This window comes from Haliotis rubra, unplaced genomic scaffold (assembly GCF_003918875.1).
Source record: "Haliotis rubra isolate DU_JTF1 unplaced genomic scaffold, ASM391887v1 Scf5, whole genome shotgun sequence".
NCBI lineage: Eukaryota > Metazoa > Mollusca > Gastropoda > Lepetellida > Haliotidae > Haliotis > Haliotis rubra.
Genome location: NW_025767190.1, coordinates 1049034 through 1109981, shown reverse-complemented (window position 1 = coordinate 1109981; position 60948 = coordinate 1049034). Strand labels below are relative to the sequence as shown.

The window sequence follows — 60948 nt, the reverse complement described above, 5'->3', positions numbered from 1 at the left end:
GTCAAGCAGGGAACCCGGGTTCGATTTCCCACATGGGTACAATGTGTTAAACCCATTTCTGGTGACCGCCGACGTGATATTCCTGGAATATTCATTGCTAAAAACAGAGTAAAACTAAGCTCACTCACTCACTTTTTGTTCCTTGTTGGCACGTTGCGATATGCGAGACGTGGCCCAGTTTACTGTAGAACACGCCACAAGCTCTTCACAGCGATGCTTCGCGCCACAACTGGTTCCCGGTTCCCTTTGCGCTAATATTGCGACATGCCATTCGTAACTACTCGCCTCTTTCCGTGACCTGCACGCCATCCGGCTTGCCGGAATGACACGAGTAGTTACGAATGGCGACATGCGAGACGGGGCCCAGCATACACAAGATCGCGCTAAAGCTGCAAATGCTAATGCTGCAATGCGTCAAAATGGCACCAGAATTTTCTTGCAAAACCGCATCAAGTTATTCGGTGTATTTGCGGGAGAAGCGGATTACTGATGCACATGACACAGAGTTGGCTGGACTTCCTTTTTTTCTGATTTCATAAAACACACCTCAGGGGCGGATACATGGGGTGTGGGGTGGGGTGTGCACAGTTTAGAAGGGGGTGGGGTTGATACACTTCACTTTCAGCCGTTTTCACGAGTTTCAATGGTCATGTAATAAACCTTCAGGACAAAGGAACCCCACCCCACCCCCACCACACACACACCACACACACACCCCAGACTATAGATCTACACCTGACAAGAATCTTTTGCACAAAAAAGTATACTTGTACATAACTAATGGATATGATATGAGTCCAAAACGTTTCCATGGAAACTGAGAAAAATAAAAATGCCAAAAATCTGTAAATAGCAAAAGGCACCACCTTAGGTTCTGTTTGATATATCTACAAATTTTTGTTGAAAAATATCGAATGGTCTTGGAGTTATGCTCCGGAAACAAAATGATTACGGACGGACGGACGGACGGACGGACGGACGAGGCGACGACTATATACCCCCGTATTACATGCCGGGGGGATAAAAAGGAGTCTTATATTTGATTGGGGTCATACAAAGATTCAACACTCAATGCCATTTTCGTTTTATGCAATGTTTGACGGGTCCCGTTTTAGCAAGGCATAAGGTGAACTGTAGCGATTGTGTTACGCGCTGAAGCGGAGTTCCTAAGGTGCTTCACGATATGTCCGGAAGATGAGGGTGTGAGTGAAGTTAGTAACTGTCTATGTTTATAACAGTTTCCATACTAACGTGTACTTCATTACACTATCAATATTAGCTTCGGTTAGCACCCACCTATAGTCAGTCAATCAGCGAAGTTCCGCCAGGCGTTGGGTATTCCCTGCTTGTGTCAATATATGTGGGTTTTCCCCATCGAAAGTTCTGTCATGTCCAAATAAAGAGTAGTTCTCCGTAAACGCATATTCTCGTTGTCATCATCCAGACTTTTTACCACTGTTGGTGATTTCTCTTCAGACAAATCCATGAACAATAGGATAGAGAGCTTGATACTGTCTGTTGTGAATGTGATGACACCTTAGACATTTTACAGATCGTCATTCGGTTATCAGGAAGGAAAGCAGAAATGGCTGACGCCAATGAGAAACAGATGCGCTACAGAAGGATGATTCTCAATCTGAGCAATATGATCAGGCCAGAGGAAGTCCAGTCGATGAAATTTTTGTGTAAAGATTTCATCAAAGCAGGACAAAGAGACAAAATAAAAGATTTTCTGGAATTGATTACAATTTTGGAGGAAAGAAAGGAAATATCTTCAGAAAAGATTGAATTTTTGAATTATCTGTTGGAAAATGCCACGAAGGGTCGAAGAGATGTGTTTGATGCAGTTCACGAGTACCAGCCACGGGATGAGACTGTGGATGCCATTCCTGAATATCCTGCACAGAGTAAGCACAGACAGTTCATTTAATAATATTATTTTTAGAGGTGTGATGATACAGAAATTTCACGATACGATACGTATCGCGATATCATGTAACGATACGATTCAATACGATGCATATCACGATATGCTATCTTTAGTTATTTTCTTAAAAAAAACGTATTTTAATAACAAGAACCAGAGTAAATTTTGACAACCGTCAATTTCTGGTGAAAATTCACAATTTTAAGGTCAACGATACATATCATGATACGGAAAAAAGTATCGATATATTTATTGTCAGAAAAAGTATCACGATTATCGATACTACGATATATCGTCACAACTCTAATTATTTTGTTTGAGTGGCATTTTAGAAGTTGAGACGTACAATATATAATCAATTTATGATATCAATCTCTTTATGTTGAGGTGACGTTGGATACAGATTCTTGTACCGTCACTCTTGCTTGACAACGGTACAAGAATCTGTATCGAAACGTCGCACTCACGAAAATAAAGAAGTTGTTATCCATAAATTTGTTATATATTCTAATTATTTTGTCAGGATTTTGTCTTCGTCACTTGTGTATGATGCTGAGATATACATACTGAGCAGAGATATCGAGAGGAAAACTATAAATCCTTGCACCAGTTGTTATGGTAATAGGATAAATACATCCCTTATATTTAACAATATCCCTTATATTTATGGTGCCACATGTGAAATAGAGGAAAAGTTACATGGAACTTACCAACTGGTTGCTTGTCTTAATAGCATGTGACCTGCGGCGAGATCGCCCTCACGAGGAAGTTGTGGTGCGCTGTTTAGAGATACAGCACCACAACACCACCTGTTCCTTGTTGGCGCTGCGGAGCGATGTGCGAGACGTGGCCCAGTTTACTTCGTAGAACTTGCGCCACAAGCTCTTCCACAGCGATGCTTCGCGCCACAACTGGTTCCCGGTTCCCTTTGCGCCTATATTGCGACATGCGAGACAGGGCCCAGCATACCTGAAGATCGCTAAAGCTACCAAATCACTAAAAGCTGCAATGCGTCAAAATGGCTCCAGAATTTTTGTTTTGCAAAACCGCATCAAGTTATTCGGTGTATTTGCGGGAGAAGCACATTACTGATGCACATGACACAGAGTTGGCTGGACTTCCTTTTCTCTGATTTCATAAAACACACACCTCAGGGGCGGATACATGGGGTGTGGGGTGGGGTGTGCACAGTTTAGAAGGGGGTGGGGTTGATACGCTTCACTTTCAGCCGTTTTTCACGAGAGTTTCAATGGTCATGTAATAAACCTTCAGCACAAAGGACCCCACCCCACCCCACCCCCACCTCAGACTATACACCTGACAAAAAATCTTTTGCACAAAAAGTATACTTGTACGCATAACTAATGGATATGAAACAGGGTGCCGACTACTTTCGGGTCCCTAGTTTCTCATGAGTAAAAAAAAAAACAAGAGTCATCAGAAGATGACATATCCCCCCGGCCCCACATCTTTGAAAGAACAAATCATTTGACAGTTACTTAAAGTCCAGCTTGATTTTAGACTAAGTGCAAATCTGTAAAAATAGCAAAAGGCACCACTTTAGGTTCTGTTTGATATATCTACCAAGTTTTGCAGAAAAATACTGAACGGTTTCTGAGTTATCCTCCGGAAACAAAGCCCACCCCTCCCTTTAAAGTCCAAAACGTTTCCATGGAAACCAAGAAAAATATAAATGCCAAAAAATCTGTAAACAGCAAAGGCACCACTTCAAGATCTGCCTCACATATCTGCCAAGTTTTGTTGAAAGATATTAAGAAGTTTTCGCGTTATGCTCCGGAAACGAAACCCACCCCTCCCTTTTGAGACTAAGTTCAAATCGTTTCCATGGAAACCGAGAAAAATAAACATGACAAAATCTGTAAATAGCAAAGGCATCACTTCAAGATCTGTCTCATATATCTCCCAAGTACTGTTGAAAGATATTGAACGGTTTTCAAGTTGTGCTCCGGAAACAGAAACCTACCCTCCCTTTTGAGACTAAGTCTGAATCGTTTCCATGGAAACCAAGAAAAATACAAATGCCAAGAATCTGTAAAGGAGAGCAAAAGGCACCACTTTGGGATCTGCCTCACATATCTGCCAAGTTTTGCTGAAAGATATTAAGAAGTTTTCGAATTGTGCTCCGGAAATGAAACCCACCCCTCCTTTTGAGACTAAGCCCGAATTGTTTCCATGGAAACCAAGAAAATAATAAATCACAAAATCTGTAAGTAGCAAAGGCACCACTTTGGGTTCTGTTTGATATATCTACCAAGTTTTGCAGAAAAATACTGAACGGTTTCTGAGTTATGCTCCGGAAACGAAGCCCACCCTCCCTTTTAAGACTGAGTCCAAAACGTTTCCATGGAAACTTGAGAAAAATAAAATGCCAAAAATCTGTAAATAGCAAAGGCACCACCTTAGGTTCTGTTTGATATATCTACAAATTTTGTTGAAAAATATCGAATGGTCTTGGAGTTATGCTCCGGAAACAAAATGATTACGGACGGACGGACGGACGGACGACGGACGACGACGACTATACCCCCCGCATTACATGCCGGGGATAAAAAGGAGTCTTATATTTGATTGGGGTCATACAAAGATTCAACACTCAATGCCATTTTCGTTTTATGCAATGTTTGACGGGTCCCGTTTTAGCAAGGCATAAGGTGAACTGTAGCGATTGTGTTACGCGCTGAAGCGGAGTTCCTAAGGTGCTTCACGATATGTCCGGAAGATGAGGGTGTGAGTGAAGTTAGTAACTGTCTATGTTTATAACAGTTTCCATACTAACGTGTACTTCATTACACTATCAATATTAGCTTCGGTTAGCACCCACCTATAGTCAGTCAATCAGCGAAGTTCCGCCAGGCGTTGGGTATTCCCTGCTTGTGTCAATATATGTGGGTTTTCCCCATCGAAAGTTCTGTCATGTCCAAATAAAGAGTAGTTCTCCGTAAACGCATATTCTCGTTGTCATCATCCAGACTTTTTACCACTGTTGGTGATTTCTCTTTCAGACAAATCCATGAACAATAGGATAGAGAGCTTGATACTGTCTGTTGTGAATGTGATGACACCTTAGACATTTTACAGATCGTCATTCGGTTATCAGGAAGGAAAGCAGAAATGGCTGACGCCAATGAGAAACAGATGCGCTACAGAAGGATGATTCTCAATCTGAGCAATATGATCAGGCCAGAGGAAGTCCAGTCGATGAAATTTTTGTGTAAAGATTTCATCAAAGCAGGACAAAGAGACAAAATAAAAGATTTTCTGGAATTGATTACAATTTTGGAGGAAAGAAAGGAAATATCTTCAGAAAAGATTGAATTTTGAATGATCTGTTGGAAAATGCCACGAAGGGTCGAAGAGATGTGTTTGATGCAGTTCACGAGTACCAGCCACGGGATGAGACTGTGGATGCCATTCCTGAATATCCTGCACAGAGTAAGCACAGACAATTCATTTAATAATATTATTTTTAGAGGTGTGATGATACAGAAATTTCACGATACGATACGTATCGCGATATCATGTAACGATACGATTCAATACGATGCATATCACGATATGCTATCTTTAGTTATTTTCTTTAAAAAACGTGTATTTTGATAACAAGAACCAGAGTAAATTTTGACAACCGTCAAATTTCTGGTGAAAATTCACAATTTTAAGGTCAACGATACATATCATGATACGGAAAAAAGTATCGATATTTATTGTCAGACGGAAATTATTTTGTTTGAGGCATTTTAGAAGTTGAGATCGTACAATATATAACAAATTTATGATATATTTATTGTCAGAAAAAAGTATCATCGATTATCGATACTCACGATATTGTTATCCATCACAATTCTAATTATTTTGTCAGGATTTTGTCTTCGTCACTTGTGTATGATGCTGAGATATACATACTGAGCAGAGATATCGAGAGGAAAACTATAAATCCTTGCACCAGTTGTTATGGTAATAGGATAAATACATCCCTTATATTTAACAATATCCCTTATATTTATGGTGCCACATGTGAAATAGAGGAAAAGTTACATGGAACTTACCAAATTCACAGCGTAACAAATTAATGTAGGGATGGTGAAAGTGTATAGTTATATATGTTAATATCCTTTTCTTTTGTTTTCAGGAGATTACACAAATCCAGGTGGGAGACATAAGTTATATCTATTTACTTGATTGAACAGTAAATGCACCAGATTATTTCTTTATTTGTTGCAAAGTCAGGTTGAATATTCAGTCTCTTGTTTTTGTTTTGAAACCATCTGTGTCTGAAAGCAAATCAAGATGTCAACCTTAATTGATTTAGAACTTGGTCTGAATGTATGTGAGGAATCATTCATACTGAATTCTAAGATTAGTTCAGCTGTACCATTGTCTACAGGACTGAAAGTATCTTGTATCATGTTACTTAATTATGTCAACAATATCTCCCTAAACAATACGTCATACAAGTTACAACACATATATGATATACAATATGATAAACAGCGGACGTGTATATGATGGATCAGTAACAGGCTTGTCATAATACTTCCCAAACGTTGAGCAACTCGGACCTGTAGTCTGTAGGGGCAGGGAATGCCTTGGTGCTGCACTTGAAGCTGCCATTCCAGATGATGATGATGAGTTTGGAGATTTTACGTGCGCTTTCTAACATGATGCGCATTTCCAAAACAGGTCCACTAGTGCCATTTAGTGATTGATCAAAAAAAGAGTGATGTGATCAAAAAATACCCTGAAAAAAAACAACCTGAAGGGAGCATTAGGGTTGGATAAGTACCGTTTGTGTAAATTTTGAATTTGGAAATTTGACAGAAGTTGTAAGGGGAGAGGAAGTAGTTGCAGTGTGTGCATTTGGCTGTTTTGGTGTTTATATATTAATTATGAAGGTGGGAATTTAGTTCTGTGTAACCTGTTTGTAATCTGGTTATCGCCTTTTCAGTATTATTAGATTTATGGTATATTTTGAGTTTTTAAATTTAAATGATATACAAAACTGATGTTTAGTGGTCCTTTTGTTCGAAATCTCAACATAGATTGGTAAAGCTGTAGAGAATTAAGAAATTTGGAGAAGGTGAAATATTTATCTATTAATGATTGACAGCATTTATGTAAGACATACAGCTACAGCAAAAATATCAAAGGAAATGTTTTGGGTAGAAATGTAAGTTGACTGTGTTGACTAAGGATTTAGGTACAGGTGTCATGATACACATGCAATAATTATGGTAATCTGATGTTTCAGAACTGAGGCAGCCAATCGAACTCCTGAAGCGTAAACTAGGACGAGACTGGCGGTTCTTTGTAAGGAACTTAGGTGTGGATGATTTTGATATTGACAATCTTGCGGATGCGTATCCGCGGGATGTGAAAGAACAGATCCACAGAGCTATAAAAATATATTTGAATGAAAAGAGGGAAAGATCATCGAAACAGGACCTTATTGACGCCTGTAAAAAGGTCAAAAGAATGGACCTTGCAAGGAAACTGGAAGCTGATGATTATAATTGATTCCAAACTGCTAAAACTGGTGAAACTGAGCTCAAGCATCTCATTTCTCAAAAAATGGCATGGAATGGGAATTTTTAAAATTCTTTTGTTATATCTAAGTAGTGTAGTGTTTGCTTCCTTTGAACATGTGAAATGAAGTTGTCAAGTGAATGAGTGGGAGCTCATTCACAGCTTTTATGCATCCAGACAAGTTATTCTGAGTTTTGTATCTCAATAAATGAAGTTATATAATTAGTTCTGAATGTAAATAAGAAGGCCAATATCATGATATTGTGTATATTTGTTTACACCCAGCTATTTCAGAACATTATGACACATACTGCAGAATCAGATGAATTGATCCAGGCTATGAAGATTCAATACAATACCACAGTTGTTCAAACTGGTTATAAATACTATTAACCCAGTATTCTGTGTTATAATTCACACTGTTAAGTTCATGAGATGTCTGATGACCTCATGGGTGTATATTTTCCAAGGGGTGGGGGACAGTATGTACAAAAACAATCAATAAAAATGTTGAAACACCATTTGAGTGTTATGACCTTTCTCCAATCCAATTACACCAATCAGATTTATGGCAACTTAATTTTAGATGTCTTAACAAAATGGTTTAGAACACAACATTTGCTAAAGCAGTCGTCCAGTATTTGTCGGAAGTCGAATTACAGTGTATTAAGACTTGTGATCTCTTCCTAATGGTGACCTTACCCTTTCACTAAAGGATTTCAGACACCTGTAGACATATTTTATGTGTAGATTTAACCATGAGAAACTACTGTGAATTTCACACAGCTCTGAACTGTATCATAGTCAAATCAAGCATGTGGAGAGTCCAAAGTGATGTACTTTCATGAATTCGCCAGCACAGGTATTGTAACACCAAATACGTATTCCGGGATTAAGACCGGGATTAAGACTTCTGGTATGCTTAAGAGACTTAGTTCTGCACAAAAAACATTACTTTTCCTTCCTAAATCTGCTACTAAAGATCATGTCTCAAGTTTCATTGACCTACAGTAAATGCTTCTCAGGTTTCAAGTCTTGGGGAGGGTGATGATCTTGACAACTGATATACTAGTTGCTGACAAGTGCCACAAATTCTTCAGGGCAAAGAGGGTTGCTCATTTCTGAGATGCAAAGCACTGTATGCTTTAAAAAAACATGGTAAAGTAACTGGGTACCATGGAAACCAATTTGTTTCAGTTCAAATCTTGCAAATACATAAGCTATAATTACAAGTGTATTCTGTACAAGGTCCAAATGAAAGTCAAAATTTGATGTCTAGCATTCTTTCAGCCATATAGTGATGAGAACAAGGTCATATATGCATACACAAGTGCACCATAAACTGCAAGTCAGTTTAAGTGAGGGAGTGTGGTTTTGTGATGCATTTTGCAATATTCTAGCAATATCACAAGGACAATAGAAATTGGCTTCACACCTTGTACTCACTTGGGAAATTAAACCTGTGTCTTAGGTGTGATGAGCGGATGCTTTGATCACACCGCTACCTCACCACCAGTTATTTCTTAAAGCATATTTGTTAATTTAGTGGTGAGGTGAGGTGAAATTGGGTTTAACGTCGTGCTTGAGAATATTTCGCTCATATGACGACGTGCATGCGTGTGTATGTGCGGCTGCTTGTACTAGCCCAGACTCAAGCTGGTTTTATAGTGCTAGCCCACTGAGATACGACACCGCAGTGAAGCATGAATACTCTACTCAGACACATTATACTGACTCCGAGCCGACCAGTCCTTGTCATACCCATTAATGCTGAGCGCCAGGCAGGGACCAACAAGTACCATATTTTAACGTTTTTGGTATGACGCGGTCGGGGATCGAACCAGCGACCCTCGCTCTTTTGGCGGACGCTCTAACCACTACACCACGGAGGCGGTTGTTAATTTAGTAGAAGGTAACAATATTATTCACAACTGTGTATAATACTATCTTTAAGCCAGCTGCAAGCAAAGCTGAGAGCCACTTGCATGGTGTCATGGGGACTCATCTCAGCTTCCTGCAGGATACGTCATCGGGATTTATGTGTTCGAGTTTACTACTGGTGGTTGTAAAAACACTGATTAATGAGTCACACTGATTGTGATCAGAATTAAGTGTTATATGGTCAACAATGATTTTACATAGATATCACAAGTGACGGAAGGATGTTACTTGTTTCAAGTAGTTCCATGTAAGTCACCAGAGAAGATCCGAGTTAGAATTGACTATGTCCAACCCATTCTGGGATTAGACTTTGTTAAAGCATGTCATTTTTCTGCATAGATTATGCTTGAGTATGTCAATCACTGGATTGTCTGGTCCAGATACGATTCTTTACTGACTGCCATCATATAGCAGGAACAGTGCTGTGTTTTATGCACACGATTTGAAGTAGGAGTTAACTTTCTTTGCTGATGATTTGTTTTTGTGTGTGTGTGTGCAAGTAGCAGTGCTCATTCAGCGACATCTACCATTGTGATATACTGCATAAAGTGACTTGAGTTGGATTCAATATCGTGCATTTCAGTTACATCATGACATGTTGGCTACATGTGGAACAAAAGCCAGTTACGCAAGTCTTGCCATTGATGGTCCTGATATCCATGTGGGGAATCGCACCCAGGTCTTCACCGTGACGAGCGAACGCTTCAACCAATATGCTATAGCACCGCCCTATTTTTTTTTTTCCCCAATGACTGAGGGAAGCAGGCATGATTAACACCTTGTTGATCAATATGTATTTTATCACTGTTTATCAGCTTAACGTGAGAGGACAGTGATGCAGGTTGCAAATATTTCATTTTGAAGAAACAAATGAGCACGGGTATGGAGCAATTGAGTTTAGTTTTATGCCTCTTTTAGCAATATTCCAGCAATATCAGGGCGGGGAACACCAGAAATGGGCTTCACACATTGTACCCATGTGGGGAATAGAACCCAAGTCTTCAGCATGGCGAGCGAACACTTTAACCACTAGGCTACCTTACCGGCCCTGCACGGGTATCATGGTGCTGACACAATGAACATATTCAGTGCAAACCTGATACTCCAACCCATATGCTCAAATGAACTTGAGTCTCACCAGGGATGGAACTGAGCGACTGGACGAAACCATGGGCAGCTTATCCACACATGCAGTCATATTTTTTCAACAATCACAAAGAGATTCATTTGACAATTTATTCATACATTTCTTTACATTTTTTCTCTATTGTCAAGAAGGAAAGCTAAATTGGGCATTGCAGGAAAAGACACAAGCACAATCAATCATCCATTCATTGCTATCGTGAGGACGAGCACAAGGCTGAGACAGCCAACCAGCGAGAGGCCACAATACAGCCAGATAAAGCAGGTTCCCCTTGCCGAATAATCAACGTTGATGGATATTATCTTGTTTAATCTGAACTGCAGAAGGGTAGTCCTCCAAACAGCCAGGGGGACAATGTTGTAGTCACATGTCGGCCTGCTGACTCCACTGACTCCAGTTATTCTGGAAACATACAAGAAATCTTGTCACTTTCAGATCTCACAGTTCTTTTTGTAACTTGATACCACAGAGATTGATAACATATGCCATTGCCAATCTTTCCTTTATCAGTGGATTTTAAGAGCAAGTGAGTATGGATCAACAACGCATTACTCCATTATCATAAAGGCGTGGAACGCCAGAAATTAACTACACACACTGTTTTCATTAGGGAAACAGAACCCCAGCCTTAGGCCTATGACTTTTAAGAGTAAACAATGGTTTGATCCCTTTCCTTTCATCTGGTATGAATCCTGAGAAGTTGAAATTACAAAGCAGACAACAAAGGGATGTCACAAGCCGACTTGTTCATGGAATTTTCAACTCAACAATAATATAACTTATGCTGGCCACTATTACACCAGTCGTCAACAAATAACATTAGTTTAAAGCACATTTTTCAAATTTAACAGAATTGATATTAAATCCCTCAACTATATCATATACAGTTTCATTTTTCATATGACAAAAAAAATTACGTTTCCGAAAACTATGTAATATTGGCAAAGCACTGTATGTTAAACAGCTACAATGAACACTACAATAAGTAGAACAAACTACAGTAGATCACCAGTTCGTAGACATACAAGATGGGTGACTGATTGCCTCTATGTATGGTGGTGTTCACCCACCCCATTCTCTACAGGCTCGGAGAGCGGGGTCTTCATTCCGCCAGGCCACATGGTGGGCACGCCATCTCCACTCATGCGAGGGTTGTACATTGGGGGGATTGGGAAGTTAGTAGGTACACCATTAGGAAACATTGCCATCATCATCTGGGGGTTCTGAAAACAGGGTAAAAAGAGATGATCTTAAATTTCTTGTTCATCACAGTAACAAATGTTTCTTTATGATAAAAGAAATAATTTCATCCATAAAAGTACAAATAAACTCTAGTTTTTAAACATCGTGGGCCCTTGAAATAACCCCAGTGGTGATGGTTGAAAATTCTGGGAGCATCTACATTTAAACACTACAAGGGGAAACGCCAGGGGTGTCAAGACTAGCCTTAATTCTGAACAGTTAATGCGTATCTATCTCCGTAAAATACTTACTACAGAGCTACAAATGGACAGGATCATGCACCAAGCACTTCAGTCTTATTTATCTAGGTATGCTGATAACATCCAAAAGATGTATCATCAGTTTAAATGTTTCAACCCAAATACACTGTATATTTGGCTGAAGGATTACACAGTAGCAAATAGTTTGTATATTTCTTATTAATTTATATAATGACTAGTTAACTGTTTTCCAGCTTTTGAAAACAACCATACATGTCTTCAATTTACTGATTTCATGTTGCTTTCTGTTTCATCATTGGAGAGAACATTCGTTCAAATTCTCATATGTCCTTTTGATCCATCAGTCAAATGGTCCTTCTACAGAATTCCTTTATAGTCGTAAACAAATTTGTTTTCTAACAAGGGTGTTATTGACAGACTGACTGCTGGCTGAAGTATGACTGTACAAACTACCCACCACAAAATTTTGTTCCACTGCTGCCTCTATAGAGAGGCCTTCAGGAAACGAGCTGGGATCTTGAGTTGGCTCTCCGGTGGAACCATCTCCGTCCCGAGTGTAAGCCATGTTTCCCCGCGTTATCACAGATGATGTCCTCACAGAGGCTTGCATGGATGCACTGGTCATCATGGGTGACGTGCTTGGTGCCCAGTCAGAGTTCAGCTCTGAAAAATATACATCGGTCAAACATGAACACACACTGTTGAAATCATGACTAAATCTGAAAGTTGTATATACATGCTCTGGATGTTTTAAACCAATTCAAGTTTGCTTTTTCATGTAGTGTCACTTCACTCACAGGCAAACCGTAGCACAAATAAAGCTGCACAACAGAGAGAAAAATGCAAGCAAAGCGAGCAAAGGTTGGCAATGTGCTTTCCTCGCTTCAGTTCGAAAAATATTTTAAATATCAAAATAAAATATCGCCACCATCAAAGGTAGACAGACACCCATTTCCTCACAGGGTTGTGCTCTCAGATTTCCAACCTCATATTAATAATTACTCACATACAATATATTTAATTCAACATTTTAAGCACCACCCGTGGCATGGCAAATCTTTCTTCGCCTTCATTACCCCTGCCGGCTTCCGGTTCAACAGAGTGAAGGAAAAAGAATAAGCAGAAATTAAAAAGAAATATCAATCGCCTAATTCTACCATTGAACTATAGGAGATTTTTTTTTTTTAATCTGCCGTCGTTATTGTTACAAGTTTTGTAACATTTATTCTGCAAAAAACACTTCTGGCGTTGTGGGTGAATGAAGCAAGGGAGGCAACTCCTAAAGTATTCCATATGGCGGACATGCTATTGAACAAGTGTATTTAGATTTAACCGGAAGCTGCAAAGAAGCACTATAGTCTTGCATAAAATTTGTGCTAAAGTTGACCAGTTGACTCATAGCCAGCCCCACTACTCACCAGATATTGCAGAGTTGAGGCCCCAGAGCTTGCTGAAGTCCCCGACAGGTCCAATGTTCCCAGGACCTGCACCAGGGGCTTTGCGATGACTCCGTTCTCCCCCAATAGGTCGTGGCACCCTCCGGTCATCCATACTGTTCTTCACAGGGTCAGGTAGCGGTGGGGTGCCTATTGGCATTGGTGAAGTACCTCGAGGGGGACCAATGGGACCAGGGGAACCACTCTCTACTGAAAGTTACAAAATGTACAAATAGTTTTACTTCCATGGTGACTAAGACTAAATATGGTAATACTCAAAGTGGTGCATCCGTACAAAGTATTGAATGAGTGAGTGAATTTGGTTTAATGATACTTTTATTAATATTCCAGCAATATCACTGCGGTAGGACACCATGAAATGTGTGTTACTGTACTGAATGAGGCAGCTATGACAAACTTATCTGGATTTAATTGTTTGCACATCACAGGAACATTTAAACCAAGGTGCACAAACATACTTGACTGCCACCAAAAATCCAACAAATTTAATACAGAGTGAAGAAAGATTTACACAATTTCCATGGAACTTTACCACCTTAAAGGTGAAAATTCTTGAAAACATTGTCTATTAATTACCTTGAGACATGCCAGCCATAGATGGAGCACTGTTTGGGCGAGCATGTGGTGGCATTGGGGAGAGGGTGCGAGATATCATCTGGGGCAGGAAGCCTGGATTCTGTCCATTTGGACCCGGAGGACCAACTGGTTGATTCTGACCCCCTCCTTGAGGCATCTGGTTTCCCATCTGACCCAGCTGGTTGTTGCCCATCTGACCACCAAGATGATCTCTGCCTATCTGATTTGGAATCTGGTTTGGCATTTGGTTATTTATTTGATTGGACATGGGGTTGGGCATCTGGCTGTTCATCTGATTTCCCATAGGGTTGGGTATCTGGTTACCAACTGAGCTAAGCTGCTGGAGCATCTGGAGCTCGTTCGGTATGGGGAAGTTGCCTTGAGGCATGTTGGAGAAGTTAAGCAGCTGCTGGGCATTGAGGAGCTGTTGGTGGAGAGCCTGGAGTGCACTTGGTGGCAGTGGATGGAGCTCCTGGCCGATGCCACCCGGCAGGCCATTTACCATCTGGTTCATGTTGGTGGAGGAGATTTGGAAATCAGGAGCATTAGGGTTCAAAGTGCTCTTAATCTCAGGGAGTGTCATTGGCTGATTTGGCATACTGTATTCTTCCTTTTGACTAGAGAGAGAAGAGATAGAATGTTGACTGGAGTCAAGGGGTGTGCCTGTCTGGCTGCGAGGAGAGAGTCCACTAGGCGTGGAGGTGTTAGACCGAGGGGACATCCCTGAAGGTGGCATGTTTCCCCGGAAACCTGGTGCTCGTGTCATATCCAGTTCGCCCATGCCTCCTTGCATTGCTTGAACTGGAAGGTGAAAATTTTTAAAACCTGGATTCTTGCTTTGTTCCATATCTTGACGAAACTGAGGAGAACCTGTTCTGCCTGGTTTATATCCTGGAGCCTTTGCCTGTAGGCTCGGGTCAACTTTGTGACTCTCGCCGCTTAGAGCGGAGGCAACATTGACATTTGCCAGAGGACTGGAAAGTGTAGATACCACTCCTGCAGCAGCTACACTGGCGAAGTTCATCTTATCAGTACTATCATCCTTCTTGCCCAGGATCTGGGCACCATAATTACTGAATAAATTGTTGAAAGGCAAATATTCTCCAGGGGTGGAGGACCCTGGGGAAGGTGTAGCCTGCTGCCCAACGTTAGATACATTATTTCCAGTCCCATGGCTTGCTACAATCGGCAGAGGCTGGGGGTCTGGTTTTGGTTGAGCCTGACGAGTGAGAAGTTTAACAGGACCAGTAACAGGTTTCGCGGAGCAGATTTGGTGGTGACCTGATCTCTGTTGTCGGGCCTTCCACGTGTGGAATTAGCACTTGACGGAACAACTTTAACTGCTGTGGAGGAGGAGCTATAGGAGACTGTGGAGGAATTGGTGAAAGTGACCACTGGAGATGTTGAACTTCTCCTGTCCGACGGGAACAGCTGACGAGAAGCAGTTTTCTCCACGCTGTGATGGTTTGGTGCAGGAGACCCAGAGTGACTGGAGGAAATCTGTTTTTGAGGGCTGCGTCTTGGGGATGAAGGGACAGGCTGGGTAGTTCCAGAGCCCTGCCACACCATAGATTGTGACATAGATGACTTCCCAGATGAGCTGTTGTTGCCCTGACCAGATGAAGACTGACGAGTGCTGGAGGACTTGGTACTGTTGGCAGGGGACTTGGTCGACAAACTACCTGAACCAGATGAGGTGGAACTAGCAGAGTTTGACAAATTTGCAGCATTAAATGTTCCAATGGCAAAGTCAGCAATAGTGACTGTTGATGGAGCTTTAGGCTTATTTTTTGCCAGAATTTCTGTTAGTTCTTTGTCTGGATCCTGCACCAAGGCCATTATCAGAGCATTAGCTTGTCGAGTTGCCTCTGCAGACCCCCCTGTGCAAGACAAAAAGCACATGTATTAGAGTCTTACTTGAATAAAGCTATGTTTGTTCTAGGTCTAAAAGTATGCATGCTACATAACTTACAGGAAGATAACCTCATTCTACACCTATGATACTTCACCACTGTCATAAACTCAGACTTTAGGGAGACAAGACCACAGACAATCTTACAAGAGGGAAGAAAAGAGTTAAGGAAATCCTGCGATATAAAAAATTGGTATTTTGAAACAACAAACAGGAATAACATCTCATGAACAGAAAAACCTCATGGGCAAATAGTATATAAATTCAACCAGAAGACATGGTCATCAATATCCCCGCCACAGTGTTCTGTTCCTTTTTTGACAACTATTCATTCTTCCTACAAATAGCGATAAACAAGCTGTTCAATGAGAGAATCTGTTCCAATTTGGGATAGCATGCATTAAGTCAAGAAACGCATGACATGGGCCATAACTGTAACAAACTGTAACACGGTTTTCATTTTTGAACTCCATCAAGGCATTCATGTCCTTAAAACACATGTCAACTTTGGTTTCCCTATATATAACTGTTTTGGAGAAAATCTGTCTGTATTATCGCGGATGGATGGATGAATGGAGCCACAACCTATATCTCCCTCCCACTTCATGGGAGAGAATGCACTAATGTACTTCTCTTTGTGAAGAAGAGACATTAGCTAAGGAAATTCAGATGTTTAGGAATAAGAAGAAAAGTCATTAATATCCCCCACAATGGCAAAATATTCTTCATGAATATGTCTCCGAGTTATGATTATGTCAAATGTTTTGGTGTGTATATAGCAAAGTGGAAGGAGAGTACTGAAAGGTTTCAAAGTTCTGCTCCAGAAAGGAGCACTACCACCAAATTCAGTTGAAGCCAAAATTGTTGCCATGGAAACACACACAAAAAAGAAATTTTATTAAGAAATCCAAAACTACCAAAAGGCACCAGTTCACCACTAGACCTACCTGTTTGAAATTTGGTGACGAAACAATGAACGGTTTTTAAGTCCTGCTCCGGAAAAGGGCACTACCACCAATATCAGTCAAAGTGAAACTTGTTGCCAAGGAAACGCCAAAAGTATTTTATTCAGAAATCCAAAACTACCAAAAGGCACCAGTAGACCACCAGATCTATCTATGTGCCCAGTATGGCAAAGAAATATTGCATGGTTTTAAAGTCCTGCTCCGGAAAAGGGCACTACCACCAATATCAGTCAAAGTGAAACTTGTTGCCAAGGAATCGCCAAAAGTATTTCATTCAGAAATCCAAAACTACCAAAAGGCACCAGTAGACCATCAGATCTATCTATGTGCCATGTTTGGTGAAGAAATATTGAACGTTTTAAAGTTATGCACGGACGCACGGACGGAGTGAGTCCATTTTAATACCCCCTGCAAAACGCGTTGCGGGGAATAAATAGCATCAATGACTTACTTGATTGTTATAACTCTTTCCCCAGAGCCTTTAGGCTTCTCCACCTCCACATGGGCTCCGGACACCTCCCGGATGGCATTGATGTTGCAGCCACCTCGGCCTATCACACGGCTGATGGCATTGGAAGGAACCGACACCTTCTTGGATCTGAAATGTGTAATAAAATTGGTGAAACTTCACAATCAAAACAACTTGCACAAACAAGATTGTCATATTTATAGTTAGATAGTCATAGGACATACGCGTTCCTATTGATCTGGTATTTTAATGTAGCACAAGCATTGTCACTAAGGTGACATAATCCCCCACCGTAAATTATCAAATCAAACTTAAAAAGTAATGACAGTGAAGATGGTAATTTAAGATGAAGTTAAATGTCAACAAAAACATGACCAGTCAATCTCTCTTGATATCTTGTTCTGTAGTTGTTCAAATGCACAAATATTTTCAAGACTGACTTTGACTGTGACATGAATGTCTTAGTGTATGAAATATGCAAAAATAGTAATAATTGCCTATTGAAAAACATTCAAGGGAAATCTTGAAAGTCTATGGAGAAAATCCAGTGAACTGTTCTTGAGATATCTAGCTGAAAATCTTTACATGCAGGTTAACATACTGAAACCTTCAGTGTCGTCGTTGACCTTGAAAATTAAGTGAAGGTCACCAAAATCGACTGGGCCATGCGCCCTTGAAATGAAGGTCAAGGTCACCAAACCTGACTGGGACCTTTCTTATACTGTGATGAACCTAGGCACCAAATATGAAAAGAATCTAGTTAACGGTTCTTAAGATAATCCAATTCGTACGTACGGACGGACAGAGCCTAATACTATATCACCCGCTTCGCGCTAAACGCACGGCGGGGGATAATAACATACATCAAAGCTTTGATTCAGAATCTGTGTACTGTATACTGTTTATCCAAAAGCAAAACAACATTTATAGTAACGCTGTCTTTTCTTGTCTTACTAATCAAAAAAAGCTTGTAACACTACGTACAACCATAATGCACTCTGAAAATTTTTATGCAATATTTCAAAGCCAGTATTGAGAATTTTTGAGGCTAGTAAGCTTTGCTGATGACAATGATACCCTAAGATCTAGCAATTAAAAAGTGCTAAACGTAATGTCTAAAACTTACTTTCTCATGACCTCCTTCCAGCCCTCCTCCTTCTTCTGCCCCCGCTTGGGACTTGCAATGACAGGTGTAGATTTCAAGGACAGGGTGTTGGGGGACATGTCTGCTGCTGAGGGCTTCTCATGGTGGTGACCAAGATTTTCCTTGCTCGTCAGAGGAGATGGCTGTTGTCTGTAAACACAGTGCTATATTGTACACACACTCTCATCAAACACACAGATATACTTTCAATCTTAGTCACACCCCACTGTGGTAGTGGGTGTGAATTTTTTCCCCCACAAATGAGCAAATTTGGTTTAAAACCAAAGCTACATCAAAGTGCATCTTGGGCTGATGTGGGAGAAAGGTCCGAAGTCATGCAGCTGGAACCACTGTGCACAAATAAGGTGCCTACAGACCTAGAAACTTAATCTGGACAAACCAAGAATCAAACCCATGATCATAGATTTCTGGCATACCCAAGTTACACGACTCTGCACTGCCACATGCACCCACAGTTGTTGTTTTGTTTTATATCAGGTGATTTGTACACTGCTACTTGTCAAATGTTTCCCATCACATTGCGCAGTGTTCTGAGTGACTGAGTAAATGATGGCCAAGGATTGTTTACATGTTCTGTGATACACTAAGTCAGCAATATAATCTTTATCATGCAAGCAAATAGTTTTTGCACAAGTAAATAAGTGGCTTATTGCACTTATGCAACCTCAATTCCATCCGGCAGGTTAAAAACTGAACATATTGTACAGATCACTAAACAATCATCACCTCTGCCAAACAATTTGATTACATACACCTAATATATGAACACCATGAAAGACTTTAACAAAGAATTACTTACACATTGTTCTTAGTCTTAGTAAGTTTTTCAATCTCCTTTTCAGATATCTTTGGCACAGACCCGAAATCATCCAGATCCCCTATCCCTGGCGAGTGAACTGAAAATGTGGAAATGTGGATATTGAAACCATGCTTTCTTCACAGTTTACACACATGACTTCTCATATCTAAAGAGCATTGTTGTATGAGTTAGAAGAAAACACAAACAAACAAACAAACAATAAATATCTGTGTAAACAGAAGCTAAAATTTATCAATCTGTTATCATAATCAATAATCTTAAGGGAAAGAAAAACTAGAAGCTGAACGTTGACCAGTTTTTCAAACAAAAATCTGAACCATGAACAAATAAGAGAAGGTACTAACATTGCAATGAACCTGCTGACTTAATCACCAGGTCCTGGTTGTTGTTGTTGTTATTCTTCTTCCTCCGTCCCTCTCTATCTCGATCTCTCTCTCGGTGGTGCCCAGCATGTGCCTGCCTTCCCAATGTTATGTTCACTCGGCTTGTAGTGGTCGTAACAGTGGTAGTCATAATGCTGGTAACCAGACATGCAATGGTGGGGGTGACAATAGGAACTCGTGGTTCAGCTGACTCAGGGGGAGTTTCTCTCTCACGCTCTTGACGACTCTTGTTGCGCTTGTTCTTGCGGGACTCCATTGTGCTGGAGCTTGGGACCAGGGTTCCATTTTTGCGACTGTTCTTGGGTTCTGTGTTTGATGTCAGTGTTGTTCCTGTGACAAAACATTCCCATAAAATATTGCAATGACCAATTACTCATTTACACTACAAGCATCATTGTATCAACTATATCACAGCACATCTAGCACCTACACAATTTGAGGTGACAACCATTCCTCAGCAAAGAATACTAGCTTACTGTCATGAATACAATGGGTAATAATAATTATGATGATACTGTTTCTAAAACAAGTATAACAAGAAGAAAAAGTCATCAATATCCCCCGCAATGGTAAATTACTCTTCTTGATTATGTCTACGAGTTATGATTACGTCAAATACTTAGGTTAGTACATAGAAAAGTGGAAGGAGAGTATTGAAAGGTTTTTAAAGTTCTGCTCCAGAAAGGAGCACTATCACCAATTTCAGTCTATGTCAAACTTGTTGCCATGGAAATGGCCAAAATATTTTATTCAGAAATCCAAAACTACCAAAAGGCACCAGCACACCACCAGATCTATGTATGTGTCAAGTTTGGTGAAGAAACATTGAACGGTTTTAGAGTTCAGCTCCGGAAAAGAGCACTACCACCAATTTCAGGCTAAGTCGAACTTGTTGCCATGGAAACGCCAAAAATGTTTTACTCAGAATTCCAAAACTACCAAAAGGCACCAGTACACCGTCAGATCTATCTATGTGCCAAGTTTGGTGAAGAAATATTGAACGGTTTTAGAGTTCAGCTCTGGAAAAGACAAATGTGCACGGACGGAATCCATTTTAATACCCCCTGTAAAACACGCTGTGGGGGATAAAAATCAGGCAAAATTATGCAAATTCCAGTCAAATATAATCTCAAAGATTGCACACAGTGCTATGTTACACAGTCAATTTTCCTACCGATAGTGGAGGTTGTTGTTGCTGATGGTGGTTCTAAGGGTATCTCTTCCTCCTCCTCTTCTTCTTCCTTCTCCAAGGGAATCTCCTCAGTCTCCACACTCTCGGGTTCTGGGGAGGAGTTCTTACTGCTGAAAACAATAGTAATATTTCAATATTCCATATTAGGGATTGCTTATGGGAATCTGCTTTATCTATTCTGACATCTTTATTAATCTAAGCTCTGTTTAAACTCAGATGTTTATGTGCCCATCCATGTAATGGCCAAGCCATTCTGAAACATAGTGCTGATAAAATATAATATAAAGACTACATTCCCTATGTAACATTTACCCTTCGTCAGTCCAACATGGCCTTAATCATCTTCTTAACAAACCTTGAGTCCTTTTCCTTGTCCTTTTCCATTTTCTCTTTCCTTTTCTTCCTTCTGCGTTCTCGTTTCTTGGCTGCCTGAGCTTTTTTGTTCTCTTCCACCTGCCTCTCCTTGTCAATCTCCTCCAGTAAGATGGTTGCGTTTTTGTTGGCCTCTGCTGCCTGACGGTCCTTCGCATTTACAATGATCTCCATACACTGTTGACACTTCTTCTGCAGCTCCTTGGAGTAGAAAACATACATCTCTAACACAATAGTCACAAACACCTTCTAATACATTCCTAGTACATGTGTTCCAAGTCATCGCCTGCTGTATCACAATGGCCTACAATTTACCTGGCTTCATACAAGGTAACATGTACATTTAAGTAGTTCATCTACTGTTGGTATTCAAATATTTTCATCCAAAAATCATCCTACCACATTTCATTCTAGCTGCTCCAAGTAGAAATGTCTATAAGGTACCTGAGTACTATTCTGAACTACTTGAGTGAGTTGGGTTCACATCCCTTTTAGTAATATTCCAGCAAAATCATGGTAAGTGACACCCAGGTCTTCGGCATCATGAGTGAACACTTTAACCACTAGGCTACCCCATTGCCCTGTTTGGATTGAACCAAGGCTTTCACCATAATGCTTAAAAAAAGTAACCACAAGGCTACAAAATGATCTTGTACAGCTATGATTGTAAATGTATACATGTAAATGTGTGAAATATGGGAATAGCATTAACTTTATTGCCACGACAGTTTTGGGCAATGGATTGGAATTCTATGTGTAATAGGTACTATTTTGAATAATTTTAGACAAATACACTCACATCAAGGTGTGAAAATCATACTGTATACTTTAAAGCTTGTGGCATTCCATTCTAAAGTTTCATATCTTTCATCCTTACCTTATCGGTGACTGTATAGCTTTCATCCTTACCTTATCGGTGACTGTAGCAATGTAGCGCTGTAGCTCCTGGTCGGAGGGAAACTGACTGACATGCTTCACCATCCACTTGACTACTTTGATGTGGCCTTTTCGAAATGCAGCCATTAAGCAAGATACCTTGCGATTGTCCTGACTGTCAATATCAGCTGCTGATGTCACCAACAACTGTACCACATCCAAGTGACCTCCTGAAGGAAGAATGAATGAATAATGTAATTGTTGGTTTTAATGCAGCACTCAGTAATATTCCACCTATATACCGCAGTCTGTACATAACCAGTCTGGACCAGACTATCCAGCGACAGACATCGTGTGCATTGGTCTGTGAAATTAGGATATTATGACGTGCATCTACCAAGACACAAGTTGGATCACCCTTGACAATTATTTGCCTCTCTTGACCATGAACTACACAATATTATGTAATTTGGTTATTGATGAAACACCTTGGCCATACATCATTCACTACTCAAGTTTTTGTTTCTAAATTATATGCCTACATAACCTTACATGTAAAGATTAATTACAATATTTTCCACCAGTTATCAGTTCCACTAATTATCACAAGCAGCTTCAAGAACCACCTGTCCTTACCATTGCAAGCCAACCACAGAGGTGAGTTTCCCTTCTTGTTCTTGACATCAACAGCCGCCCCCCTGTGCAGAAGCAGTTCCACAAACCGGTAGTGTCCCTTATCAGCTGCAATGGTAAGGGCGGTGTCTCTAGAGGAGGGTACGGGTGGGGCGTTGACATCAGCTCCTCTCTCCAGCAGCACCCTCCCAACCTCCACATAGCCACCAGATGCAGCTTCCATCAGTGGTGTTAGACCAGTCTGGAAAATCATAGGCAGGAATTAAAACTTGCCAATAGGGAAATGGTGATGTTTCTTTGGACTGTTCCAAATATCAAACATCACGTTTCTAGTAGTATGTTGTCCAACATTCAACTTTTAATTAGGCATTTGGTTAGCTAATGTTGATTTAGAGTTAAAAGAAGCGCTGGCAATCTAAAAACAAGAGTCATCAGAAGATGACATATCCCTCCGGCCCCCACATTTTTAAAAGAACAAATCATCTGACGGTTACTGAAAGTCCAGCTTCACCAGAAGCTTGGCTCTACCTAGTTTTGCAAAAAAATATTGAAAGTTTTTTTAGTTTAGTTTTGGAAACGAAGACCACACCTCCCTTTAAGACGAAGTCCAAAACATTTCCATGGAAACTGAGAAAAATAAAACTGACAAAAATCTGCAAATAGCAAAAGGCACCACTTCAAGATCTGTGTCAGTTACAGAAAGTCCAGCTTGATATTTTTTTTAGACTAAGTCCAAATCGTTTCCATGGAAATCGAAAAAATTAAAATGCCAAATATCTGTAAATAGCAAAAGGTACCTCTTCAAGATCTGTTTCATATATTTGCCAAGTTTTGTTGAAAGATATAGAACCGTTTTCGAGTTGTGCTCCGGAAACGAAGCCCACCCCTCCCTATTGAGACTAAGTCTGAATCGATTCCATGGAAACCAAGAAAATAGTAAATCACAAAAATCTGTAAATAGCAAAAGACACCACTTAAACTTCTGTTTGATATATCTACCAATTTATGCAGAAAAATATTGAACTGTTTTTGACTTATGCTCCGGAAATATTACGAACGGAGGGACAGACAAGGCGTCGACTATATAACAAATCTATTACCTTAGCCCTGTGCTCAATGTTAGCTTTTCTGTCGACAAGCAAGCTGACAACCTCGTGTCTTCCCTGAAAGCATGCCAGTGTCAATGCTGTGTTTCGATTTGTCTCAATCTGCAATGGAAAAACAAGCAATTTTTAATTTTGAAACTCCATTTCAGTTGGTAGCCATAACTCAAGACTGGTTGAAAGATCCCAATACAAAGGGTTTGTGAAGGACACAATTAATCACTTTTAAAGTGTTCCACTATTGCCAGTACCTGAGCGTTGATGTCGCTGCCCATATCCAGTAACAACTTGACTGCAGCTGTGTGCCCATTCATGGCTGCCAACATTAATGGAGAAATGCCCAGTTTGCTCCCAGTTCTGCAAAGAATACATGGATTTTACAAAGTACAAAGGAACAAAATCCAAATCATTGAAGTCTCCATACCTTAACAATACATAATTCACACCTTCATTCATAGTTTCACAATATTCAGTGATGACATCTCAGGCTAATATCTCTTGGAAGTTTATTTATTGTAAGTGCTTGAAGTCATCACATTTCTTTCAATGATTATAACATTACCGCTAGTTCTGAACCCTTTTCTCACTGACACAAAGGTTATCATCTAGAATCCACAAACCTTGAGTTTATTTCTGCCCCGTGAGACAGGAGGAGCTTGATGATGTTAACGTAGCCTCCAGATGCAGCCAGGCTGAGTGGAGTATAGTCAGACACGTTACGGTGCTCCTTGTTGGCTCCTCGGGGCTAAGAGCAACTCCACAACCTGGAGGTACAAGGTTTACAGTATACTTCCAAATACAGCCTTACAACAGTTTCTGTGTGATAAAAACCCACACTAGTCGTTGATTCACGTTGAGCACGAATGCTCTTAATAATTGTCTAATATATAATGTTTCAGATTGCTCCCTTTTCTAGGATGGTCCAATATATACCCTACATTTTCTTTTCTAATTTGGTAATGATTACTAAGATATCCTGTCAAAAGATGAAAGTAAAATGATCCTTGTCATGACCATAAAATTAAATATCTAATACTTATATATGCAAACAACACCAATATACAAATCCATGTACCCCATTAATTTCAAGTACTGCTTAATGTGGTTGTTACCTCGTATCTGCCCCCTGAGCAGGCGAGGGAGAGGGGAGTGTCCTTTGTTCTCTCTGACTGAGCCTCGATGTCAGCACCATGGTCCAGCAGAATCTCCACCACATCCACATGACCAGCAGTGGCAGCCAGGATCAGAGGGGTGAACCCTGCCACAAAGGAACATCAGTCACAACAAGGTAGATAACAAGTAACTATTATTATACAATTAGAGGGCAGTCATGATATTATACCAAGATGGAAAGTGTGATCTTCCTGACGAAAATAAAACCCCTAATGTCCAACAAACAAGAGTCATCACAAGATGACCTCACAAATTTGAAAGAACAATCTGACAGTTACTTCAAGTCCAACTTGATTTTTTCAGTCTAAGTCCAAATTGTTTCCATGGAAACCGAGAAAAGTAAATATGTCGAAAATCGGCAAACAGCAAAAGGCTACACTCTGGGATCTTCCTCATATATCTGACAAGTTTTATTGATAAATATTGAGTGATGTTTTAGTTATGCTACGGAAATGAAATCCACCCCTGTTTTGGGACTGAGTCCAAGTTGTTTCCATGGAAATCCAGAAAAATAAAAATACAAAAAATCTGTAAATAGCAAAAGGCACCACTTTAAATTCTGTTTGATAAATATACCAATTTTTGCTGAAAATATCAAATGTTTTTTAAGTTATGCTCTGGAAACGGAATGATAATGGGTGGACAGACGAGACGTTGACTATAATCTCCTTCATGATGCCATTTTGGGGGGAAAGTAACAAATTTACACAAAACATATACTTCAGTAATGAGGGCAGGGTGAGATTTTGTGCTCACAAATCAATCATGATTCGCCCTTCTTACATGTACCATACAATATTCTTTTCGGGCAAGGATGTTACCCACCTTTCTTGTCCCTATGTTCGATGTCTGATCCCTTGGACAGCAACAAACTGACGAGTTCCGCATGCCCACCAGCACAAGCCAGAGTGAGAGCAGTGTCATGGTTACTTTCTGTGACAGCATCCACATCCACTTCCACTGAGGGGTACAGAGGGGTTAGACTTTGTGGGGAGGCAGGAGAGGGGTTGGGCGTCATCGGTGTGGATGGTGGTGGTGAGCCCAGTATTGGCATGTTCCCCTGAGTTGACTCTTCTCCTGGGTTCGGAGCAACCCGTTGTTGTTTCCGGACATGTTGCTGCTTGCTGTTACTGTTTGCAGGTTGTTGTTTCAGCTGTTGTTGTAGTTGCTGATGAAGAAGTTGTTGTGCCTGCTGTTGTTGCTGGAGGAACTGCTGTTGTTGCTGTTGGGTAAACAGCTGCTGGGTCAACAGTATAGAAAACAATTATACACTTTATGTATCACTTAACACATTCAACGTTCTCTCAACAGAACTCAAACATTAGCTTGAATGAGACATATATTATTTACATTACACATATTTGCCTAATGGTAAATTTGAAAAATATAATTTATTGAACACACACATTTACATAAGTCAGCATTTTTTACAAGCATGGGCAGATGGGATTATTTTTGGGAGAGAACCAAAGTAAGCAACAGTAAGCATAATTCTTCAGCAACATGATATCTTCCTATACTTCCTATGGTGTATGTCATGTAATGCTGCTCTTGGCAACTTGATGTCACCCAACGATAAATCACTCATGGATTGAAATTAGGAGTAATGATACACGTTGTCAGGCTACGATGACAATGCCTCGTCATATGATCCATTTGCCTAGGTTGCTGATGAAGTCTAACCTTGCTGTAGGGATCCATCCATCATTAACAGCATATTTGCTTGAGTACAATAAAACACCATCAACCACACTGACTCATTCAGTATAGGATGCTTGGGACCATTTCTAGCTCAGAGTACACACAGGGTTTCTATCATGTACAATTTTGTACTGCTACAAGGCAGAGTAGCCGGGACAATGTAGCCTACCTGCTGCTGGAGACTGGACTGTGGTAGGAGCTGTTGCAAGGCATGTTGCGGCAGCGGTTGGACATACTGTTGTTGTATATTCTGTTGCTGCAGCATCTGCTGGAGAAGCTGGTCTTGCTGTTGAGGCAGCTGTTGGATCATATGTGGTGGCAGCTGCTGCTGATGCTGTTGCTGCTGCTGGGCAAGAACCTGCAGCTGTTGTCTCTGTACAGCATCCATTGCAATTTGTGCTGGGGCTGACAGCTGGAACTGCTCCTGAGACTGTGACCCTGTACATGGACATAGCAGGTTAGTGATGGAGTTGGGTTTAATGTCAAACTGCACACTATTTACTCACATCACAACTACATAGTGAAGGCCAAACTCAAATATATAGTGAGTGAGTGAGCCAGCGAGCATGGTTTAGCGTCGCTTTTAGCAATATTCCAGCAATATCACGGCAGGGGACACCAGAATTGGGCTTCACACATTGTACCCATGTGGGGAATCGAACCCGGGTCTTCGGCGTGACGAGCGAACATTTTAACCACCAGGCTACAACAATACAACCAGGCTACAGCAATATTCCAGCTAAATGAAAATATAACCAATTGTGCCTTTACCACACAAGCCAGTGATGAATACTGTGAGGAACATTCCACATCAGCAAGATATGATGACAAACAATGAACCAAGTCATCTGGTCTGATGACCTCATACATCTTGTTGCCTATTTCAGCAAGCACTGGTTAATGAGTATTTACTCTAACTCAGAGCAGAGTAAATCTGGAATTCAAAATCAAATGTGGATCCTTGCACAGCTAAGGGAATTAACTCTGCACAAACTTAATTGTCACAACATTCACCATTGGGCCACCTATGCCTTCAGCTTATGTCATGTATCACCACAAAGGTTTCATAAGTTCATTGAGCACAAAAAGTGGTTAAAAGCCTTTTTATACTTTCAGTTTTATAATGGTGGGCTACAAAGTACAATTTGATCCAACAAACGTAGACAAACAAGTCAATTTTACTGTAATTGATCCATTTCAAAGTGATACACACAAACTTGGATTAAGCATTTTTACATAGTTCTACGAAACAAGTATGGTGGAACAGAGTTCAACAGTTCATTATTACCCCGTATAACCCTAGCTGCCTGTGATGTGCTTAAACGTTATAGTCACATGACTTATCCCACCGGGTACCCATTTTCTGCATTACATATATACAGCTTAAAATAAGATAAAGGACACTGATTTTTTCAAATTACTGTCTTAATGTTAAAGCACTGGGTGTTTTTGAACTTCTTTCATATAGTATAAAGTGAAATTACACAAAAGCAGTGGCTAATCAATACTGATCAAAAGGAAAAGTCACTTTGGATCAACAGGGTTTCCAACATTCACAAAGCATAGACAGGAACTGCAATCATTGCAAACATTAAATACAAAAGCAATATTACTGTAAGAACTGACCTGTGGCATCACTACAACTATGGAGACCATGCTCCTCACCTCCATTATGCTCTGTTGATGAACTTAATGCTGACGACTGAGTGCTTGGTGGGATTTTACTGGTCCTTGACCCTTTGGTGTTACCACTTCTTTTGGACTGGGACGATGGTTTACCCACTTGATGTCTCTGCTCGGTTATACTGTTGGATGCTCCATTGTTGGGAGGTTGTGGCCCCGGCTGTAAAAAGGCTTCAGGGTAGTTAGGAAGAAGAGACTGGGTGGCGACAGAGAGATCAGCACTTGTGAGAAGCTTTGGCAGTTGTGCAGCAATGTCATTAGCAAACTGAATGTCGGAGGAGACTCCACTTAAGCCGAGTCCCTCAGGAAGAGCCTGGGACTGACTAGATCCATCATCCTTCCTCTCTCCTTGCTTGGCCTGAGCTGCATTCTTGATTTTTGCTGCAGTCTGAACAAGCACCTGCAAGAAATCATTAATAATACATGAAAGCAAAGTATCCCCAGAGAAATGTTTAATAAAACTGCAGTCATCAGCATATAATATTAACCAGTTAAACCATTAACAAGACAAGAGTCATCAGAAGATGACATATCCCCCTGGCCCCCACATATTTGAAAGAACAAATCATCTGACAGTAACTCAAAGTCCAGCTTGATTTTTTTTTTAGACTAGGTCCAAATCGTTTCCATGGAAACCGAGAATTATAAAAATGAAAACAAGAGTCATCAGAAGATGACATATCCCCCCGGCCTCCACATCTTTGAAAGAACAAAGCATCTGACAGTTACTTAAAGTCCAGCTTGATTTTAGACTAAGTGCAAATCGTTTCCATGGAAATCATCAAAAAAATAAATGACAAAAATCTGTAAATAGCAAAAGGCACCACTTTGGCATCTGCCTCACATATCTGCCAAGTTTTGCTGAAAGACATTGAGAAGTTTTCGAGTTGTGCTCGGAAACGAAGCCTTGTGCTCGAAGCTTTCCATGGAAGCCTACCCTCACTTTTGGGGACTAAGTCGAGTTATGCGAAACGCTTTCCATGGAAACCGGGAAAAATAAAAATGCCAAAAATCTGCAAATAGCAAAAGGCACAACTTTAGGATCTGTTTGATATATCTACCAAGTTTTGTTGAAAAATATAGAACTGTTCTTGAGTTATGCTCCGGAAACGAAGCCCACCCCTCACTTCTGGGACTAAGTCCGAATCGTTTCCATGGAAACCGGGAAAAATAAAAATGCCAAAAATCTGTAAATAGCAAAAGGCACCACTTTAGGATCTGTTTGATATATCTACCAAGTTTTGTTGAAAAATACCGAACGGTTCTTGAGTTATGCTCCGGAAACGAAGCCCACCCTTCTTTAAGACTAAGTCCAAAAGGTTTCCATGGAAACCGAGAAAAATAAAAATGACAATAATCTGTAAATAGCAAAAGGCACCACCTTAGGTTATGTTTGACATATCTACCAATTTTGGTTAAAAAATATTGAACGGTCTTTGAGTTATGATCAGGAAACAAAATGATTACGGACGGACAGACGGACGAGGTGACGACTATATCCCACCGCATTACATGCCGGTGGGATAAAAATCTACAAATAGCAAAAGGCACCACTTCAAGATCAGCCCCACATGTCTGCCAAGATTTGCTTAAAGATATTAAGAAGTTTTAGAGTTGTGTGGGGGTGTGGGTGGGTTTGGTGGGTTTGCATATCTGTGCAGCTGCATTGATACTTGGGAGTTACAAAACAAGCTTATTCTTGGTACTGATCAACAATACTGGTTCACATGACTATGACTTTCAACCTCACCTCAGCGTTGCTCTCAAAATGTGTAACTTCAGTGAGCTTTCTCCTGGCAGCCTGTAACTAGCAAAGCCTGGGACAGGTTAATAATTTTCACCCTATTCTCATTCATGCCATGCATGCTGCCTCAACACCTCCACAGTGAGTATACCTGCATGTCTTACCTGTTGTTGTTGCTGCTCGAACTGCTGCTGAGCACTGAGTAGGAGCTGAGCCTGGGCCTTCTCCTGCAGCTCTCGCTCCACTTTCTGCAGCTCCTCCAGGATCTGCTGCTTCCTCAATATCTGCTCCTCTTTGGTGGCTGGAGTGGTATTGATTAATTCTTTGGCCATGATGTTGTTAATGATAGCCTCCACCTTCTCTGATGCCTTATCCTCGGCAAGATCGGCTAGCATTGCTCCATCATGGTTCAACTGTTGCAGACTCTCTGCTATCACAGCATTGCTTGACTTTCCCACTTTGGCCTCGGCCACTTGGCCGTTCAAACATCTCTTGGCAATAGATTTTTGCATGTTCTGCCGTATCACATCAGGATTTTTTCCTGTGGACAGTTAACGAATGTAAAGAATATGTTGTTTATTTTTATCAGATTATCTGACATCGACTGTTGTCTCAAACTGATTGCAGTAATACATGAACAGCTTTTGAGGGTCTAGCATGTAATAATATGAAACAATTAGATGTGTTTCCTTAGCTATGTCCCTCAGAAATCCATTTCTTTTTAAACAAAAAAACAAAACAAGAAACATAAACAATCACAGAAAGAACAGCAACACACCTTGGATATTTGGTGTAAAGTTTACAGGTGAGGGTTGCGAGTCTGGCTCATTAGGTGGGACAATGTTAGCAAGACCTTGGACAGGGACTCTATGCTGCTGTAACAGAAAAGATATATAAGTTCACTGTTCACATCCTCACAGATTCAAGGTCACTATTTAGCCTAAATACTACATCTGATCACAAGAGAAAATAAATGACTCTCTACTAAATCATCAGTACACATATCTTTTATTTGCAACAACAGAAGCAGCCATATTATCACCATTTCTTCAAAGTTTAACTTTTAACATACCCCCATCTACTTCCAGACCTGTACCTCAATCAAGACAACTTAATAACATTGAAAATATTACACAAGTTTCATGTAAAAATGCAACATTAATTGGCAAAAATGACACATCCTTGTTTCATAATTCGCTTGAAGATGACCTTCATCTTTGATAACCATAGCATCAGCATGACATAACGAAATGCACAATAACCTTTAAATAATCTAGATCATGGTTTATGCAGCTTAATGACACAAGGTCACGAGACACTTCCTATCAGAAAGATGTTTGCTTTGCTTACCTCCTCGTGGTTGGAGTCTGCAGCATTGATCTGCGGCAGGTCAGGTGAGTTGGCCATGAGGACCCTGTTGGGCCACTCCAGTAGCAGCTTCACCACCTGAGTGTGGCCTCCCTTAGCAGCCTCGATGATCATTGTGGATCCATCCTGGTGAACACAAACAGCATTCAATACATACCACGGTCATACAGGAAGCGAGTTGGGTTATTTACTAACATGGTAAAGATGTACACATCTCAATGATTTACCTTCAATATCTTCAAGGAAAAGAGCCCTGAATACCCGAAACAGTCCTATAAACTTCACAAACAACTTTAACATGACCATGATCCTGGATGAAGGTCGACCTAAACAACTTACTATTAGAGTATGACCTTGAAAGTAAACTTGACATTCAATATAAGCAACAAGAATGTTCGATAGGGCTGAGTATCAGGCTAACCAAATGTGAAATTCAGAGTGTATTTATTACTTGCAAGGTGAATCATATATCATATATCCACTAAAGGAAGACTTGATAAACAAACCTTCAGTCTATGTCCTGGGTCAGCTCCATGAGCAAGGAGCAACTCGACAACAGCCAAGTGGCCCCCCAGCACAGGCCAGAGACAACACAGTGTGGTCATTGGTAGTTGTTGCACGGTTAACATCAGCTCCTAAAGTGAAAGAACTGGTCATTAATCCTGAAAGGACACAAGTCTTATTCAGAAGTCATACCAGGAGATTGGTTGGCACCGAACCATTACTATTGTATTTACATGTTCCTGTAGAGGTCGCCAGATACGGAATGAATACTGGATTACAGTTACAAAACACTTTTCAGATATCACAGGGTACCTTTGATAATGATGAAGTTGACAGTACAGAGGTGACCAGCTCTTGCAGCCTTCATGAGAGGAGTTCTTCCCCCTTCAGACTCATGTTCCTATTGAGAGGCACAAATTAAGGTTAGTACACTTCTACAAAACATAAGGATATCAAACAAGGGTCATCACTTCATAATTCTAAGAATACTAACTGTACTACAACACTAGTACAGATTTTGTTATTTTGGCTGTCAAAACAAATTACACAACCATAAGATTTTCATCTTAATTCCTCATCACTGTGAACTATATCCTTTAGCAGTTGTGCCGAAAATAGTATCCTGAATCCCATTGATTCATGTACATTTCCTTGTCTTTGTGCAGTAGATTTAAAATTAGTCATGTAATAAAGGTAGGTTACTTGCAAGAATTAAGAAGGCTGTCTTAGAAAGAAACAAAACCATCAAAATCTAAACAGAATTGATACACATTTAAACATAAGCTTAGGTTTGGTTTGGGGAGACTTTCATAATAAATTTGTTTCAGTAGAAAATGCTGAAGTCACAGTTAATGTAGGTATTGCAAGAAGTCTCACCAACTCTGCTCCTCTTTCAAGAAGCAACTCTGCAACATCAGTGTGACCATTCTCACAGGCATATGTAAGGGCGGTGTCCCCTGTGCCAGTCTGAGCATGGACATTGGCGTCTGGAAAACAAAGGATGTGATATAGGATGTGTTTGTGCATTAAAATACTTCGAACATTTGACTTCAAATTAGTGACTGAACCTTGGATGTTCTATAAAGACAATGAGTAATAAACAAGTAATACAAGTATATATACAGCACATGTTAGATATTTCACAAAGAAATTACAGTTCAGACAAGCATTGTCACAAAGGTGACATAATCCCCCGCCGCAAATTATCAAATCAAACTCATAAATGTTCATGATGTTCTTTAGTTGTAGACTTTGACTTTGACCTTGACATGAATGTCATAGTGTATGAAATATGCAAAACTAGTACTAAAGAAATTGCTTATTGAAAAACATTCAAGAGAAGTCTTAAAAGTCTATGAAGAAAATCCAGTGAACCGTTCTTAAAATATCTTGCTGACAATTCAGGTTAACATGCTGAAATCTTCAAAGTGTCGTCGTGACCCTACAAATTATGTGAAGGTCACCAAAATGGACTGGGCCCTGCGCCTTCCCTAGATAAAGCTTGGTATTGAATATGAAGAAAATCCAGTGAACGGTTCTTGATATAACTTAACATGCATGTAAAATGTTAAAGTCCCCTTGTGACCTTGAAATGAAGGTCAAGGCCACCAAACCTGAGTTGGACCTTTCTTATACTGTGACTTATACTTATACTAGGTACAAAATATGAAAATAATCTAGTGAATGGTTCTTAAGATATTCCAATTCGTACGTACGTCGTACGGACAGACGGAGCCTAATACTATATCCCCCGTTCACGCTAAACACGCGGCGGGAGATAATAATATATTTCTTCTAAGGATAACAGATTTTGTATTACATTTTCATTTTTGGAGGATAGAATGGAAGCAAAGGCAGATGAAGGATATTTTAACAGGTAATTATTTGGGATATATTTTTTTAAATCAGCATAATGTGGGCATACAAAAGCGAAGTGAATTTCATCTTCTATAGCCGAGTTACATAATTGTAAATTTTATGATAAATTGTATATTTATATACTTATCCTATTTCACGGTATGCACCTTTCTTCTTCTACTCTGACCATGTGTGTGAATTTCATCTTCTATAGCCTTCTGAGTTACATAATTGTAAATTTTATGATAAATTGTATATTTATATTCACGCCTATCCTATTTCAGGTGGGTAGAGTATCGCGGTATGCACCTTATCTTCTTCTTCTGGTATGACCATGTGTGGAAGAGGAGGCGGAGCTGATAGGCTAAACTTGAGATGGGTTGAATCAAATCTCTAGGACTGGGCTCCCGGTGGTTTTCCTCTTGACCCCTTGGCCCCGCCACCCTGACCTCCCCAGTGCCCTGGCCAGTCCCTGCTCTACCCCACACAGACATCAAGGCACCTGTCAATCGCTCATACCAATCCCTAACTCACCAAGGTGAGAAAGGATTTAGGAGCAGAACGCTTCGAAAACCATGTAGGTAATCGAAAATCAACACTTTACTGACGTAATTGCTCGGAGAGTAGAGGTCAGTAAGCGGATTGTCGATCATCTCTGCATGTAGCACAAGACTGGCCTCACATTCTATTAAGTCATTACTTATGACAGTGCAGACACTCCCTATTCCCATAGGTGAGAATAATCTAATCCCAATGGAAACAAGAAGACAAAGTCATCAATATCCCCCACAATGGCAAAATACTCTTCATGATTATGTCTACGAGTTATGATTATGTCAAATATTAGGTGTGTATATAGAAAAGTGGAAGGAGAGTATTGAAAGGTTTTTAAAGTTCTGCTCCAGAAAGGAGCACTATCACCAATTTCAGGCTAAGTCAAACTTGTTGCCATGGAAATGCCAAAAATATTTTATTCAGAATTCCAAAACTACCAAAAGGCACCAGTACACCACCAGACCAATTTATGTGCCAAGTTTGGTGAAGAAATATTTAATGGTTTTAGAGTTCTGCTCCGGTAAAGACAAATGTGCACGGACGGGGTCCATTTTAATACCCCCTGCAAAACGCGTTGCGGGGGATAAAAAGTACCAAGACATGGATAACATCAATATCTTTTATTATGTACAGAGCAACACCGACCAAAGAAGGATTGCTTTATCTGCGAAGACGGGCCGATGACAATTGCTGCGCCAGGACCAAGGGGCAGAATTGATGTAGACCTTCCACGTCTGTAACCGATAGGTCCCTCAGGTAGTGTGAAGCAAACACCGTATCGGATCAATTTCTATGAAGAGCCATGGTGGAGGCAACAGCTCGAGTCTCATGAGGCTTCGCCGTCGACGGTGGAGGTAGGTCAGCAAAGGCATAAGCAAGCAGGATCGTAGTTCGCATCCAAAACGCCAAGGTAGTACGGGAGACTTCCGAGCTCGAGGCAGTAGACAATGGAATGAACAATCTCTTACGCAGTCTGCGGCGATCCTGTGAGGCAGCGAGGTAAATCCTTAATGCACACACCGGGCATAAGGACAGATCCTCAGTGTCATCTGAGTCCAAGATAGTGGACAACGGCGGAATCGTGAATGTGCGATCCGGCTGTCCTGGTAACTGATTCTTGGCGAGAAAATCCCATCGCAAACCAAGGAAAACTCTCGCATGTCTAGACCTTTCAAACCACACCCGAGAAACAATGTTAAGAGCAGCCAGGTAGGTAGATAGTGTAAAACCTTTGAGTTTTCTGGAGGTTCGTAGATGTTGAAGGTTCTCTGCCACCATCTGCGGGAAGGCCGTAGTGGGGGATGAGACGCCCTTCTCCCTGCAATACGCTTCAAAATTCTTCCATTTGTCATGGTAGAGTGACCTTGTAGAAGTACGATGCGCTGTAGAAATGGCAGTAGCTACCCGTTTAGAATAGCCCTTCGACGTTAACGACCAATGTAGATGCGCCAAGCGTGCAGATGGAGCGTCAATGGGGACCAATGTAGCCGGTCGGAGTGAGGATGTATCAGGAGATCGGGTCGAACAGGAAGTGGTACGGGATCTTATTCGGCTAGGTCTTGAAGGTTTACAAACCAACTTCTGGCCGGCCAATAGGGCGCGACCAAAAGCAGAGTCATTCTCTAATATGCGAGGAGGAACGGCCACTGGCGGAAACGAGTAAGCGTTCAGGTCCTCCCACGGAATGGCTAGAGCATCGAGGTCCCAAGCCAGAGGGTCCGGGAATCGGTGACACAAACCGAGGCAGCTGATGGTTGAATCGGATGGCGAAGAGATCTACTGCCGGAGTCGTCAACGGAAGACAAAGGGTCTGGAACACCTGAGGATGTAATTTCCAATCTCCATCTGTCGGCCGGGACAGAGAATCTGCGATGACATTCTTCACCCCTAGAATGTGGTTGGCTCGGACTAAGATGTTGAGCGAGTCCACCAGATCGAAGAACTGTTGGGTCCACTGCAGCAGTTGAGTAGACCCTGTGGACCCCATCCTGTTGATATGCCAAACCACCGCTGCGTTGTCCTATCGGATTATGAGGGAAGTTGCTCGTAGGACATCCTGCCAGTGACTGATTGCAAGAATCATCGCCCTGAACTCCAGAACGTTGATGTGACAGGCGCGATCGATGAGAGACCACAGCCTGCCACTTGTTGATTGAGAAGATGAGCTCCCCACCCGTGTTGAGACGGGTCCACATACAGGTGGTGAGACGGAACAAACGGCCCTAAACAAACTCTATCGCAAACATTCAATTCTTCCATCCACCACAGGAGATGGGGATGGAGCTCCAGAGGTAGAGTGATCAAGGCAAGGGGATCTCCCACTCTGATGTAAGGCTCTAGAAAGAACTGCAAGGGACGAAGTTGTAGTTGACCCCTGACGGTCAACGCCTGAGTCGACGTGAAGAGGCCCAGGAGCTCCTGCCACTGACGAAGTCCTTGGGTGCGCCAGTGCCAGAGAGACCAATCGCTGTATCTTGCAAAAACGATCCCTCGGGACAAAGAGTTTGTTGACCTCTGTGTCGAACATTGCTCCAATGAATTGAAGACGGCGCGTAGGGACTAGTTCCGATTTCTGCAGATTGATTAACTCTTTCAACACCAGTCAACCAGAGGCATTTACTGCCATGACACCGAGTTCCCAGAGACTCTGAGGTCATAGATGAAGCCTATGTTTATGAAGGAAATTATAAGCTTGTAAAACGTTATTGCTACTACATCCCATACACCATTTAAAAGATCTAATCCTACTGTTGATAAATATGAAGTTTATTTTTATAATATTATTAAAGTAATACAACTACAACTTAAATAAAATTATATTTGAATGAAAATGCAAGTTTACATTTGTAACGTCCAGATAAACCACGAAAGGAGCAAAAACTATGGCGATTTTTTCCATTTGTGACATGTCATAAATTGCCCGTGCCTTTTTCTTTTATATTTTCATTTTACGTAATCAGAAAATTATTATACAAAGATTTCTTAAACAATATGTATGGTCGCCTATTTCCGATATCTGCGGCTTTCCGCCGGTAAAATGACATAACAACTGAAAATACCTCCGCTTTCGGCACTTCAGATGAATAACATGCGCTGCAAATCGCTTTGATGTCGGGCATCGCTTCGAAGCTCTGAACATCAACAATATCACTGTACCCTTGCCAAGAGTATTTTCACAGTTGTAAGAAGTGATGTTATTGGATAAAGATTGGTTTCTAATGACGCTTTTCGCCACAGTCTGCTATAAGGGTTGTGATTGGTCAAAATCAGACACGTGACCTAAGGCAGCCAATCATATTACGGCAATGGATACCGTCCTAAGTAAACGAAATCTTTTAGATTTGGACAAAAGTTTTGGGTAAAATAATGCTATTCTGAACATATTAAGCAAGAAATCGCTACCAATACGTAAATTATGGAACTTATTGGACGTGATCGCTAGGCTATGAATTGTGACAAAATGCTTCATGTATGTATTTTCGCATTAAACATCGTGGTCCGGCGTGAAGATTGAGGCTGCTAGAGTCGAGATGTCACTTGTCAGTGACTTGACTTGCATTACATGATCGCGACACAAAAGATGGAAATAGTAATTTTATATGTACGCTTGACAACTTTATGAATGCTGTTGTTGATTTTATTCATTAGTTTATTCAATTTATTTAATAATTTCTCGAAACATCGTTACTTTGCTTTTGACAATGTTATTGTGGACCCGCTGCCGAAGCATGTGTCCGAGAATCGTTGTTTTCAATAATATTGCGAAAAATAGTTTATAATTTTAATTCTGCTGATAATATATGATAAATTGAAATTTAATAAGTGTTTTCAGACATTGTGAAATGTGATAGATTTGATATATGAATCAAAAGTCAGGTAGGTTCCTAAAATTATGTCTCATTTTGACGTGACTACTGCCTGGCCGATTAATCGGCCTCCGGTGTCTGGGGACTCATAACGTTGTGGCCGATTATTCGGCCTGCGGTGTTGAATGGGTTAACCAGCCTAATTGGCGAAGAAGCTGTATCACAAACTGCATGTGACGAAGCAGAAGGGCATGATTGGTCTGCGCCTGAATGCAGTTGTCGATGTAAGCCTCGAACACTATTCCCTTGCGGTGAAGGAAACTTGTGATAGGCTTCGTTACCCGTGTAAACAGCCCCGGGTCGAAGAAATTCCAAATGGGAGGACATGCCACTGATAGTGGGTGCCCTCGAAGATAAACCGAGGGAACTTGCGATGAGCCGGGAAGATCGGGATGTGCAGGTACGCATCCTGGAGATCCAAACTGACCATGTAGTCTCCCGTCTTGATAATGGTCTTGAGGAGTGCCACCGATACCATGTGAAAATGGGGCGGAGGCTGCAGAAACCTCTCGTTGAATATCTTCATGTTGAAGATTAACCTCAGTTTGTCCGAATCCTTCTTGGTGACCAGAAAGATTGGAGAATAGAACCCCGGGACGGTCGGAGCCTGAACCAGGGATTCGATAGCTAGTTTCTTGAGTAAGGTGTCTATTGTGATTCGAAGAACAGCCGTCTGCTGAGCGAGATACGTTCTGCGATCTGGAAGTAAAGTGATAGGAGGATCCCCGATGATTGGCAGCTGAAACCCTGTGGATAACATGGAGAGGACGTAAGGGTCTCCCAATATGATCCAGTTGGGAGCATAGGTCCCAAGCCGGCCGCCTACTGGGAAAGTCAGAAAGGGCACGACTGGAGGTGGAAGAACCCAGTCGCGTTTTAATGTCATCAAGTCACTGTTTGCGAGGCCTTTGCGAAGTGGACTGGTCGGCAGTGGAAGCTGGTTGTGAAGCAGAGAATGCCCGACGTTGACGGCTGGACCGTCCTCTGCCAAAGGATCCCTTTCCACGAAAGGAAGCAGCAGAACCCGCACGCAGGTCCGGATTGACAGGAACATAACGGGATGGTCGTCGCCGACACAACGATTCCTCCACCTGCAAACGTTGGAATTTTAACAATTCCACTGACACTTGTAAATGAGCATCTTGACCAACTCTGTTGGCGACATCTCTAATCGCCCTGTTGAAAAGAAACCTGCCAGACCACGGCTGCCGAAAGAGATCAGTACGGAACCTATCCTCCCATGAGGATAAGTGCAAAGGCCCCCTGCGACGCACAGCTCTGACATATGAAAAGAAGTGAGCCAACTGATCCAGAATGGTCTGAAATTGCTCTTGCAATAAGACCATAGCCGTTCGAATATACGCTTGTTGATGAAACGTAGCATGTGCAACCGACATAGCCACTGCTTCGGTAGTCGTCAACACCATGTCGAGTGGCGCCATCATCTTCCTTATGACACCATCCAGATGCAAAAGCTCACGATCCTCCACCAGGAACGGCGAGTAGGCTTTCTGTTTACTTCCCAGCAACGTAATATCATCATCCAATGATCCCGTTGTAGGAGGAACCGACGAAACAGACGCAGACACTAAGGGATGACGAGGCACCTCACTGAGAGCAGAAGGACATCCAGCTGACCCCCATGAGGCAACGATGAACCCGTAGGGTCCCTGGCATTGGAAGCAAAAGCTGAGCTTAGTGGACCCAGCGCTGAACTAGACACATGAGGGGTGAGCGCTGAACCCTGAGGAAGCGTCGAACCAAATGCCCCATGAGTCAACCTTGAAGCCAGTGAACTATGAGTAAGCGCTGAACCAAAGCCTCCATGAATAAACGCCGAACCGGGAGCACCGGGATTTAGCGCCGAACCAGGAGCCCCAGGAGCAAGCGTCGAACCGGGAATACTGTGAGTAAGCACCGAACCAAAGCCTCCTTGAATAAGCGCCGAACCGGCAGCACTGGAATAAAGCGACGAACCGGGAACACCGGGAGGAAGCGCCGAATCGAGAACATCAGGAGTAAGCGCTGAAGCAGAGGTGCCAAAAGAGTGCTGCACTGGAAGCAAGCGGCGCTCTGAATGACATCATGGGATCGGTAACAAGCGGCGCTCTACCAACAGGTAACTGTCCTGATGTAAGCGGTGCTGGAGCAGCAAACGACGCACTAGAATAACGTGGTGGTCCATAACCCAACGGTACATGATAAGGGATAGACGTGGAAAAAAGGCACTCTAGGAATCATTGACACACTTGTCAACCCCACCGGAATATGAAAGAGCGCGGCACCGAAACCATCCACTGCACCCGAAGCAATTGACTCATTCGACACAAGCCCCGAATGGGAAACAGGCGTAGAATCAACCACAGAAGTGGAAAGCGCCACACTGCAAGGAAGAGTCACTTGAGATGTAATGCTAGTAATCACACCATGCGCCGCACGAGAAACCCCCACCTCAGGAACAGAAGTGCACTGAGGAATAGGTATCACCGAAGAGGGACAGGTTTGAAGAGAAGACGTAGACAACACAACAACCCTAGGTGGTGAAGAGTCTTCTAAAGTGATGGGGCTAGACGCATGCGAACGGAAAAGTAAATTTTCACTGAGGTAAGAATCCCACGCCTCCCCTAGAAAATCTTCAGCGGGCGACTTCGAACGTCGGACTGCAGTTTTTTACGGCGTTCTGTCTTAGAACCTCGGGACGCAGAAGGACCCTCAGATGGTTGACGACGATCCCACGCGTCTACAAGCTACCCGGTGATATTCAGAACAAGCATCATCGTTGAGGTCTGCACAAAAAGTGCAACGTTGAGACCACTCACAACGTCCTAAACAATCAACACATAAAGCATGAGGGTCTGCTGCCGAGAAGTCGCTGTTGCATTTATCGCAATGTTTGCCCTTTCTAGCACTATTGCGATTCGATTTTCCCATTGTAGAAACACAATCAAACTTTCTGAGACAAGCACACGTCCACACGACGTAGCGACAAGAAAGAGAATGACAGGCACAGGTAGTCACATCATCATCTGAGCGAGTTGCACGCTTACGGAGATGATTGACAGGTGCTGATGTCGGAGTGGGGGCAGAGGTCAGGGTGGGTCAGAGGCCAGTAAGATCTGATTCAATTTAGCCTACAGCACGTTTCCACACATGGTCGTAGAAGAAGAAGAAGAGAGGTGCATACCGTGAGATAGGATAAGTTTAAAAATTGGACATATCCTTAAACGTCTTGAAAATCGTCTGCCCTTATTTACTGATAAGTCTAACAAGCCCAATCGAAAATTGACAAGTGTGCGTCTGATATTTCTAGATGTCACTACAGATAGATATAGTTCTGGTTGAATTAAGCTCTTATGTGATCTATACAACTGGTATCTTGAACTATTGTCTAGACAGGAATGCCATTCTTGACAATACATGCTAACAGATTGTTCTAATTGACATTGAGCATATGTGACTTTGTGCAAATATTTTAACTTACTATGGTCCAGCAGATACTTGACAAGCTCCAGGTGTCCTTCCTGAGCTGCCTCCATGAGAGGGGTGCTGCACCCCAGCTCAATGTCGGCACCAGCCTTGATCAGGAAGTCCGCTACCTCCAGGAAGCCACCGCAGCATGCCAAGGTCAAGGCTGTCTCTTGTGTTTCTTCAGTTTGTGCATTAATATCAGCATCTGTGGGAAAATAGATTTGCAGATTATTGATATTAGCTTCAGTGGAAATTCTTTCACACCTGTCAGTAATTTTCTGTTCAAATATTGAGAGGGCTTGTAAATAATTAAGATGAACCCAACAAATTAGTAATAATATTTACTGAGGAAATCTTGATAACGATGGTAATCCACCACTTACCATGAGAGAGTAGGAGTGCCACCATCTCATCATGTCCCTCTCGTGCAGCCTCCATCAAAGGGGTGTAGCCCTCATCATTGACTTCCTCAATGTTAGCTCCACGCTCAATCAGCAGAGCTGCCAGCTCCACATGACCTCCACATGCAGCTAGAGTAAGTGGGGACTCAAAGCTGTCAGCAGGCATGTTGACCTGAAGAAAAGTGCATTGTGTAGGTGAGAAAATATTAACAAGAATATCCGATAACATTTTGTCAAGGCCCATACTTCAAAGTCAAAATGTTCTAAATTGGTTCTAAGAACATTAATGATCCTAATTACTGTCAGCATTTTCGTTTGTAATAACTGAGGATCTGTGCTGACCAAAGATCCACTCGTACTGATATGCCACTTAAGCTCCAGCATTTCCGACAATCATCCTAGCGACTTAGTTCCCACTTGGTTTGTCCACAGAATAGTGTGACTGACCTGTGCTCCACTGTCAAGCAGCAGTCTGGCCACCTCCACATGGCCATCCATGGATGCCTCCATCAGCGCTGTGTGCATCTCATCCGTCTTGTGTTCCTGGTCAGCTCCCGCCTCCAGAAGGAATTTCACCATCTCTAGGTGACCTGAAATTCAATAAAATAGTTCATCCAGTTGCAAATTACTTGAATAGACTCTGAAGTCACTAAGAACAACAATCAATCACATCAGGGAGTACCCATGCTGGGCATTTAACCTGGAAGTTTTTTTAGGATGAAAGAATGCTCTCTACACTGTACACATCTTCCCTGAAGTTAGTATCAAGGCAACTATCAACACTTTTCAGTGTTCTTTCAAAAAATGAAACCATCAAATCAGATATCAGAAAAGGATAGAGAAAAATATTATGTTAACAGTTTTATACAACCAAAAGAACACCAATACCTTTGTAGCATGCTAGAGTGAGTGCACTCTCCTTGAACTCGTTAGAGTGCGTATTGATGCCAGCCCCATTGTCAAGCAGGATGCGAGCTACCTCCACATGGCCAGCGCGCTGGCTGCTTCCATTAGGGGTGTGTGTCCATTCTCATTGTGCACCTCCACTCGTGCATTAGCTTTGATCAGTTCTTGTACAACCTCCTTGTACCCACCACAGGCTGCGTAGTGGAGAGGAGTGTTGCCTGAAAGTAGGTCAAAGAAATTATCAATCTGATCCATCAGCTTAAACTTCACAAAGAAAAACTGTCTACTTAGTGCAGCTCATGTGACAATACAAAGGCAACCTTGAGTGAGTGAGTGAATTTAGTTTCACACCGCTTTAAGCAATATTCCAGCAATATCACAGGCGGGGGGACACCAGAAATGGGCTTCACACATTGTACCCATGTGGGGAATCGAACCTGGGTCTTCAGCATTACAAGTGAACACCTTAACCACTAGGCTAGCCCTGCTAAAAGGCAACCTTGAACAATCTGTACCATGAAATAGTTCCAATGAAAGTCACTACAGATATCATTAATACTAAAATAGTCAGGGATGAGCCAAAGAAAAAGAAATATTATCACAAAATTAAATTCTAATCAATTGCACAATATAAAACCCTTATTGTGAAAAGAATCTATTCAATTTGCAGACAAACACCAAATTTTGTAGAAAGCACTGAGCTATTGGTACTCTGAGTTAGTGAATAATTGTTTTCGGTTAAACACTAATTCCCCCGCTCGCTAAAGAATGGAATATCTATAGTTACTACTTTTTATTTTTTGGTCACATACAAGATGCCTGAAAAGACTGGTGTCCGCATAATCACCCAATGTAGGCTGTCAACATAATTGAAAACATTGGGTGCAATGTCTTATGAGATATCGCGTTTAAATAAGTTTGAAAAGCGGTCAAAGTGTCGTGGTGACCTTGAAGATAAGGTCAAGGTCACCCAAATAAACTGGTGTCTGCGTAATCCCCCCAATGTAGGCTGTCACCAAATTTGAAGACATTGGATACAACAGTTCATGAGATATCTTGTTAACAAGAGTTTGAAAAGTGGTCAAGTCAAGGTCACCCAAATCAACTTGTGTCTGGGTAATCCCCCAATGTAGGCTGTCACCAAATTTGAAGACATTGGGTACAACAGTTCATGAGATATCGCGTTAACAAGAATTGGGCCAGACGTACGCCGCTAGAATACAGTCCCACGTTCCGCATTGTGGCGGGGGACAAAACATTCTATGCAACATTGGATACCATGCAAAACCAATTTCTGTAATCTTAGCTATCTAACACAGGGGAAAACAATCTACTCATTAAAAAAAACATAACACCTTAATCTTTGGTGTAGCACCTACCTGCAGAGGATTGTGCATCCACATCAGCTCCATGGGAGATCAGGAGGCGGACAATGTCTACATGACCACCACTAGCCGCCTCCATCAGAGGAGTACAGTCACCTTTGATTCCACGGTCTTCCACATTGGCTTTCATAGCCAACAAGACCTGCAACGAAAAACATAATCCTGGATGTCCTGACTAAATGTTTCTATTGTATATTATAACCATACCCCATCCAATACCTTAGTATCCATGGTACTGGTGAAATGCAATTTTCCATCTTTGCTTGAAAGTTTACTATACTTTGTTAACCAAACAATTTGCAACTTAATCATGAGATAAACTTTTCCCCTAATAACAAATGGGGTGGGGGGGGGTTTGGGGTTTTGGTTTGTTTTTTTGTTCAGAGAGAGATCCATCGGATCACAACTGTGTTGGGTCTGCTAAGAAACAGCATTCATCTCTCCTTGATACCATCATTTACAATGTCTCTTTCAGCGTCTCCTCACCTGTGCTAGTTCATAATATCCTGCAGAGCATGCTAAGGATAGCAAACTTTCTCCTTCTTCCGGTTCAGGCACATTGCCTCCATCGTACAACTTGCGTACATTTACATCTCCCTCACCGCAAGCCTCGGCAAGGGATCTTGCACTGGAAAAACACAATCACATCAATTCATCTAAGGTGAACTGTGCATGGATTTCTACATACAATGAAGAAATCTACATATCTTAAAACAAAACCAGCGTAACTTTATTGTCTTACTTCTAAATCAAACAAACATGCACACCTTGGAGATCTTTCATATTGGTTTAAAGTAATGTTTGATTTGTTAACTAATCCCTTGTGGTACATTTAGCATTTAGTGTGTCCCTAGATTAATATACTATGGCAATTAAATCCAAACAGAAAGGAACAGTATTTCTACAACAACAAATCAGAATATACATGATCCTTACCATTCATTTGGGGCAAGTTGATTCTGTTGCTCTGCTCGCATTCTGTGTAGAGCTTGGGCAGCCTCATCCAGGGCACTGCTCACGGATGACGTCAATGTCCGCAGCACCTCAGGATCCGTCAAGGCTTTTCCATCTTTGGACGACAATTTACTAATTCCTGGAAATCAGAGCAAATTAAATTGAAACCTCATTGTTTAACACAAACTGTTTGTATTTAACACAATAGCTGTTTTAATACCCTGGTATACTGAGACCACACTCATTTTGAACAGTAATTTTAATCCGACAGACCACAATTCATACTAGACTCAGTCAATGTCTATGGTTTAATCAATAAAATAAAAACTGCAAATAAGTGCACCAAGGTAGGTCAATTTATATCAGTGAGACCTGATTTTTACATCATTAAGACATGTACTGCTTAGCCACATCCATTTTCAGAAGCATTGATATCACTTACACAGGTAATTGGTCACACACATTGCTTATTGATTTATTCCACAAGAAATGTGTTATGTGTTTCTTCTTTCAAGCAAGAGGGCTGAATGACGTGACTTAGAGGCTATTATTAAAGCAGTTTTTAAACTTGATGTACAAGGGGTACTTACACAGTTCTGAGCCTAAGATGTGTGCTATATAATATTCTCATCAACCCCTCAGCGGTCCAAACTTTTGCCAACCAAACTGAACTGATAGGAGTTCACTAGTGTGGATTTACACTGGGTGTGTAAAAATTTCTCCACAGCAGAAATAACATCAATATTATTTGCATAAGGTTTGCCAGTAACTCCTTTCTTCAATTGTGGTAAGATATAAAATACTGATTGGCCCAAATCTGATGAATACAGGGGATACTCAATGTACAGGAACCTGTTATCACTATGTAGGTAAAACAGAGACCATAGATCTACACATATATATACAAAGAGAGAGAGAGTAAAGGAGCAGCCATCTTGAATTATCGTGCTGGGAGCGACTTTTTTCGATTTCAGGCCGAAATTTACACTAAGAATTCAGTGACATTCAAAACTATACATATGTACCTCTCAATTATACATTTCCCCACAAATCCTGCCTGATTTCCATGAACTGTCACCCATTTCATTAACTTAATATGTCCCCAAATTTGAACCAAACATCCTCTATCTCATACTTACTACCTCATGAGTGATCTGATTGGTCCACTGAGTGGAAGTATTTATAGTATCAGTAAAAGAACAAGAAAACGAAAATTGTTGTGGGATGGATTACTCTATGAATCTGACACCTATCAGACGAAAGCTTTGCGTTTAGAGGAAAAAGGACATACTCTTGTTGTTATTGACCAAGTGCGCACTGGTAAATCTGTTGTGATCAGGAGATAGATCATTGTTTACGCAAGAATGGAAAGAATGTCTCAATCACTGCCAGCACTGACTTGAAAAATGGTAATGCTTCAATAAAGACCGATTTCTAAATTTTATGCGAGTATTGATGAAGTCATTCTGGAAATAATGCTTCCGCTGACCAGACCAATCAGATTGCTTGTGAGTGAGCGAGTCTAGTTTTACACCGCTTTTAGCAATATTCCTGCAATATCAAGCCACGGACATCAGAAACGGGCTTCACATATTGTACCCATGTGGGGAATCAAACCCGGGTCTTTGCATGATGAGCGACTGCTTTTTACCACTAGGTTACCACAAAGCCCCTAAGGAAAGATGAAGCATCTGTAGCGTTTCTGATCAGAAGTCAAAAGTCGTTGAGAGCCAGACTACAATTAGGGCAACAATTACAAACCAATGAACAGTTCAAATGCCACAAGACATTTACAATCATTTGAATGGAATGTGGCAGTCTCCAGGATGTACACGAGTGTCAGAACACGGCTGAGTGAGCATGTGAATGTTGGGTTCCATTGCAATCAGCAATATTTCAGCTTTATCCAAATCTGGTGCACATGAACACCTGGTTCGTAGATGAGAAAAAGTCGAGATATGATCAAAATCTATTATGTGACATACGAATCGCCCTTTGGTTGGTTCTTCCGACTGCTGGTGGCCTAATCTCAGTCAACACACTGCCACAGGACTTTATTATACAGGGCTCCACATGCATGATACGGTAGGAAATAATTTAGGAAACATAGCAGATACCCACCACAGCAATGGTGTACGGTCTTAGAATCATTTACAGAAGTATTCATCTAAAACATATCAATCTGATTTCAAGCAGTGTCCTGTCATTGATTTACGTGATAGTGACACATTGGGGTTTCCCTTGTCCTGGGAATCCTGAATACCAAGGAAACCGCTTCCCCCAGCATATGATCTCAGTTAAATTTGATTGGGCAAAATTCAGCATGTGTATATAAACATGGCAGCACAGAAACAAATTACAAGTTTCTTTCAGAAACAATACTGTGCCTCGACGACTTGTAAACAGTCAAGTAATCAAATCGCTGTACCAATAGATTACTGCTCTCATGTAGTGATGTGCATGCATGTGGGTGAGTCTCCATTTGTATTAGTCTGGACAAATGCTGGTTTCATACTCCTAGCCCACTAAGTTACCACATGAAGTTTAGCATGGACACTCTACGCAATGCATACCAATACTTAGGCAACCAATTCTTATTATAACCCCTTCATGTCAACAGAAAAATAAAAAGTGCAAACCTTTAACATCCCTAGGAATGATGCGACTAGTTATTAAACCAATGACCTTCTGCTTTGTGGGGAAAAGCTCTTTCTTTCCACTAGACCATTGGTGTGGTCCAGTTTTGAAGAAACAATATTGATCTGCCATTACAACAATTACAACTTGCTACTGTAATGCAGGTTCAGTGTACCTGTATGATGAAATACAACAGACTAGGTGCTATTACCTGCAGCTTCAAGCAAAGCTTCTAATCTAGCATGAGTTTCTGGGTCTACTGTCTGTAGGCCCTGGGCGTCGCCACTCTCAGTGTGAAGGAGGAACTTGGAACTTGGCTCTAATACATTCTCACTATCATCCATGTCATTGTCTCCTTCATCAAGGAGGAAGGAGTCCACCTGAAACAGGACAATCAAATTGTAAACATCACTGAGACTTTTCTCCCTCTGTCAGAACAAAGTTAGTAATCACAGCCCTCTACCATGACCTTCCAAACTAGGGACCCAGAGGACCCAATTACTTATTTCAAGGGACCTTACAGGAAATATGAGGGTCCAGTAGACTAATGAGTTGGTATAGTGTACTCAACTTCAGATTTAAGTTCTATAATTGCAAGAACTTTGTTTCTTGTGAAGAATCTGGCATGATGATTATTCTTGTTCATTCCTCAGGCATCCTCGATAATCTCCAGGGTATACGTTACGATCACTCTCCACTATACCCTGGATGCATTTTATTACCTCCCTTTGCTGGCTTTTTATCCAATCAGGTGTCTACGCTGGGAAGTTGAGCGAACCAATCACAACTCACTTTCGCTTCTTAAATTATCTAACCATTTAAACTTGGCAACACAATTGATGCAGAGGTACTCTGAAAGAGGTAGAAGAGCTCTTCCATATATTTTTTTAATGTTGCAGATCTGTCAATTTGTCTGTATGATTCCCCAAAAAATATGAGTGGCACTGCGAACAAACCTTCGCGACCGCTATTTTTGTTGACACTGGCAAGCTTGGATGTAACGGCGGCTTAGCTGATTGGCTACTGTGAGAATGTGGAGCCAGCAAAAGGAGGTAATATAATTATCGGGCCAAGCCGTGTATGCATTCAGGTATAGTGGAGAGTGATCGTAACGTATACCCTGGAGATTATCGAGGATGTTCCTCAGGCTGTAATGTATATTTTTGCTTCATCAATTCTGTACTTATGTACATACTGGTAGCACATTCAGTGTTGCTTAACACACAGCAATCATGTTCAATTTGGGACATGAATCATTTTCTGAAGACTTATTTAATGATGTGCAGATCTTACAAAAACAAATGACGATTTGTTACTTATTGTCTGTTTGTTGCCATATCCTAAACAGATATTTCTGAACCCGATAAACCACTGGTTGATATTGCAATGAGCTATGACCACTTCAGTTGAGTCCTACAAGAATACATTGTTGGAGACCAATTCTAACCTGAAATTAGCGAGGGTTAACAAAATTAATGCGAGGACTGATAGTCAGAAAACATATTTAGAGGGAAAATGAAAAGATTACCATCAATTCAAACACATTAGACCTGACACTGATAGCTTCTGTTCACTGACAAAAGTATCAGGATCAAGACAGGTCTACATCCGTCTATAATATAGAGCACAAGCATAACTTAAAGGTTCACCAATGAGATTCTTACTAACATGTACAACTATGGAAAATTCAAACCGCTTATCATAACTTCAATTAAAAGTAATCATTCCCAACATTCATTACAAAATGACCTTACTAAGACCAGTTTCCCATTTGAGAAGATGGCTTAGGATGGTCTGTCATCAGTGAATCACAAGTATGTTGTGTTTGACAAGTTCAACCAAGCCAAGCACATGAATAAATATTAAAATCTGCCTTGCGGGCATTTACTAAAGTCACAGTGGACACTGATGTACATCTGTCACAGATAGAAGTATTGACATATCAACAGAACTTGAAACTATTTCAATACATATCATGAGAACAGATACACACGATTATAATATCCTCGATAACATTTGTGCTACTTCAGCAAAATATCCAATATGCCATGGTACTGGTTTCGAAACAATGCTATTAATCTTATGCTCGTGAATAAAAAAATAATTATGTTCGTAAAATATGTAACGAGAATTCAGATGAACATGCTTCATCTTGCCATTACTGTTCAAGAGGCTTGCAGTGGAACTGTTGTCCGTGCCTAAGAGTTACTAGACTGGCTCTAGTGAGTGAGTGAGTTTAGTTTTACGCCACACTCAGCAATATTCCAGCTATATGGCGGCGGTCTGTAAATAATCGAGTCTGGACCACACAATCCAGTGATCAACAGCGTGAGCATCGATCTGCGCAATTAGGAACCGATGACATGTGTCAACCAAGTCAGCGAGCCTGACCACCCAATCCTGTTAGTCGCCTCTTACGACAAGCATGGGTTACTGAAGATCAATATTCTAACCCAGACCTTCACGGGTAGACTGGCTCTAAGTAGTCTTCTGGCATCAATTCATGCAAACACAAACTAATATGTGGTGTCATCACTGATTTTCAGTGATCCAATCACATAATGTTCCAACCTATGTAGCCCTAATGCCCAATGGAACCTGTTGACAATCAAGACTTGATGTTTTAAATATTATCACACAACTTTATGATGATGGTTTTGGGTTAGTGGTAAAAGACTGCTGAAATTCAAACCAAATTAAGCATTAGCTGCTTCATAATGTTTTTACAAACAGACAATGAAAATAATTGATGAAGTAGGTTACTTGATTTCTGCCCCTTGGGGGTTGTAAGTTAGGGTCAGGTACCAAGTTAGCTAGCTTATCAAAAGAAATGACTCAGGTGGTCCGACTCAGTGACTTGATTGACAGCATGTCCACACTATACTCTGGTATGACAATCTGCTGGTTTGTCTGGTCAAGACTTGATCAGTTGTAGACTGTCATGACACAGATTGAAAATTGCTGTCATTAACCAAGAACAAACGAAAATACCTTTACCTCCAGAACATTTGGTCCCATCCAGCTATGATATAGCCTACATAAGTGTTGTAAAATGTTTTAATGACTACCATTGATTAGCCAAGCAAACACCTTTGTAAAGTTTAAATATAAATAATATGTCTTTCCTTATAGTCAAGAAAAATTCATTCAAACGGGACAGTGTGTCAGACTTGCAGCACACAATACCTAATATTTGAAGATATGAATATCCAGCCCTTGTAAAAAGTGCACTAAAGAAATTTGACAAATAGATTAAGTACCAAGTATGTGTCCTCAAGGAAATGCTGGCAGTGGCAGTACCTTGACTGTTGACGAGAGTGTGACATTTCACATGCAATGGACATGTTGAAGATCACATTATTTATTTATCATATAATTCAATGTGACCTGACTCATTTGAAATGACAATCTATATCACCTCAGGAGTCCCTTAGAGAGTTGTGTTTACATGAGTCGAGAAATTACAGAGTCATCAGTGTTTCAATTATTCTTTTCATCATCATGAACCAAATTCATTTATGATTATCACTTAGTTCAACTTTGTGTTGGGCTTATATAGGAATATGCATGAGAGAGTGTGTCCCTGGCATAAAACAACGGTTTTGAAGCACTAGGTGACAGGCAAGCTTTCAGAATAATTACATGTTGTTTCTATTTGGTTCAAAATCGAAATTCACAAGGCCACAATGTAAAAAATGAATCAGGTGTATGGTTTGTTTCGACAAGATATCAGGATTTTTTTTAAGTTGAGATATTGGATATTGAAAAACTTCACAGTGGCAAGAGGTAAAACAAAAATCAATTTAATAGATTTCCTACTTCACTCACATATGATTTTCTGTTTGCATCCGATGCTTTAAACAAACAATGATCATATAATATTTATAACTATCATAGTGAGTGAGTGGATATGGTTTTACGCCGCTTTTAGCAATATTTCATCAATATTCCAGCAATATCACGCCGGGGGACACCAGAAATGGGCTTCACATATTGAACCCATGTGGGGAATCAAACCCGGATCTTCGGCGTGAGAAGCTGACGCTTAACCACTGGGCTACCCAACCAGCCCTATAGAAACTAGTTATTGTTTTTCACTACAACATCAATACATCAACTAGGAACACTTGCAACAGCAACAGATCCTTAGACAATGAGAATCCATTATTCAACGACTACAAATTTTCAGCGTGTATAAATACATTTAAAATTCCCAATAACTTGAACTAAAACAAATGGAAAACAAAGCATCACAGATTTTGATTGATTCCTTAGTCGGAAACTGCCCAGCACTGCTGGTGTGTGGGGCCTTTAAGGGGCAGTGAAGTGAAAAAAATCACACAAACTAGTATTGTACATGGCAACTACACATTTCAATCATTACATTGCAGGTGGTGAAACGCGTTTTGCAAACTGATCTACCATATAATCCAATTGACTAGTTTGATTTGGTAGAGTTATTTTATTTGAATTGATTGGACATGCTGGAAAAAAACTAAAAACTACATTAGATACGATTGGCATTTTAGAAGATGCTATTTGATGAACATAGAAATTTAAAAAATAAAAAGAAGATGTAACCCAGAAAAATCTCTATGTTCATAAAAACTACATTGCTTAAAAACTAGACTCTTAAGTCATCATATTATTTAAAAGTATAATCAGTTTGCAAAACTGCTGATGATCATGATAAAACAAATTTATACAAGGGTGTATCAGAGGTATAGATAAGCTGTGTATCTGCGTAAATTACGCAAATATTTATGTGAAAACTCAATTCCTATTAAGTCCATTGTGTACAAGAGCGCTTGGATTTTTGTAAATACTCAATAGATGTGATGTTACATGCGTACACACAAAAGTATCAAATCTTAGCTTGCATACCGGTGGATAGATAAAATAACTGAGGTATATTGAGAGGTTCTGTTTCAGGACATGAACTAGGCAACTTGCAGTCATTCTTATTGTTTCTCATATTACAGATCAAATATGACTAACAAACACTAACATTTAAACTTTATTGTATTTTAACAATTAATGGAAAATGACAAAATACCCAATTGAGTTTGAGTGAGGTGGGTACAATTTATGTGGTTACTCAGAGGAAAATTAGGATACCCAATTGAGATGACCACAAGTGAGTACACAACTCAATGACCCAAAAAGTTATCTGTAGCTCTGGTGTATTAACAAATCCGCTGAATAAGCTGATACCCCAAACTTGTCCCTGGAACATGTTAAAATAGAGACTAAAATTAAGTATTTTACTAAGAACAATCAGAAATATCCCAACCATGTGATGGCAGTACATAAATAATTGAACCTGCAACAGTCAATCAAGTGACTAATGTTGTGACAATTGATCAATGTTGTTGAAGTTTGATGACACAAAATTGCTCTGTCATCAAGCCTGACCACCTGATTCATTCAGTATCCATTCATGACCAGTATAGACTGCTGGGGGTCTATTCTAACTTTCAATTCATGCTGGGGTTTTCAAGAGATATGCCTACTGCCTTGGATAATGACCTAACCGTAACGTACCATACAGCCATATACATCACAGTGTAGCATAATTTGCATCAGTTATGCTGTCAACTCTCTATTTGAGAAACTTAGCTTAATCCAGAATCTTAGCTTAGTTTACCTTTATGTCTAACATGACAGTGTAAAGTTGCTTCATAAATAATCCTAATTATTCATTTACTCTTATCAAGAAAGACTAAACACTGCTATGTACAATAATGCCAAGGACAGAAACAGAAGACATTGCCATTCTAATTAAACATGCAACAGGTCATGTCACAACACTTTAAAACCTGATAATCTTTACAAGCTTATTTTCAACCCAACTTATCTCCTTTGAACAAACCTTTATCATATATCAAACAGGAAAGAATGTTTTGAAGGAAAGTAAATCCCATCATTCATCTAAAAAGTGGTCCATTTTTCCTTTAATTTATATCACATGTACTTATTTGGATTGTATGAATTATACTACTCCACCGAATTACATATAACTAACAATCTTTTAGGGCTGTGATTATCAATTGGATTAATCCATTATCCAGAGTGATTAACAGCATAAAGTCCACTATTGCACAAATCGGCATGATTTTGTCCTTCCATCTTGAATGGACAGTTTTCCTATTTCAGTTAAAAAAACAAACACAAATTGTTTCATTAGGCTGGTGCAGTGTGTCATTTGTGTGAGGCTGACTTGCGGTAATGAACAAGACATTATAGCACACCATTACACAATACAAATTGCCAAAATCTTAAACCAGGTAGTAGCTGACAGTTTCTGAAGAAAATTCACATTCACTTTCAATGACACTGATTCACTGATTGATAAATTTACTGCATAAATATATATCTAACATTGCATGTAATTGTCATGCAAACATTTTGCCTAAACTATTTCTTTTTAACACTGGCTTCCAGTGATGTGATCGTGACATAATTGTTTTAGAATCATCCTTCCAAATACCTGTACTGGCTTGGGACCAGTTATTGCTTGGGTCCAATATATTGCCAATCCCCTGTTGAAGTGTGCTAATGGACGCAACTCATTTTAATTTAGCTCATTTACATTCCAGAATTTGTCTCAAAAACATTTATACAGAGGGAGATAAACACAATTTCACAAACATCTCGGTCAGCTTAATACAATGAATATTTCAGAAAGGAAACAGAAGAAAGGGTGATAACTTTTCTGAGGACAGTAGCACTGTTTTTTTCAAGGATTATGAACATTACAATATCAACATTATACTTAAGCTGGATGTATAATTTGTTAAGTGCAGTCCATATCATACTAATAGTAGGCATACTTGGGCAGTCATTCATCATAGCATTAATAGAAACATAACTTGATACCTCTGTAAAACAGCATAAACAGAAATTCATACATTTGACGATATACTTAGGCACTCACACACATGCAAGTTTAAGAATACAGTTTCTCTAGTTTTGATACAATTCCGAACGCGCAGCCCAGTGAAAAAAAACTCATACTCTTACAACATGTAAGGGCACAAAATAAATAAATGCATGAGAACATCTATAACCATATGTAATGGTGTTCAATGATAAACAAGGCAACTAATGAGATTGGGTGGTCAGACTCGCTGACTTTGTGGGCACATGACATCGTATCCCAATTGCATAGAATGATGCTCATGCTGTTGATCACTGGATTGTCTGTTCCAGACTCGATTATTTATAGACCACCGGCATATCACTTGAATATTGCTGAGTGCGGCAAAAAAACCCAACAAACCTATAGTAACCAAGTTCATTCTTCATCGCTTAATACTGTTTTCAAACTGGCATATGGATAGTGATATCTGATGTAATAATTTGAGCTGTGACATCACCAAAGCTGCTGATTTGACAATGTACACACTAGGTCCTTCAACTTTGAGTGTTCGTGTGAAGTAATGTACAACAGTCCATCATCATTCAGAATGTACTTCAATGTAGGTCCCTGTGACATGATGAAAAGGGTGAAAAATTACTTCTGTGAAAAACTCTAAAATAAATTATTATCATTTGACAAGCATTCATACCGTGTAAAAAGGTTTTAAACTTGCAATTACCTTTGAAGTTTAAATACCAGCCTGCAAGAATAATGTTGACAACTGTTCACCATACATGGTTGTTCATTCATGGAAATCCTTTAGAAGCAATACTTAAGAAATAATTCCATTATTCAGATTCCAATGACAAAACTTTGCTCATGGTGTTACATGTGTTGTACTGGAAGCAAGTTATGCTACAGCAGGGAAAATGGGGCTGGCAGCAGGGGCTGTTTAGATTTAGACTGGATATGACTGATTGAAAAGGTAGGTTTCCAGAGAGGTGTTTTGATTGATAGAAGTGATGGTGAGAGGTTAAATTGGTGTATTATCCCAAAGTGTTCAAGCACAGTATTTGAAAGGTGCCAACCACTAAAGCTCACAGAAAATAGTTCTGGCACTGGAGTGCAGAGAAAGTTTATAGATAAGGAAGGTACACCTTTTATCAAGGGCACTTTTCCTATTAATATACAGCTAAATTCTATAGCTGAAGGCATCACCTACTGATATGACCACAAACGTATGTTTTAATCTATTCATTACTCAATATATCAACAATGTTGTCTCAACTGGCCCAAAATAGGGTATGCCAGGATAATTATACATGATTATTGTATCAACAAAATGAATTTGCGGGAAGTAGTATTTGTTTCTCTCAGGTGATAATTGTCATCCTTCAAATACTTTACATGTACCAATTTAATTACCAATGCATGCACATTAAACAAACCTTTACTCTCTTTTTAGAAATTTCAAGTTTCCTAAAAGACTTAAAAATTAAGGGTTTCTTAAGGCATGGATGAGCATAATGCTCAAGTCAGCAGGTAGTTTGACAACTAAAATATAACTGACATTTAAATGACATGCATAACTACATCTTAAAGCTTGTGACAAGCTAATAGATTTGATGATGTTTCAGTTTCCTATGTTTTTTGGTCACATGGCCAAATCAGATTCCCCATTTACATCAGCAAATGTATTGATCTGCAACCATTACCAGGGCATTGAATTCATATGCATTAGCCTTAAGATTCTTATTATGATGATGTCATACCTCGGAAGCTTCGTCATCATCACTACCCGACATATCGGGTCCAAAATTGGACTGAGAAGTCGGCAATACTTGGGATTTCTCCACAGACGGCTGTAATGATGGTGTCTGCCCCTGTTCAATCTCGACAGTTCTCACTTCCTTTGCATCTTTATCATTTTCCTGAGAGGCATTCTGATTCATTTTGACATTAATTCGCGTTCTCTTGGTAGTTTTAACCACAATACGAGACGGACAGATGGCTATATCCTTATATTTCAATCATGCTAGTTGCCACCTTGACCGCCATTACAAATGTTCCATACCAAAACCCCGGATGAATACTACTGCGCAGGAGCAGACAATCGTCAGGGTTGTAGCAAAAGTAGAACTTCGTGCCCATTCAAAGTTGTATGATTCACTTCCCAGCCAATTAATTTATTCACATTTTTTTAGAAAGCAATAACTTCACTTTTTGACCGAGTACAACCTCTTAACATGTCAATGAGCGTTTTATTAGCTCTTATATGTCTCGCACATGGACAGGGACACGGGCAAAGGGAGGTAACTCGCGAACACGTGCGCATTATCATTATTACGTAGCCTTTGGAATGTGCAGTATTAGAGGAAATGGCTGAATAATCATATCCGAAACCGCGCATCTCTAACATTGAGCGAAACTGTGTATTGTATGTCTTCAGTACAAACTGTTGCGATTATGAAACTTCACTTGCTAGAACCATAAGTTTCCTTTCTAATATCCTGTCAGGGCTACTGTACATAAAGAGTTTCAAAGGTCACGAAGCACTTTTCTACCATTATGACTTGAATCTAGCTAGGCTAAGTTTGGGTTTGTTTGACTGTGAGTAGTTGAGCGGTTCGTTGAGTACATGTATTTTTTGTGCGCTGTTTTTATTTCTAAGAGATTTCAATTCCACGGCTTTAAGTCTCAAAAGGAGGTCCATTTTTGGCTGCCCTAGTTTCCTTCTATTGTCTAAGTTATGTAAATAACACATTTCAAAGTTCTGTGGTCTGTCATGGTTAAGTTGTGAATGCGATCATTCAATCATCTTAAAAGGGACAAGGCTTCAGTGTGTTTCAAAAAAAGATTTACATGAAACAATAAATAACTTTTGTTTGGCACTCCACTCTTGGTTTGGTAAAGATTCTCAGATATGACACTTTGCAATTTACATTTCTACACTTTCAAGACCAAAAGATGTCTAAACATTCTGTAAGGGCATTCAGACATGATAGTATGTGGGTTTGTGCAAATGTGAGGTGAAATTGGGTTTAACGTCGTGCTTGAGAATATTTCACTCATATGACGACATGCATGCGTGTGTATATGTATGTGTGGCTGCTTGTACTAGCCCAGAATAAAGCTGTTTTTATAGTGCTAGCCCACTGAGATACCATGCCGCAGTGAAGCATGAATACCCCACTCAGACACATTATACTGACTCCGAGCCAACCAGTCCTTGTTGTACCCATTAATGCCGAGTGCCAGGCAGGGACCAACAAGTACCATATTTTAACGTCACACTACACCACGGAGGCGGTCCTTTGTGCAAATGTAAACATGGTACTCAGAACTCAGATATACTATCCAAGACAGGGTAATCTTAAGGTTACTGTGGTATGGATGGAATATTGTTGCAGAGACACAAATATTTTTGCTAACTGATAAACTCTCATTAAGAGTTTAACAAAGGTGAAAAATACATTGAAGAAATTACCTTCAGCTAAGGATACTTAGCACCCACCAGGGGGCAGTGGAGTAGCCTTGTGGTTAAAGTGTTGGCTCGTCATGCTGAAGACCCGGGTTCGATTCCCCACATAGGCACAATATGTGAAGCCCATTTCTGGTGTCCCCTGCCGTGATATTGCTGGAATATTGCTAAAGGCGGCGTAAAACCATATTCACTCACTCCCTAACATCCACCAATTGAAAAAAATAGAGGTTTTCATGTTCTTCAACTATGCTGTTGATAGCAGATTGACCCAGTGGGATTCTGGGATAGAATCAGTCCCCATCAACTGATGCTGGTCTTAACAAGCTACTAAATGAATTAGGTGGTCAGAATTGAACTAACAGAATATGTGTTTGAAAATCAGTAACACTGTCTCTTAAAGTAACCATTACAGAACCATCAGAATAAATGCTTATAAATGTCAGTAAGATTGTCTCTTAATGTAACCCTTACAGAACAAACACAATATGTGCTTGAAAGTCAATAGCACTCTTCTGAAGTAAGTTACAAAACTAGCAGAATATGTGCTTAAAAAAGTCAGTAACACTGTTTCCTAAAGTAACCCTTACAGAACTAACAGAATATGTGCTTGAAAGTTGGTAACACTGTCTCCTAAACTAACCATTGCAGAAATAAGAGAATGTGTGTCTGAAAGTCAGTAACACTGTCTCCTAAATTAACCATTACAGAAATAAGAGAATGTGTGTCCGAGAGTCTGTAACACTGTCTACTAAAGTAACCATTCCAGAAATGAGAGAATGTGTGTCTGACAGTCGGTAACCCGGTCTCCTAAATGAACCATTCCAGAAATGAGATAATGTGTGTCTGACAGTCGGTAACCCGGTCTCCTAAAGTAACCATTCCAGAAATAAGAGAATGTGTGTCTGACAGTCGGTAACACTGTCTCCTAAAGCAATCATTCCAGAACGTGCTTGAAAGTGAGTTGCATCATCTATAAAACAACCGGTTACAGGTCCAACACGGTAACACCATCTCTAAAAGTACAGGTAACAGTTTTATTATAGTTGGTAACATCATGGTAACACTTTTCTTCTACAGTCGGTAACCTCATCACTAGAAGTACACGTAACATACCTTACACAGTAGGTAACATCATAACTAGAAGTACTCGTAACATACGTTACACAGTCGGTAACATCACAAGCAGTACACGTAACATCATCTCTAGAAGTACACGTAACACGATCACTAGAAGTACACGTAACATCATCTCCAGAAGTACACGTAACATACTTTACACTGTACGTAACATCATCTCTTGCAGTACATAACATACCTCACACAATCGGTTACATAATCACTAGCAGTGCACATAACATACCGTACAGAGTCAGAAACATCATCTCTAGCAGTACACGTAACATACCTTACACTGTAATATCATCACTACCAGTACACGTAACATACCTTACACTGTAATATCATCACTAGCAGTACACGTAACATACCTTACACTGTAACATCATCTCTAGCAGTACACGTAACATACCTTACACTGTACTATCATCACTAGCACTGTAACATCATCACTAGCAGTACACGTAACATACCTTACACTGTAACATCATCACTAGCAGTACACGTAACATACCTTACACTGTAACATCATCACTAGCAGTACACGTAACATACCTTACCTTACACTGTAACATCATCACTAGCAGTACACGTAACATACCTTACACTGTAACATCATCACTAGCAGTACACGTAACATACCTTACACTGTAACATCATCACTAGCAGTACATGTAACATACCTTACACTGTAACATCATCACTAGCAGTACACGTAACATACCTTACACTGTAACATCATCACTAGCAGTACACGTAACATACCTTACACTGTAACATCATCACTGCTGTAACAGTATCACTAGCAGTACATAACATACCTTACACTGTAACATCATCACTAGCAGTACACGTAACATACCTTACACTGTAATATCATCACTAGCAGTACATGTAACATACCTTACACTGTAACATCATCACTAGCAGTACACGTAACATACCTTACACTGTAACATCATCACTAGCAGTACACGTAACATACCTTACACTGTAACATCATCACTAGCAGTACACGTAACATACCTTACACTGTAACATCATCACAGTAGCAGTACACGTAACATACCTTACACTGTAACATCACACTAGTAACATCATCACTTACACTGTAACATCATCACTAGCAGTACATACCTACACTGTAACATCATCACTAGCAGTACACGTATATACCTTACACTGTAACATCATCACTAGCAGTACACGTAACATACCTTACACTGTAACATCATCACTAGCAGTACACGTAACATACCTTACACTGTAACATCATCACTAGCAGTACACGTAACATACCTTACACTGTAACATCATCACTAGCAGTACACGTAACATACCT

The 60948-nt window shown here is 40.5% G+C and overlaps 3 protein-coding genes and 1 long non-coding RNA gene across 7 annotated transcripts; 2 read left to right on the top strand and 2 right to left on the bottom strand.

Annotated features, from left to right (window-relative positions):
- The first annotated feature begins 1060 nt into the window (after nucleotides 1-1060).
- On the top strand, nucleotides 1061-7992 carry LOC124291715 (FAS-associated death domain protein-like). 4 transcript variants are annotated; one of them, XM_046728784.1, is made up of 4 exons: nucleotides 1061-1194; nucleotides 1477-1907; nucleotides 6078-6095; nucleotides 7197-7992. In XM_046728784.1, exons 2-4 carry the CDS (start codon nucleotides 1586-1588, stop codon nucleotides 7460-7462), a joined length of 606 nt encoding a protein of 201 aa, XP_046584740.1. In that variant the 5' UTR covers nucleotides 1061-1194; nucleotides 1477-1585; the 3' UTR covers nucleotides 7463-7992. The 4 variants fall into 4 exon arrangements, with proteins under 4 accessions (XP_046584740.1, XP_046584739.1, XP_046584738.1 ...); XM_046728783.1 differs by having other exon boundaries at nucleotides 1061-1202; XM_046728782.1 differs by having other exon boundaries at nucleotides 1061-1211.
- LOC124291717 lies at nucleotides 4691-5045 on the top strand. Its single transcript, XR_006902266.1, has 2 exons — nucleotides 4691-4833; nucleotides 4951-5045. It is a non-coding gene; the product is annotated as an uncharacterized LOC124291717 (long non-coding RNA).
- Nucleotides 7993-10634: 2642 nt separating the features above from the next.
- On the bottom strand, nucleotides 10635-15076 carry LOC124291752 (basic salivary proline-rich protein 1-like). Its single transcript, XM_046728825.1, has 5 exons — nucleotides 14053-15076; nucleotides 13438-13665; nucleotides 12477-12682; nucleotides 11582-11779; nucleotides 10635-10958 (listed from the first exon to the last, which is right to left on the bottom strand). The coding sequence occupies exons 1-4, from the start codon at nucleotides 15074-15076 to the stop codon at nucleotides 11603-11605; spliced, it is 1635 nt and encodes a 544-aa protein (XP_046584781.1). The 3' UTR covers nucleotides 10635-10958; nucleotides 11582-11602.
- A 14-nt stretch (nucleotides 15077-15090) lies between these two features.
- LOC124291818 (ankyrin repeat and KH domain-containing protein 1-like) lies at nucleotides 15091-57085 on the bottom strand. The gene is given in 34 exon segments (XM_046728896.1): nucleotides 15091-15931; nucleotides 17381-17527; nucleotides 18525-18692; nucleotides 19363-19459; nucleotides 19728-20096; nucleotides 20941-21068; nucleotides 21314-21531; nucleotides 22240-22436; nucleotides 22843-23080; nucleotides 23940-24047; nucleotides 24194-24299; nucleotides 24563-24684; nucleotides 24686-24706; nucleotides 25055-25200; nucleotides 25941-26355; nucleotides 26986-27254; nucleotides 28443-28899; nucleotides 30408-30784; nucleotides 31022-31118; nucleotides 31594-31737; nucleotides 32118-32183; nucleotides 32185-32246; nucleotides 32428-32515; nucleotides 32992-33101; nucleotides 41875-42066; nucleotides 42245-42434; nucleotides 42710-42852; nucleotides 43151-43256; nucleotides 43259-43386; nucleotides 44548-44695; nucleotides 45040-45181; nucleotides 45490-45646; nucleotides 48356-48524; nucleotides 56779-57085. Coding segments are annotated over 34 exon segments (6405 nt in total). The 5' UTR covers nucleotides 56959-57085; the 3' UTR covers nucleotides 15091-15231.
- Between the last annotated feature and the right edge of the window lie 3863 nt (nucleotides 57086-60948).

What these genes read in the sequence shown, in the direction of transcription:
- LOC124291715 (XM_046728784.1), top strand. Translation starts at nt 1,586, where the DNA reads ATGGCTGACGCCAATGAGAAACAGATGCGCTACAGAAGGATGATTCTC.
- LOC124291752 (XM_046728825.1), bottom strand. Translation starts at nt 15,076, where the DNA reads ATGAACTTCGCCAGTGTAGCTGCTGCAGGAGTGGTATCTACACTTTCC. An exon ending in TATGGCTGGCATGTCTCAAG is followed by an intron (nt 13,666 to 14,052) that starts GTAATTAATAGA and finishes TGTAACTTTCAG; the next exon opens with TAGAGAGTGGTTCCCCTGGT. An exon ending in CCTCAACTCTGCAATATCTG is followed by an intron (nt 12,683 to 13,437) that starts GTGAGTAGTGGG and finishes TATATTTTTCAG; the next exon opens with AGCTGAACTCTGACTGGGCA.